The following is a 72,089-nucleotide window of genomic DNA, read 5'->3' on the forward strand; positions in this document are numbered from 1 at the left end:
AAAAAAACATCCCATGAGACCCCTGTAAGTACCACTCGAGGAAGAGGAGCACCAGAATGCAGTAAAGTTCCTTTTCCTATTTCCTTGTGAACATTACACCAGAACGGAAAACTAGATCCACCTCGCTCACACATGTGCCTATGCGGATAATGTTCTAAACTTACGTGAGATCACAATCTGAGAACCATGCAATCAATCAGAGACTCCAACTAGGCTTTATATATCCAAACTCCCTAGTACACAGCTCAGGGGAAATGCATCAAGCAGTGCAGGGAGCCCTTAGGCTGCGAGAGGAATGCCAGTTCCGCTGAGTGGCCACGTGACCTTGGACCTCAGTTCTTCTGGGGAGGAAAAAAAGGGGAGGGGGGGAATAATGCAGTCTACCCTAGAGGTAGGAGATTGAGTTCTGATCAAGGACTCTTCAGAGTTCCTATGAATTATCTTAAAAGTTGCTATTGATTGCTTTCTCTTTTCCTCCACCATGCCCCCATCATTTCTACTGCCTTCAGTCTACCTGTTTCTTAGTGAAAACAGGACAATAACTGTCCAAGAGCGCTGTTCACGTGAAAGTCCTCTATACTAAAAGATATCCAATATTACCTTTCTCTATAGTAATTACACAAACTGTGGGAAATCTGGGCTTCAAAGACTTTTCTTAACCCAGATAAACAAAATACCTTGTACCAAAATTGACACGAGCGGATCTCGATCATCACATTACTTTGAGACATCTCTAAAGCAATCAGGACTTTCTGTACAAACTCCTGTTTCTGAGGTAATTAAACGTCTCTAATAAAGGCAAGGAAAAAACAGAATCAGGCATTCAAAGTTTAAAAAACACCTTTAAGTCATCGGTCCAGCCTCTCTTAAATGTAAAAAAGGTAAACAATGAGAAAATAAAATGTAAACTATATTTTAAATTACAAAAAATTTCATTAATATAATTAATCATGTGAAGTCATGATAGAACAAAGCAGCCAGATATAAAGCTTTTAAGAATTTCTAAGTAAATACTTTACAAAATAGTCTTCAGTACATGTTTTTGTACTAAGGAGAACTGAGGCTGTACAATAAAAAGCAAATATACTAAAGTAATACCATACGCTCACTACTGCAATTCAGAAATGAAATTCTAATCATTTTTTCTACAATTTACTGCACAAATTTATCTATCATTCCTTAAACATTAAAATGTTTCCCTTGTAAAGAAGAATGTTAGCACTGGTAAATTCTCCCTGTGAGTCAAATACTAGGTTCTTTGACAAGGTACTATAATATATAATAGAACTAGTGCCAAAGAGCTGAAGTATTCCCTAGCATCTGACCTTAACAATTCTACTTCTTTATGTGATCTAAAATAAACAACACTCACCTCTGTAAGCATTAAAATAAATTTCCACTAGCATGCCTCTGATTGTGCATCAGATTTGGCTAAGTCAAAATTTCTTTCAACTGCCAACAATTCTACATATGAATAACAAATTAAGCTGAAATTAAGACACCTCTCAGCAAAAACATGACATCTATTACCGAGTGCAGAATGTGTTCACCAATGCCATTAACCAAAAATCGCAAGAAAACAAGGCATGAGGAAAATTCACTGCTACTTGATGAGTTTATGGGTATAGTTGCCATCCAAATCTAAATACATGGAATGCATTAAACTTTAAGTATAAAGAACATCTGCTTTGCCTAAATTTTTTTTTTTTAATGGCAAGATCTTAAAAGACTTTACCACTTTTCTCCAGCCCCACTATAACCATCCTCAACCTGGGGCAGCCTTCTCCCTGTTTTCAGTTCTCAGGCTACAACCACAGAAGAGGAACCTGAGCAGAGTGAATTTACTATCAGATTCCTAAGAGCTAAACCCGCCCATGAGGAAGGCATCCCTTTGATGATCCTTTGCTTACTCACAATCAAACCACTTACCAACTGTCACACATTACTCCCTTCCCTCAAGCCTAAACTTGATTTCCAGTGCACACTAAGATCAATACATTCCCCCACCCCCATCAAAACAGAGGCATTTAGGGCTTCCCTGGTGGCGCAGTGGTTGAGAGTCTGCCTGCCGATGTAGGGGACCCGGGTTCGTGCCCCGGTCTGGGAAGATCCCACGTGCCGCGGAGCGGCTGGGCCCGTGAGCCATGACCGCTGAGCCTGCATGTCCAGAGCACAGCGCAACGGGAGAGGCCACAACAGTCAGAGGCCCACGTACCGCCAAAACAAACAAACAAAACAGAAGCACTTGAGTTAGGGTCCCTTAACCCTCCCTTCTATCTTCACCTTAGTCTTTCTAAGGAAGTTTTCTCATTTCCTAGGCTACCACCACCAAGCTTGGCCTCAACCCGTCTCTCTTAAGACACAGGTCCAAGTTTTCCCTAAAAAGGTTAAGGTGGGTCCCCTTCTTTAAAAAAATATCCCTCCCATCTTGATCTCAATCCTAACCATGCAACTTCTTGTAAAAAGCAGCCTTGGCAAGCTTTTCCTAGTTCAAAACCCTCTCTCTCTCTCATTCAACAATGCCTAACAGAGGGCAGGTTGGCCATGCAAGGGACTCAGGCAAACTGAAGAAAATGTGCCTCCCTCCCTACAGGGGCCAGCCACAAACCCCACTGCGGATTACTGAGTGCCATGCTAAACATCAGGTAGGCCTGTCCTTGCCTGACCTATGAATATTTTAAAAAAACCTTATGTGATCATCTTTCCCTTTCTAAACAATGGCTCTACTTGGTTTGAAACACCCCACGGTCACATGAAGCAGATGAGCTGGCTGAAATCTGGCCCTTTTGGCTACCCATTTGCAGCCTCTGCCTTAAACATAAACTAGCTAATCCAATGATTTTGTAGATTCACAATTCTCATCTACCCATAAAAGTGCACTACCTAAACTGTTTTATTTCTTGGTTTTTCACCTTTCCAATTCCCTTATTGTAGGTTCTATACTTGTAACCTCTGCCATTTCTCTCTCTACGTGGCAACTAGGATCACAATAAAATGATCTGAAGCCTAGATTCGCAGTTGGCACACCAAACCATTTCATTCACTTGGACCCCAAACCAGCTATCCTTAATGACTCCTTTGCTTTATGTCACTACTTTCTCTTGCCCTTTCTCTCTTATTCTTCTGTTTGGGTTCAATCTTCTTACCTGGATTATAATGTTCTAAGTAGCTTCAGTGTCCCCTACTACTTCCAATCTATCCTCTATAGTGAACTCGGATCCATTTTTTTTTTTTTTCCGGTACGCGGGCCTCTCACTGTTGTGGCCTCTCCTGTTGTGGAGCACAGGCTCCGGACGCGCAGGCTCAGCGGCCATGGCTCACGGGCCCAGCCGCTCTGTGGCATGTGGGATCTTCCCGGACCGGGTCACGAACCCGTGTCCCCTGCATCAGCAGGCGGACTCTCAACCACTGCGCCACCAGGGAAGCCCCTCAGATCCACTTTTAATCTAGCCTTTAAAGCCCTCCACAACTCGATCCCTACCTAAATTCACAGCCTCATCTGACCTCACTCTATAGCGTATACTCCAGCCAAAATGGAATACTTGCTGCCCCCTTAACACACCATCAAAACTGGCCCCGAATGCCAAGAGCACAAACCATTAAAGGGAAAAAAAAAAAAAAAAAGGATAAATGGGACTTCATCGGTATTTAAAAGTTCTGCTTTTTGAAAGACACCCTTAAGAAAATAAGTCAACAGGCTGGAAAAACATTTGCAAGACATGTATCTCATCAAGAACTTGGATCCAGAATACGTGAAGAACTCAACAATAAAACTAATAATAAAAAGGGCTAAAGATGTGACCAGTCACTTCACCAAGAGATGTGAATGGCAAATAGGCATGTGAAAAGATGTTCAACACCGCTAAAGATTGGTCGTGCAAATTTCATCACAGTGAAATGCAAGTGGAAACCAAAATGAGGGACTACACACCTACTTAAATGGCTAAAATTTTAAATAAAAATGGGGGACTCCCCTGGTGTTCCAGTGGTTAAGACTCCAAGCTTCCAGTGCAAGGGGCGAGGGTTTGATCCCTGGTTGGGGAACTAAGACCCCACGTGCCGCTCAGTGTGGCAAAATAATAATAAAGGGGGAGGGTGGTAATTACAAAACATTGGCAAGAATGAAGAGCAATGAAACATGCACTGATGGTGGGACAGCAAAATAGTACAGCACTTTGAAAACTGTTGGGCAGCTTCTCATAAAACTAAACATGCGTTCCCAGGTATTTACACAAGAGAAATAAAAACCGATGTCCACGCAAACACCTGTATGCAAATAGCTTTACTCATAATAGCAAAGGCTGGAAATAACTCAACCTTCCAGCAACAGGTGAATGCATAAACAAATGTGGTACATACATAATGGACTACTGAATATACCTACATATGCAACATGGATGAGCCTTAAGAGCATTATGCCCAATGAAAGAAACCAGACACAAAAAACTACAACCAGTCTGATTCCATTTATGACCTTCTGGAAAGGGCTAAACTAAAAGGACAGAAAGTCTGTGCACCTGCAAAGCTCTTGGGAGTCGAGCAAGGGGATTAGTGAACAACGGGACAGGGGGAAACATTTTTGGGGTGATCAAAATGTTGTGTACCGTTTGTGGTGATGATTACACAACTGTATCGATTTGTCAAACTTCACCAAACTGTAGACCTAAATCAACACGGTAGTTTGCGGTATGTAAATTATACCTCAATTAAAGCAGAACAACTGTCTCTGGACCATGACTCTTGGCCTGATAATGCTGTTAATTGTCTAAGAAATACTTAGTGCCTATTGCAATCCTAATAATTGTTTGATGTGCAACTAAACCACAAAATTTCCTGATTACTTAACCCCAAATTTGCAAATGGCTGCCTAGAATCCAGCTTTAAGAGTTAAGAAAAAAAAAAATCTAAAATTTGTAATAGGGAGATTTAACATATAAATTCGAATTTCCAGCTTGGTTTAAAATACCATCAGGCATTGTCACATGAGAGCCAGGGATGTGAGCTTACCCCAGCCCTTAACCACTTCCAATGGACTCACACTTAACCATTTAACTTACTTGGCTGCTTATTTATCTCACTTTACTCAATACTTGACTAATCAATCCTTAACCCATCCTTCCTTTCTGATACCTAGAGTTCTTTACCACATTCATCATACCTTGCTTTATATTATGGATCTTTGAACACATTTTAAAAATCCCAACCAGACCATAATTCCAGACGGTCTCTGAATTATCAATCTATTTTTATAGTCTCACACAATGCCTTCAAGAGTTGGTACTTAATAAAATGAACAGTGATCGGTATTACTAAGCGATGTATACAAAAATTCTATGAAGGAATACCAATAACAATAAAACTTCTATCAGGGAGAAATGTTAAAAACAAGTTATAAATGTAGTTTTCCCATGAGTTCTCAATCAGGTTCCATTTACTACAGTCTATTATTAACTATAAATGAAGACTCTACAAAAAATAGCATCTTTTCAAACAGAATAAAACAGGCCCACATATTAAAAGAATGCAAGAAACTTGCCAAATACAAGTAACTCCCAGGTTTGGGTTAAACTTAGCGTATGACTGATAACAGAGGCTGCTTTTGCTAGGCTAAGTTCAAACACTTTAGAAATGAGCAATTAACAGTCCAAGCTAGAGAATTTACAGTAAGCCAAACAGGAAAGTTCCCAAAATCTAGCAGGTGTGTTATCAACAGGAAGTACTTAAAAGTCACTACAGCAGTAAGTTCTCAATAAACATATTTGCCTTGATGATGGCAAGATAACTATCTGACCACTTGTATGATGGTTATCTTTTACCTACGGATAAAACATCCACCTATTTTGTCCATAAGTATGGTACGAGGGCACCTCTAAAAATGCCTGGAACCAGACCACAATCCCCTCCTCTACTTTCACTAATATAGGGTAATGTAATCTTAAGTTGCATTAACAGAAGCAATGGCATGTCTGGTCCCCTGGGAAATACAAGTTCCACAGCACTTTGCCCAGCTTAGACCACAGTATTGACTACAATCCAGAGAACACCCAGCAGAGGTTAAGCAGGAACATTCATGGTATCTATAGAAACCGTATCAAAGAGGAAGGCTGAGGAGGAAAACAGGCTATACAGCCTAAATAAGAATAAAGGAAGACGACAGTTAACTCAAATAACTAAATGGCATCATGCAGAAGAACAGCCAGGCTTATTTAACTTTACTCTAGAAGAATTAAAAACAATTAGTTACAGTGAAAGAGTATGCTCAGCATTACTAAGAGAACTATTAGGATGTGTTCTAAAGTAATGGTTTTGCTCTGAAGTATCTGAGCAAAGGAGATGGCCATTAAAATTATTCAGAAAAGAATCCCAACTATTTGCAGGTACCTTACAAACCTAAAATTCTAGAACTAAGTCATATACTATATTAAAAATTCAGCATAGAATCCTTTTACTTTTGCAATTCTAGCTAAATGGACTGATTACAGGGTATGTATTTTATCCTGCCCTATACCCCCAAGTTGTGTTCATTTCCTCGGCCTTTACAGGCAAGCGTTCTACTTGCTGATTGTCTTCCTTCCTTATGCTACCTATTCTGCACTCTGTATCTAGGGGTTCCGTATCCATGGTTGGTTGAATCCAGGGACCTGTGTTTACAGAGGGCCAGCTGTACTATGCCATTTTATATAAGGGACCTGAGCATGCATGGATTTTGGTAACCACAAGGGGTCCTAGAACCAGTTCCCCACAGATACTGAGAACGACTATAGTCACAACAAAAAGCAGTTCTACTTATTTTAAACAGAGATAAGGAGACCTCTCCAGAAAACCTTCAAAAATGATTTTCTGAATTACTATGGAGGGAATTTTAATATTTTGGTAGGCATGATAATAGGGAATAAAAACTCGGTTTGCTCTGTTTCCAGGCAGCCACTCCCAATGCACACTCATCACTTATAAGATACAAACAATACCAGCCATTCCCAGAAACCCGGCCAAATAACTACCTAACATTGTTCTACATATTGCTCTATATCTTGTTTCTCTATAAGAAAACCGAATGGTCGAACTCTAGATTTTAAAAAGCACAAGGTTAAAAAACACATACAACACATTGAGACCTATTTAAAATTGGATAGATGGTCAGATTATAAGGATATGCAACTGTATTACCAACTGTATACTGTGGTATAATTTTAACAGATAATATATTACTTTGGCAAGACCTACCATTTCAGTAAACAGTCTTATCAAGTGCCTAGACTTTCTTAACCTAAAAAAAAATGCTAGCATATAATATTGCCAATAGTTAACGTAGGACAAATTTTTAAACCATTTAAATGAAACCTAAAATATTACTTCAGCATGTAAAGTACTCCATGGGAACAAAATTAAGCACTTAATAGAAGCATATTAACTCTTTCAAACCACTAGGCATCATTTAACAATTAACAGCTACCTACACTGAGAAGTATCCCAGTAACCTGAAATACTCTTAACTTGCCCAATTAACTCCCTTACACCACATACTAGATATATGCCTCAAAGTATATTTAAATCCCAACTATGTACACCTATAAATTTAACATTTAAATATTTTTAAAGAGGGGAAAGGGAGAAGAGGCAAGTCCAGACATTAATGAGTACAGTATTTACTCTTCAAGTAAAAGGAACTGATTTACTAAGAACCCTTTGATGGGTCACACCCTAAAGATGGGTTGCATCTAAAGACCCTTTGATGGGTCATTTGTGGTTAAAAAAAGGGTTTTTAACTTGTCTGTGGCCTGTTACAGGGAATGGAAAGTTCACATTTTAACACACTAATTACTTTGTACATTGCATAAAACACCCAACACTGAGAATTCAGTAAAACTGACCAAGATCTACAATGTATCATTTCCTATTGTCTATTTAATACAAACATTTGTTTCAGTGACTAGAGTGCTTAGAATGGTCTAAGTAAAACAAAAACATCTGCTAAAAATGTGGTAACAAAATAATAAATAATCAGTCTTATGGAACGAACTTTAAGATGAAGAGAAAACTATCCTTTAATTATTCTGTCTTCGGGGATCCAATTCTGAGTAAAAACTACATACTTTATCTCATTAGATCACATCCTGACCTAACAAAGTGCTAAGCTACGTTCTTTAAAACACTGCTGTAACGACTACTTTAAAGAGCAACCCTGTGGAAAGATGCTGAATATGTAATCATAGTACACTTACAATTTAAGGAGAGAAAAAAAAAAGTCCCACACTGGGGAAGAGAAGAAGCCATACTTAAAGAGACTAGAACAAAAATATCAAAGTGCTGTGGCCAAAATTAGTATAAATAGACTTTATTGAAGTCAGTGCCTCTGTACTGAGACAGAAGATTGTGTCTACATAAGCACAAGTTGTAACATTTCACAACTTCTAAAAGGAATGTCAACAATTACAACGATCATGCATACCATGGTCGATAATCACATTTTAGAAGCATTTTCAACCATTTCTAAAGAAATGCTTATAACATTGTTATATATAGAACTACTTTCAATAAACTGCAAAACATTGATCGACTTTTCCAGTATGAGCTACAGTGTCAACACAAAAGGGAGGCATAAATGTTTAATTTATGAAATCAGAATGGAATATTTACTGTAAAGAAAAATTAAAAAGCTCTCAAATAAAGGCCATTATTGAACCAACGTGAAGAGCACAACTTGAACTTTTGGGTTCATTCATCTTTTAAAGCTGTCCTCTGAATAACTTCAGTTCTAAGCATTGAATTCAGTACTGTGAATATTCCTTGGATTGCAGTTTGGCAATGATGCGGTCCAACTGTCTCTTTGCTTCACACTGTGGGAAATTGCTCATGTCATAATATTGAGGGGCAATTTTCACCAACCTGTCCAGAAGGGGGGGAAAAATTACCAAATTAACAATTAAAGTACTGGAATTGCTAACGGGATAGGCATTACTCATTAATATACTGATAAAGAAAGGCAAACCTACAAATCCAAATCAATGTTAAAATTACAAATGCCTAATCCTTATAAACACTTTTGATATGCATGCTTCTAATAAGCTGTAAATCTTCTGATGGTGGACTTTGCATAAACTTAAAAAAAAGATAAATTCTTATAAAAAATCCTTTCTTTACATTAATACAAAGATATTAACATAAGGTCATTCATTTCTTCACTCTAGAACACTATTTTGACCAACCTCTCTAAGGTTAGAATACTGAAGGGTCTATACAAGAAAACATCCTGGTATTCAAATGACTGGATCTTCTCATTTTCAAAGTTCTAATAACCATAAATATAACTCTATACCCCAAACAATACACTTGACTGAATCTTTTTTAACGTTTAGCCATACAATTTTTTCTCAACAAAGCATTTAAGATAAAATGATAATGTCCTACACAATTTCAGTGTCAAAAGTCATAAATCAGTGTAGGAAATATAGCAAGTGACATCAACTAAAATAAGCGCTTCGGTCCCACCATTCTTGGCTGACGTTTCCTATCTTAAGTTATAGAATAGATTCTGGCAAAAAAGGAAAAAAAAAAGGACACAAGAGGCAGTGAGGTAGTGAGCTAGTGAAGTGGGTGGGTAATTTTGCTTAAAATAAGTCAGTTCTGATTACATTTTGTGCATCAAATATGCAATGATACAAAAAGAGGTATAGTTTTTAATGCTTGCTTAGCTCCTAGAGCACCAACATATAAATAACAGTTGAGAGCTAATTATAGTGGGACAGATAAAATATAAAGACTCACTGACTTCTGGAACCAGAAGACTTGAGTTAATCACAACAGCAAGAGAAGGGCTCTAAAGACACTCTTGATATCAGCTAACTGTAACTTTGTATTTGGCTCCAAATCCTGCCCATGTCTGTACCAATGATCTCACCGTCCTCTTATCAAACCAAAGATTTTAAGAGGTAACCATACCATCAGGTCAAAGCCCCATAACTATACACTTTAGTGATGAAAACACCAAATTCCCCAGAGTGAAACGAAAAACAAGACTCCTTTCAGATTCCATTCTGAGCAAACAGTAACGAAAACTTTTAGAACGAAAGGCGCTGAGCTTACCATTCGGGCTTGATATCTGTACACGTCCGGATGTAATTCTTTGTTGTAAGAACAAACTCATTATAAAGCACCCATTCAGGCTTGTGGTCAAGAACAGTAGAGGGATGCAACTGAACCACCTGGTTATCTTTCACAGTTAAGTAATGCCCTGTTCGTTCTAAATGTGCCACCTGAAACCAAAACCCAGTAAATTAATACAATACTTCTGATGTGCTAGTTACAAAACAAAAGTGGTGTAAAGCTACCTATATAATTAGGGACAAGCAAGCCTCACCTTTTGCTTTTTATCTGATGGCTATATTTATCTACCATTGCCTAATAAAAGCAGGCAGCAGCCAACTACAGCAGGCCAAATCTAACTCACTGCCTATGTTTGTAAGGCCTGTCAGCTAAGAATACTTTATACATCTTTAAGTGATTAGGGGAAAAAAAATCGAAAGAGAAACATTTGGTGACACTGGAGTGGAAATCACATGAAATTTACATTTCAGTGAAGTTTTACTGGAACACAGGCATTCCCATTTGTCCAAGGCTGCTTTTGTGCTACAAGGGCAGGCAGAGTTGAATAGTTTTAATAGGGACCTAATGGGCCCACAAAGCCTACTATATACTATTTGGCCTTCCTGTCTTAGACTATCTAGAGTAGGTTCTTAATGCCAGGTGACAATTTTGTGGTAGCTGAACAATTACTAAAAGATTAATTATCTACAATCAAACACATCAATTAGTGGCACTCATCTAATATTTAACAAATACCAAAGCAGATGAAGATAGCCCTTTCCAATTCTAGAACTCTAGTAACATAAAGAATATGTGTGAATAACAGAAATGAATAATACATAATAGAAAATAAACTCAATTTTATTCAATAAATATTTACTAAGCACCTACTAGGTACCAGGTACTACACTGCATGCCCTATTTCTAATAAATTTTAATCTTAAGAGAATTAGAAATCCATAATGCTTGAATAACAGAGCAAGGCATGAAAATCCTAACTCTAATAAGATCTTGTAAGATGCCACAATAAACATTCTGTTGCTCTGATTTCAAATACCGACAATGCGCCAATATACTTTCATTCTGACTCAGTGCATTTAAGTCCATTCTATTTATTGAGCTCATTTGGCCTTAAGGCAGGCCACATCTTGCTTAAAAGACAGAGCCAAAGGAGACAACGAAAAAAAACAAGTGGGATATATAAGAGATCCCATCCCAAGTAAGGGATTGACTTGTTTTCATCAGAAAAACTTTGCATTTTTAAAAACATAATCTGTTGTAAGTCCCTTAAAATAAATACTCACTAGATTTACCCGACAAGTTTTACTTCAGCCTCCAATATAAAACACAAAGCTAAATGAAATGTTTTAAATTATTTTTCTTTACTACTTAAATCAAAAGACACGCCTGGCTTTCCCAGCACCAAGTGTCTTAAAGACTCCACTAATAAAAAAGTAATTCTAAAACTGATGTCTATATAACTGGATCACTAACTATGCCATTTAGTGAATTAATTTAGACACGTAAAAACTTCTCAGTGTATCAGTTCATTCAAGAATTTGGACATAAAATTTAAGATCAATATTTACAGGCATTCTTTAACTGAATTTTTGTGTTTATGCGGATTCCAAGGGCTGCTATAGAAAACAAACATTATGTAAACATTTAATTATGCACTTCTGTATTATCCACATACCTGCATAAAATACCCAGTAACCAAAGCTTTTCTTATATTAATATAATAGTCCCTGCTTGTAAAGTCAGTACTTCGACGAGGCAAGTTAAATCTGTCCATAATTCTCGATAGCTGCTGGCGTACATTGTCTGCTGACATCAGGGACCTGTAGTTAATGAAGTTGTCATAACACCACTGAACCGATTCATGATCTACAAAGTTGGAGGGAGGGAAAATAAGAGGGATGTGAATCATCCAAACAGGTATATTATCTAATTAAAAAAGGAAATCACTATAAACAGTAAGCTAAGTAATCCAAAAGGGAATAACCCACATCATTTTTATAAATTAATCACAATGTTATCAACTTTCCTACAAATCTGGAGTGAAGTTCAAAATTAGAAATAGCACTAAGGTTTCTGGCTATTGAATGACAAAACAATGGTTTTTGGATAAACTATTCTAATTGTTCTGAGTTATTTACCCATAAACATCCACCGGGTTGTTTTCGATAGTCTGACAGGGGTGGGTTGAGAGAATTTGGAAAAATGCCATGTCTTTCTCATTTTCAAAGGAAAAACAAGCTTAGATTAAGACTATCAAATACAATTTAAAAGTTATAAAAATGAACTTCAAGTGACTATTGTGTGCTTTGCTTTACTCCTGAGCTAGAGCACCCCAAACTTAGTGTTTAGAAGTTTTACTGTGACCCATGTACCTCTTAGTGGTTTAAAATACAAGTGACATAGTTTACAAGGATGTCTGGAACACTCACTCTTATGTTTAATAAACAAAGCTTATATCAAAGCACTTCAAGTAATTTCACTACATATATTTTATTATCAAAGGGATCTTTCTCCATTGATGAATCCTTCCAACTAACCTAGAGATGCTCATATAAGAGCTCAAACTGTAGCATCATGTAAAACATTACACAGTGCCATCTTTATGTCTCAAAGACAGTCACAATGGAAAACTGCATTATTTACTTCAGAGGCCCTTCAATAAATAAATCTAAGACGGTTATTTGTGAAATGGGGGGGGTTCCTTAAAATATTACAACTATGATGATACTTTTCCAGCTATGTGATATACAGTAATCTTTGGCATAGTCCTTTCTCCTTGGTTCTAGGATTCTACGAATTATAATATACATATTTTTAATAGTTTGTCAGAGGAACAACAGGTATATTAATAAATGTTTATCCATTACAAAATGCAGCCACATTTCAGAAACAGGGTAGGTGGATAGATGGTGTAGTAAATGACCTTTAAATTGAAGACCTGACATGTTAAAATGTCCATTAATTAACCCATCTGGAATGAGAAATAAAAGGTATCCAACTGAACATACTGACATTTAAAGCAAAGCACTGAGTATCTTCAGAGATGAAACAAAGAAAGTATGTGCTTAATGAAAGGTAACGTCGAAACAGACAATAAAAAGGGGGACTTCTTAAAAGGGTTGTTCATTTGCAGACTCTGATCTGGAGTGTAGTGTTTCTGACATGCTAAACTTTTCACAGAATTCATACACTGAAGAGTAACAGAACAGGAATTTTAAGTTGTCAAGATAAACAAATAGTATCTGATGGTTTTACTATGTCTCTAAATTTTTGAGAAATAGTTTGATAAATGGGAGGAATAAAATCTAAACACGGGAACATTTTATTAAAATAATTCTAGCTATATATTTCTCAGTGAAACTACTCTTAAGATCTAAAGCCAAACCATTAGCACAGACACACACAAACACACAGAGAAATTAAGGCACTGCAAAATAACTTAAATCTAGTTCTGTTTCCCAAGTGTTAAAACAAATAGTATAAAGACTAATTTATCTTTACTATGTAATCAATCATTGTCTTTAATGAAATAGATCGTCTTGACTAATATCTGAAATATTTGCTAATATCTGCTCGTTTGCAAATACACAATATTTCAAATACAACACAGCATCACTTAAAAACTAGTTAAAACACCCCAAATTCAATAAATGGATCTGAAATGTCCAAATATTATGTGGAGATCAAAGTTTGATGTTATTTTTAGAATAGCTCTCATTTGAAAAGGTGGCAGTGATTAAAGGCTAAATGTCCAGTCATTCTGTTTCCTTTGACCTTATTAAGAAAAGTGTATCGAGGAAAAGGTCTAAAACTAACCAACAGCTTACCATCCCTATGGCAGTGAAAAGCATTTAGTAGAAAAGGATCATCTATCTAGTGAGTAGGTGCTCCCATTCTACTTCATGACACTCCCTCTGCTCAGAATGGGTAGGAGAAAGCTTTTATAGGTACCTACTGTTCAATATTCTCCTAGAAAGTTCCGAACTACCAAATATGCGTATAAAGCACAAGCATTCTTTAGCAATTTTATCATTTAAACCTTAAAACTCCTCTAAGATATATTTATATGAAAACACACAGTTCCACTATAAATCTTAAATTTCATTTTCAAACCAAATTATGAAATACAATGCTGTGCTAGTTATCATCAAAAGCTTAAATGACAAAATAATACAACCTAATTTTAAAAGAATTAAAATGTCCTGTGAGAGAAATAGGGTTAAAAAACCATGCTGCTCCTATAGAAATCTTTTCATTTCCACTTAAAACAGTACCTTAATAACATCAAGGGATTCTGAGAACCAAGATGGATGTGAATCTGCTCCTTCTCAAGGCAGTTATCACAATCTGTTAACAAGTTACGTGTCTGCTGGTCACACAGTTATCAACTAGCATGCAATACAGTTCGCACCACAACAGGAATATAGTGTATTTCTTGAATTGACCTATCCTATCGGGAATAAAGGCTTTAACATTATGCATTACCAATACTTTGGACACAAGAAGGATAAAATAAATTTTCTGAAGTAAACTATGTATTGGCCTTCATCTGTTTCTCAATTACTTTTCATTTACCTCCCTTATCTGCCCCAAATTTATCAGATCCAGGAAGAGAAGGACTCTACCTTTTCCTTATCTGATATTCATCAATTCTGTCAACTCATATCAGAGTTCGTGTGTAAGACACAGATGTGCAATTTGGCTGCTAAGGTCCTTGTTCCTCATACTGGCCCTCTAGCACTTCTGGACCCTGAATGAATAAATTCACCCCTATCCCCAAAGAGATGTGCCAAAGTCAACATACTATTTTAAGAGTGTAAATAGGATTTTTTGAGAAATAAAAATGAGATTCAAATAAAACAAGGAGTGCAAAATTTGAATGTCTATATAATAAATTAGGAAACTAAATTCTTATCAGCAGAAACCACAAACTTTCAGAGTGATTGAAGACACCACATTCCTGGAAAAGGATGATGTAGGGCTATCAGTCTCTGATAACGTATCACCCAACAGGTTAACCTACCTATATGTAGAAATCAAATACTTTCAGAATCTATTGCAATTATTTCCACATTTTTTCCCCTTTACATTTTCCTCTCATTTAATTTTTATAAATAGTGCATTCCAACAAAAGCATCTAGCAATAACTGTATTATTACCACTATGTTTCCTTGTTTTCAAATAACTGGAAAATGTTTTTCATGCTGCTAAATATTCTCTGAAAACAATATAAAGCTAGAACAATATTTCATCACGTTGCTATAGCATAAATCACTGAACCATCTTTCTACTGGTGGGCATTTAGGTAGTTTCCATTTTCCTTTACTATGATAGATAACTGTGGGATAAAAAACTTGAAACATATCTCTGTCCACAGAATACTAAAAGAAAATCTCACAGATTATCTCTGGGTCAAAGGGTTTGAGTTTGTTAAGGTTCTTGGTAACATAAAATCTACTGCTTTACATAAACATAACATAAATTTACATTCCCAGCTCTGGTGTAAGACTGCTCCATTAAACCCACTCCCACACAACTAAAGACTATTTTTCTTTAACCTGTGCCAATTTTATAGGTGAGAAAATGGCACCTCTCAATAACAATGCATTTATTGAACTACAAGTAGAGGTGAATTTCCTCCTCGTGTTTATGGACCACTTATAGCCTGAGAATGGTCATTCACATTTATAGCCTGTATTTCTATTTTGTTAGTTTACTCTTTTGTAAGAGCTATTTATTAGTAAAAATATTAGACAGTAATAATTCTATAATACAAAACGATTCACAAAAAATGCAAAATTAAAAGTATATCAAAATCTGTATGTTCATGGTAAATTTTATACAAGTATTTTACCTTTATTTCTCTGTATTTTCCAGCTTTCCAGTGCTTTTTCCCTGATTATAAAAGTAAACAACTCTGGAAAAGATGGGCAATTTCTATTTTAAATGCTAGTCATGAGTTTCTTTCTAAAGGATCTCTGGGTTTCTAATGTAAAGTTGTCACGGATAATAAATGAAAGTGCGATGAAGAAACATCTTATATGCTGCAAGTGACATTTAGACAAAAGAGTGCCTTCAATCTAATTTACACTTACTTTGTTTAAAAGCGTGGTAGACATTCAGCAGTGTCAGATGATCTCCATCTATGTGGGCAAATCTCATCTTGGCCTCATCTGCGGCTTTCTTGGCCTCCGTGGGGCGAACAAAACACTGTGGGACTAAACAAGGTTGGTATGGGCCCAACACAAACGCCCATATCGATGAGTCACGCATTCACAGATAGAGGAACAAGGCCTAGCTAGGTCAGTTCACAGAGCATAGGGCAGGGCAGGATGGCCTCCAACTGCATCTTGGACTGTTTACTACCTTGATTTGGTACATCAACACCTAACCACATCTGTAAGACAAGAGGGTTTCAAAGCTACAGAGTACCTGATTATTTTTAACTAGATCTAAAAGTAGGCATCAAAACAGCTATTCTGAAGGCCATCAAGATACTAGAAAGCTCAACTTATTTCAAAAACCAGTGCCGATAGCTCTACCAATAGCCAGAATTACGGTGTTAATAGCCTTTTAGCTAAATATAATTTTTAAAAAGGCCATCCATTGAATCCACTGAATGGTTATGAAAGTGATGAAGCTATACTTGCCCACTGCAGGGCTAAAAACAACTTTCCAACCAGTGTACTGCCACATTTCTATTGTAATTCTTCCCTAGTGCTGTGGCTATTACCAACTGGTGGGTATCACTATTAGCACTGGTGAGCAGAAACATATGTAAACATAAAAAATATCATGAAATCTTGGGTTTTGATGATAGCAGTAGTGGTGGAAGGTTAAACCGCCTCTGAATTAAGAAAATTCAAAAAGGCTGGGAATATTCGGCCTAGTTTTCCAGCATTTTAAGAAAAAGATTAGAAAATAAAGTCCCAAGTTCTTTTTTTAAACTGTATTTGAAGACTTCAATATAAAAGCAGAATCCAATATTTTAAAAGTTGACAATTAGTCTGAAACGGTCATTATTTCAAGGGTCATCAAAATATATAACTACAGTATTTGTTTAGAGCCTCAATATTAATTCACATAAAACTTTAAGTTGTTACATACAAAGCGTGCACTATATTTTTTGAAATACAACTTTCCTTAATTCACTTTAGCAATTCCATAGTCGTAATAGCAGTATGAAAATAAAAGGACTTAACAACTTGGGACTTTGTGAACACATTTTTAAAGCTCTTAAAACTTTGTCAATAAAAAAAATTATAAATTATCAGTTCAGATAGAAGATAATGGGAATAATCGACAGTGAGATCAAATACAGTTATCAATTACTCTTTGCCATACAGTTTCCCCTTTAAAGTGATTCCAAAGAAGCCAAATAGAGACAATGACACATAATCACAGTAAATACTAAGTCTTGCTTAATGTAACTGAAGCAAGGTAATAAATAAAAGTACAGAAACCTCTCATAGCTGTGAAAGTTAATGTGAACTAGCTACCAGAGTTAAATATTGGGTATAAGAAGCACTCCATAAGGCCCCTGATTTGTACTATTTATATCAGGACCTGAAAACTTCAGAAACTATTTAAATGGAATACAAAGCATTACAAGCTCAGCAAACTGTTTCAGTTCCGTGACTTCTTCCTCACACTTTAATAACGTTTTCCCCCACAAATGCCATGCTTAATAACCGCTGCACATAAGTGTTCACTCTCTTGATGGGCTAAAGATGACCAGTAAACCCTACGTTTTGTAGAACTAGTACAAATAAGAGATGTAGTTGGAAGATCTCAACTGCATCATAATGACCAATTTTTTTTAAGGGCTAATTTTCTGAACTCAGACAATGGTAATTGTATAGTATGCCTGATAAGAGAACCTAGAAAAATAAAAACTAGGCAGATAACAAATACACAATCTGTTAAAACTCTTGCCCCACACTTTCTCTAACAACTAAAATGTTGGGTTAACTACAACTGGGAGAATCTAGCAAAAACAACATATAAGAAAAGGCAGACAACAACCTACCACCACCTCCGCAAGAGACTACAATTTCATTAAAATGATTCGATACTGCCCTGCCCATCTGCTCTGAGTCTGATCAATCATAACTCTGCAAAAAAAACATTTTAGCTAGTTCTTAAATTAAAAATTCATACCATTAAAATATACATCTAAACTAAGCCAAAATTTTTATATTTAGAAATTTAAAAAATTTCCTCCTTTAACTACATGTAAGATTTTGAATTATTTGAGGCATTTAATTATAAATAATACCAATAAACCACTCTGACTGGAAGTCAACTTTCCCCAGTACTGAAACTAGTATTATAGAGTACTTTGATAGTAAAAACTTAATACGTTTTCTATTTTTCACTGCAAGAACCAGTGTATATTTTTATATTAACAGTATTTCTTTTTTTGGAAAATCTAATTTCCAAGTTACTATTTATTTATGAATTAAGTGTTACTATTAAAAACAATAGTATTTGTTCAGCTTAATGTTCTAATTTTTAAAATATGCAATTTTATCTATTAGACATATTTATTTTATCAAGTGTTTTCCTGTCATTGTAAAAGAATTACCATCAGGTCAGATTTTAAAGCCAGAATTATATATTACTACTTCTATTTATCTGATACTAAGTTTGAAGTAAATGTTTGATTGCCACTGCAGTACAATTTATACATGTAGAAAAAGCTCACTCTTTAAATGACAGTTTGCTTTGTCTCAGGCTCACTTAATAGTGCCAGCTACTAGAACAAAGTTCTTCTGGTACTTTTAGCAATAAACTGCAAAACTGATGGACCTACCAAAGAACTCAGTTATAATGTCTTCAGACTTATTCTCTTATTGAGATTTTTATTTGCACTCAAGAGAGCCCATGTTTTTACTATACTGTGTGCACAATGACTTAATTTACTTTTGTAAATACTATGTCATTATGAAGCTACTTTACAAGATATTTAGGAAACAAAATGAGTCCCTTAAAACCACCTATAAAATCCACTATCATACTAAATATTAGAAAACAAAACCAAAAGTGAAGTCCACCCAAACTTTGAAGAGCTGGGCTTTTTTTAGTTCCTTTCCCTCTATTACCTGACAACATAGCAGTAATAGATAGGACCTCATTAGAACAGTTGTAGTCACAACTTGCAATAACCATTTTAGCGAGCTGTGGATCTAGAGGAAACTCAGCCATCATGGATCCCAATTCAGTCAGATCTCCATCATCATTTAAAGCAGCCAGATAATTCAAAAGTTCTAGGGCTCTCATCAGAGTTTCAGGAGCTAGGAGGAAAAGGCAATAAAACAGACAAGCAAAAACGTGACAAAGTACAAATTATTATAAGCATTCTCATTTTTCATTCTACAGTGGACAAAACTCGAAACTCAAACTGTTATCAAATTCAATTACAGAGATCTAGCAAACTATGAATCACATAAAATTGCAAAACTTTCCTGTATAACAGTAAAACTGTCATCTTCCTAAGTACATTAAATAACTGTTAACTCAACAATGTGTTTATCAAACTATTTTTCTTCCAAAAAAAATTGGGAAATTTTTCATTTTCATGCCCTGTCAATAACTCCCAGAATAATTTAGCTATTCTGAAGGGGAAAAAAAAAAAGAATTTGCTCTTTTGTCGCTCTTTTAGTTTTAATGCTAACACACAAAATTTATCTTGACACATTGTAAGAAACAGGTAAAATGTATTTAATATATATACTGAATAGGATGCAGAGAAAGAGTCAATTTTGGTTAAAAGGTTTGATAAAATATGCTTTGAGAATTCATACCTGGTGGATCCATAAAATCAAAATGCACCAAATCATCAATACCAAGTTTCTTCAATTGTAACACAACTGATCCTAAATTAGAACGCAAAATCTCAGGATAGGTGTTATCCTAGAAAAATACAAAAACATTTGTTCTGTTAAACACTCCTTAATCCTCTTGCTCCAAAAAGCAAAACGTATCTGTTCTCTGCCCCCCTCAGCTATTAACTTTTGGCATTTCTTCTAAACCGCTGACTAAAGAGAGGAGAAAAACACTTATGGACTAAAAAGACTTAAAAGGGAATCAGACACTTTCTATGAAGTATCTTTATAGGGTTCGAAGCGTTACTGCTGCTGCCCACCTCGACTTAGAACTGTAACAAAGATTTGTATTGGTAGACTATACCATAAATCTCAGAAAAACTAAAAGAGATTATAGTGCCCAAAGGCAAGATAAAGTAAATGAAGTAATTTTCTCCTGGTGACAAATTCAACTTAACCTTCCAAACACACTAGGAAGGACACAGTAAAACCCTTACCTGCATTTCTGTTTTGTAAGCTTTCTCTGTATAAAGTCTGAAGCACTTCCCAGGTCTGGTTCGTCCAGCTCGACCAGCCCTTTGCTGAGCTGAAGCTTTACTAATGGCTGTCACTAAAAGGGACTCGACTCTGATTCGAGGATTATATACCTATTGGAATGGAAATAACATTAAGAATGATTCTTCCTTCAGTTAAACACAAAACTGTGATCTAACAGAAGTATCCAAAGCCCACAGCTAACCCCAAAATAAACAAAGGAGTACTGATGACCACGATAAACCATGCCGGGACAGAAACAAAATTCATCGTCTTTACTCCTTAACTTTCTTTCAGGTATTCTCTCTCCAACATTTTGAGAGACCCAAGCTAACGTGAAAAGTCTCTTATCTAACACACAGATAGCTTATATCATCTTTACTCTTCCTAATTTAAAATAATTTCAGCTTTACCTTACTCTTATATAGTGGATTGTGCTGAAGGTTTTTGCCTGAAAAGAACCTGTCAATTTCAACACCTTGGACATTAAGAAAACTATTTTCAACTTAGTCCAGAAGAAGTCAGTTATATGCTGCCAGTTTAAAGGACAGTTTTCTATCAAAAACATGAATACTATGTACAATGAATTCTCCCAATTATACTTATAAAATGTAATCAAATGCAATCAAAGATCTTTAAATTATAAAACATAGTTTTATTTATTTACTGAGTAGTCACTTCATTTGGTAAAAGTGCTTGGTATTCAGTACTGTTAAACTAGAGGTTAACATAGTACTTTTTTTTCAAGTACTGTGCCTGGCACATAGAAACTCTAATTTAGTTGGGGAGTGACTGATATGCAGGTTATGATAATCAATCCTGTATTTATTACTACCACCATACTCCTTACATGAACATACACTCACATACAAAACACTCACCATCACTACAAAGAAACAACGAAAACAATGCAACCGAAAAGAAGCCTAGGGTTAAACATTAAACATGGGCTTAGTATGTGACAGCCAGCTAGAACACAAAGGGTTCATATCTCAGAAGTCTGAAAATGAAACACAAACTGGAAAATAATTCTAAAAAGTAAATTTCAGCCATTAAATTAGTAAGCAGTAAGTACTGTTAAACTAATACTAATTTATAAAGTACTAAAGTAGTACAAAATACGTACCTTTTGTTTTGCAAATCCAGGATCAATCACAAATACCACACCATCTATTGTCAAAGATGTCTCTGCAATGTTAGTTGACACAACAACCTGTTAAGAAATAAAGAGTATTTAACTTATACTACCGGCCAAGTACAATTCAAATAGTAAGATTAGCATTAACTTTCACTAAACAATCAGTTACAACCCACTAAATAAACCAGAAATAAGGTTTGATCTTTAATGACCAATGCTATATAAAGACAAATATTTAAGAATTCAGGGCTTCCCTGGTGGTGCAGTGGTTGAGCCCCCCCCTGCCGATGCAGGGGACACGGGTTCGTACCCCGGTCAATAAAAAGTTATGTTAGTACTAACATGATAGCTTGCTTTTTCATGTGGGTGTTTTACTGTATTTTAAACAGGTTTTAGAAGATTAGGGGCTTGAGAATGACATGTTACATAATTTTTCTTTTTAAACAATGGGAAAATGGGATCCTCATTATTATTTTCCCCAAAACATCTGATTTTGGGAACAAACTGCTGCCATTAAGTAGGAGATACATGTATATGCAAGCAGTTGACACAGAAGATAGATCAGAGTCTGCTCTTAAAGCTTTTACAGTTTGTAAAGAAACATTAGAGGTGGAGAGGAAGTGTAATGACATCAAAAATGGGCTGTAAGGTTTCCCTGGTGGCGCAGTGGTTGAGAGTCTGCCTGCCAATGCAGGGGACACGGGTTCGTGCCCTGGTCCGGGAAGATCCCACATGCCGCGGAGCGGCTAGGTCCGTGAGCCACGTCCACTGAGCCTGCACGTCTGGAGCCTGTGCTCCGCAACAGGAGAGGCCACAACAGTGAGAGGCCCGCGTACAGCAAAAAAAAAAAAAAAAAATGTGCTCTAAGATTTTTAAAGTGTTTATTTCCAAAGTGAAGACAAGGAAAACTTACTGAGAAAATGGCATTTAGGAGAGTTGTTGAAGGTAAGGTGGGATCTACCCACAAGAGGGAAGGGAAGAGCACTAGAAATAGAAGGTTTGGCTTAAACGAGAGAGCATGTGGACAAGAATGCCCATAGGCACATGTAAGAAAGGACTCACACTGCCAGGAAATCTTGGAGGTTTAAAAGATTACTAGAATGCCACGGAGCAACTAAGCCTGTGTGCCACAGCTACTGAGCCTGCACTCTAGAGCCTGCGAGCCAAAACTACTGAAGCCCATGCACCTAGAGCCCGTGCTCTTCAACAAGAGAAGCCACTGCAATGAGAAGCCCGAGCACCATAACTAAGAGTAGCCCCCGCTCGCCACAACCAGAGAAAGCCCGCGCACAGCAACGAAGACCCAACGCAGCCAAAAATAAATAAATAAATAAATAAATTTTTATATATTAAAAAAAGATGACTAGAACATCACTAACAGGATATTTTAGAATCACTTGCATGTCTAAGACGAAAACGCTCCCTTTGTGCATTGGTCAGTTGAAAAGACTACTAACTAGCAAATGGACAATAAACTATAAGTGGTTTGATGCTAATGAAATATATTTTCCAGAACATTTCGAAGACGCACACATTCAATAATTAGAGCTGAAGCAAGCATAAACAAGGTTAACAGGTGAACTTAAATAAATACAACCAGAGTTTATTTAATATTCTTCTACAAAGTCAGTGTGTTGTAGTGGAAGGAGGAGGGGTAGGTGGCAAAGCCAGGAATCAAACCTAAATAGCTAAGTAAGAGTGGAGAGGTTTTAACACCCCCAAGCTTTAACTTCCTTTTATAACTCTTATATACTAGTCTAGCTGAGACAGAGCTTTAAGATATAAACTTAGATAATGTGGAAAGCCCTTTTATAAACTATATAGAATCACAAACTACATGCCTGTGATTACATAAGAGGTCTTGTGATTTTCTGTTATTCTGGGGTGAAAATGGTTGCCATTATGGATAGATGTTGTACTTCTAGATAGATGTTTAAAACATATTTTTGGGGGAAAAAAATTTCACATATTTCTAATAGAACAAAATATACTCAATATAATAAAAATGTATTGATGTGATTAACCCTTTGAGTTATTTAAAAACAATTTTTGTCCACCAAATAATTTCACTTGGTGTTCATGTGTTTTCTCTGGGTGTGTGTGTGACAAATCATACAACACCTTATAAGGTGGTGTGGATGTGTGATTTCACAAGTGTTTAAGAATCAGGTGATCACACCAACTTTGACAAGCTCCGTGTCATTACTGATGATAAAGTCAACTGCCATCCCAAAGTCACACTCTGAAATACAAGCATAAAAACACCTAGAGAAGCATAGTCTTTAGACTTTTTCCAAAGATTAAAAAAGTAAATTGGTTAAAAAGCTTTAAGGTGATAAAAACTTTTTTTTCAGTAGGACCTACCTACCCTACGAGAGGTGGGTTTTGGGACAAAAAAGGGGAACAATCATATAACAAACTGTACAACTCTGAGGGAGGTATTTCTACTGACTCTACCACTAGAGCTGGATAAACAATACTAACTAAGGCTAAATAAAACATACACACCCACAGATTACAAAAGAACAGAGAAATAAATGAGATGATAAAAGTTATCTAGCTGTCTTGGAACCTTAGCAGTGGGGTGAGTGAGGCAAGCCCTAAGTATGTTCTAAATGTGTTAAGTGGCACATGATCTAATTAGGAAGTGGTCATAACACAGTGATACTGAATTTGTCAAGGGACTTAGATATTACTGACAGGAATATATACGCTATAAGCTTTCTAGACTGTAGCTTGGAAATAAGTGTTCAAAGAGTCTTAAAGAGTGTTCAAACCTCACTTGCAAAGGAATTATTTCAGGTAAATAACCCCACATATAGAATGAACATTACGACAAAAAGTATGGCGATGCCAATTCTAATCTTTTTATATTATATGTGTTAAGAATAAACTCTCAGCTAGATTTATCCCTTTCCTCCTCAATAATCTGCCTTCTAATGGAATCCACGTTGATTTATTTCAATAATTCCATTTCAAAGTACTTGAGTTGCTCTACTTGAATTCTATTTGGACACGGTAATGCAGTTAGGTTAAACAAATTTGGATTTTTAGTCCCTAGGGAACTCGGTGGGGTCTCCAATTCAGTGAGGACATTAGCTTGTTTGTAAATGTCCCAGCAGCACCACGCTAAGTTATCTTCAGATAGTGTATTATTAAGCCTCTCTTTAAAACTATACAGCCATCTCCATAAGGGCCATTTCTCTTTTTTATTGAGCAATGTATGCTCTGAGCATACACTGTTAATTAGTAAACTCTAAGATAAGCTACAGAAAAATCAGCTATTTGTATGGACAAAATTAATGAAAACTAAATAAAAACAAAAATAGTTGCTGGATTTTAATAACACCCAATCTATATAAAACAGCAGCTATAAGTCTTAGTCAAAAAATGCATACAAGTGACTTACTGATCAGTAAACTTTCATGCATGTACAAAACTACTGTAGCTTTAGCTTAAAGTCAAATATTTGAACAAATGTCAAGCATGATCAAAACAGGTAACAGTCTCCACCCTCACATAAATTTATGAATTGCGCTCTCAACCTTTCTTTTAAAACAATATATTTATTTATTTATTTATTTATTTATTTTTGGCTGTGTTGGGTCTTCATTGCTGCACGTGGGCTTTCTCTAGTTGCAGCAAATGGGGGCTACTCTCGTTGCGTTGAGCAGGCTTCTTGTTGTGGTGGCTTCTCTTGTTGCGGAGCATGGGCTCTAGGCACGCGGGCTTCAGTAGTTGTGGCTCTGGGGCTCTAGAGCACAGGCTCAGTAGTTGTGGCTCGTGGGCTCTAGAGCGCAGACTCAGTAATTGTGGCGCACGGGCTTAGCTGCTCTGCAGCATGTGGGATCTTCCCGGAACAGGGCTCGAACCTGTGTCCCCTGCATTGGCAGGCGGATTCTTAACCACTGCGCCACCAGGGAAGCCATCAACCTTTCTTGATTAAAAACTTGAAAGTTTACCATTGGTGCTATGTTGCAAGTCCACATAAAAAGAACTCAGTAACTATTTGTAAAAGGAATACTGGTTAAGTACCCAGTGCCCATAAAAGATTACGTTTAATATAGCCTACATTTAAAAACTTGAGTACTAAAAAGCTGTTTTGTTATTACTTTTACCACAATCCTATTAGGAACCCTATTTTGCATAAATTAATACAATGAGTAAGATAATAAGGTACTACCTTACAAAACGTGCTCGAATATAAAGTAATTTAACAAAAACATGAATCAAATAGTATTTTGTTTCACACTGGAAGCAGACTGTAAACCCCTAAATGTTCCTATGTAATTTTATTTATTTATCTACTTACTTATTTTTGTGCTTTGTCACGCTCTTTATTTTTTTTAAATTGGAGTATGGTTGATTTACAAAACTGAGTTACTTTCTGCTGTACAGTTTACATATATATATATCCACTCTTTTTTAGATTCTTCTGCCATATAGGTCATTACAGAGTATTGAGCTCCCTGTGCTATACAGTAGGTCCTTATTAGTTATCTATTTTATATATAATAGTGTGTATATGTCAATCCCAATGCCCAATTTATCCCTCCCTGTAATTTTAAATGAATTGTGAGTATCAGTCAGTGACAGCACTCTTGAATGAAAGTCCCATTCTAGTAACTGGCAGTTATGTTTAATTAATGAATTCATGACAAAAGAATCAAGCCTTGGCCTCTAGTTCTTTGTTTTATAATATAAATAGGATATTACCAAAGTTGTAGCATTTAAAAAAGAGAACAGGAAAATAGCAACTGAATACCAGTTCTTACTGTTCTGGTATCCACCCACATTCCCTCATGTAACCTGTGTGCATCTTAATTCTTACCCTTCTTCTTTTCCCACAATCCCACCGATCCTTTCTTCTATTCTAACTGAACCTGCCAAGCCCCGGGTCTGATGGTCACTTGCTCATCTCGCCTGCCAGTCACTGCTTGGCCTTAGTGCATTTCAACAGTCTCAGGTTTTCAGCTGGCACTCCTACCTTCCCTGACCAGCTTAAAAATACATGATTTGTTGGGTGAATCCTCCTCTATAAACTTCTATAAAAATTGTTCACTTTCCCTTAAACATGCTGGGGGTCCAATGTGTCTTTCCTCATAAAGAATAATGCACCAATTGCCAAGGGAAGTCCTCCCTCCCCTGGGATCATCCAGGGAGCCCATGACAGCACTCTTCTCAACCTCTAAGATGAAGCTGACTCACGCCAGGAGATAACATGATTTCCCAACAAGAGATCCTATAGCTTTAGCTGAATGAAACATCATTAGTGGATGATGAAATAGCACTGTGGCCCTTAGTTTTGATTCTGAATTAAAAGCCTGAGATGGGATCCCAAGGTGAGTCCAAGCCCTGGGAACTCCAATGGCCTCCCCTCAACATCTGTGGCCATCACACATATATCCAAGTGCTGCTGAATCACTCTTTTCAGAAAGACAAAATTCTCCTAAATATCCTAGGATTTACAAGAATATGAAAAGCAATAGTTTTAAAAACCAAACAACTCATTCTATTCCATGGGCTTTGGCTGTAGAGTCTACAAAATGTACCATGTACTGGACTGACACCAGACTGAACCTAAATTTCCAATATACTAGTATTAACAGAGCAAAGAGCTCAGATACGAAATAAGCTTTAATGTGTGGGCCCAATAGTTCTCAAAGTAACTGAAAATGGAATGAAGAGAACTACACAAAAAGACAAACATGGCAAATCTTGCTGTAAGCCAATTTTACTCAAAGATAAATAAAAACACCATTTTAAAATTAAAACGAATGCAGATACACAAAGTGTACATGATTTCAAGAGAAAATTAAATCACCTGCCTGGAGGATGTACTAACTCTAACTCCTCTTTACTTTAGAAAATGTTTACGAAACAGCTATTTTTATATACATCCATTGACAAAGAGTGAAGTTAAAAACTCCACAGAGAATGAGTACTTTTCAGTCAACAAATCAACTTCAAAATTACATACTGAAGTTATCACTTAAAACTGTCCCCCAAAGTTCTGAATGCACATAAACAGAAAATATTTTAAAACATATTCTAGAGACAGCACTATGACAAAAATAATTGCAATAATTGAACGTAATGAAGCTATGATCAGACTATTTTTTTAAATAATTGCAATGTTGAACATAATGAAGCTATGATCAGATTATTTTTTTAAAAGTCATATTCATTACTCTTGTTGACCTATGAAAAACTCAAAACCTAATATTTTTCCCTATCAACCTCCTGTTAATTTATATACCACTACGCTGGTGTTGCCTAACTTTTCAGTAAGTTCTTTCCATTTGAAAAATGTATCTGGTTCATTTAACTTTTACACAGCCATGTAAAGAGATAATTAATCATGATACATTTAAATATCTTTATAATTTGTAATTTTCCAACAATCATCAAAAATGTTGGGGAAAAAGATCGAAAAAATACAGCAAAAAAAAATTGTGAATCTGTTAGGCTAGAATACAGACGTAAGAAAGCAATAAATTCCAAATCTGACTGACAAGCAAGTCGTAAGTGAGTAATATTTCCTAAGACTTTTCTACATGAATAAACTCAAGAAATGTGTAACAGTTGCCACAAGGGCCTAGACTGTTCTAGATATGTTAGTACCCTGTATACAATAAGCTTAATCCCTGACAATCATCTCCCCAAGGTGATGAAGGTAATCAACTATACCCAGTTTAAAATATGCAAACTTTAAAACCAGATCAAGAATCCTACCAAAATTCACATGCAGCTTATTATATAGCCTAATAAGTGGCTGGGCTTTTTAGAAGCCAAATTGACTCTAGTGGTTTTCCAACCTTTTCAAACAATGCAATCTTATTTTCAAAGGATCTAAGAGAATCTCCATCTCTTAAAAAATAAAGGCATATCTGCCTGTATCAAACTCAGATCTCCTTCCTATACACGCCCCCCCACACACACAAAGCACCCAGAAACAAGGCTGGAATTCCCCTGGCTCCCTTCCTGTGCCAGGCAGATATCCACACCAAAAGGATCCACAGTTCCTGCCCACAAGAAATCCAAATATTTACGCAGTGTGATTAGTGTTGCTGTTATTAGAGCTCTGTGCAGTCACCATTTCATACCTACAGACATGACATTTGGTTAGGTCTTGACAAAAATTCTAGGCAGAAGGCAAGGCACTGAAGAAAAAAGTACTTAGTTTTTGCCAAGTGATTTAATGGGGAGGAAGACATCTGGCTGTCTTCCTCACCCCAATCAACCTTCCATTTGCTAAGGAGGAACTTCTGGGGAGAGAGGGAAGCAGTATCTGCTCTTACTCTAAGGTCAAAAGATATGCAAAACTCTACTCAAATACATTTCTTTCTATTTACTTTGGAAATACAGGTAATGTTGTAGCATACAATTCAGATGACAATCACCCATAACTTACTCCTTTATAATTCAATATAGTTTGATATCTCACAGACAAATCTTTTGGCATTAATGCAATGTTTATGGAGAACGTTTCAATGCTACCTTTCTTCCAATTGCTCCGTTCTGCTTTTTTGGAGGCGGAGGCTCAAAAATGCGTTGCTGCTGCTGAGGTGGGAGTGTAGAGTACAGTGGAATGATTTTAATGTCACCAACTTCAGGGCCCAAATCATCAACCTCACGCTTTATTCTCTTACAGGCTTCATCAATTTCCTACAAAAGTTTGAGTTTGAAAATAAAATGAATACACACTGAAACATTTTAAGTATTTACCATAATCCTAGTACTATGCAGCTTATTTTCATTTTAGTAATCAAAATTAATTTAGCAAATTTCACTGGGATTTCCAAAAATAATCCAAGAAACTGACTTCTGTAGTCAAATAAACACAAAATTGCCTTATTGGCATTCCACACCCTTTTTCTTAGACTCGATATCCTAATTAATTCTCAACAAACTGTACTAAAATTGAAATTTCTCACCCAGGAATATTTAACTGCACTCATAACCTTTTCAATTTTCACAATCTAAAAGAAATGGATGTGCTAGATATTTTAAACAAGCCAATTAGGCTTTAATGTCACGTATCACTAATGCAATTATATGGAAGATTTGCTTCATTGTGCTTAATGAGAACACACACCTCTACAGTATCAACATAGATATTTAAGAACTAGGTTAACCCAAATATCTTAGAGCCTCTTCAAAAATTTCCCTACTACAGAAAACGATTCCAATACATTTGCATTCAAACCCAGTTTTAAAGAGAGGACACACAATGAATACTAAGAGTGCGTGAGCGACAGGTAGATGGGAGGCTCTAGGGGATGGCAAAGGGACTTGAAAATGGGAAGGGAGCCAATTTTAAATTTTACAGAAGCTTTGATTTAGTTAAACTCAGAAGTATGCTAAATGATGTGGCAGTCTGTCCAATAATCTCTACCAGAAGTTAGCCTTATTGACAAATTATCTTTTATTCAAAAGACAGAATGATTTTTAAACATTTATCAGGTTAATTTATTGTATATTATAATCAAGCTAGAATAATTTTCCTTGAAATGATTGTAAATCAAAGTGCAACTCTGTTTCCATGTTAAAGAATACAAAGATTTTGGATACTTAAGAACAAAAAAAAAAAAAAAAGGTTTTTTCCATCAATTTCAAACATACCAGTTTTCTTGAATAACAGATAAAGTCTTGAAAATTGTGACACAGAAAATTACTACTAAGTATTTGATGTAATAGTTTCCTTTGAGATCTAAAGTTTCCAAACGAAAATGAAAGTTTGCTATTCACTGAAAAAAATATAACAAATGAAACAAATATTTTTACCAAAAAAACTGCTTTCAAATGCTGTACCTAGATTAGAATGCCCCCTGCTGGTATACAAATACAAAATTAGACCTCTTCCCCACCCCCGCAAAAAAAACTGAATATAAATCCAAAACTAGATTTTATATATTACATATCCTATAGGAAAACTGACACCAGTATTTTCAATTTTGTTAATTCTATAATATATTCGACTGGAAAATAAATGGTCAGAAGCCACCAAATCCCAGATTTTATATAGAAAATTCAAAGTGCCCCAAATCATGCATTTGCAGACTCCAGAAATTTTAACAAGATTATTGTACTTGGAAGTACTGGAAGTATTTGCTAATCATGTATGGAGCTAAAACAAAATCACTATTGCACGGGATATAAAGACTACTCTAAAGAGCAGAGGGGGAAAAAAATGCCACACCATTTATGTTTTTATACAAAGTTCTAAACACTATGCTTTTAAACTCAGCAACAAAATTTTCCCTAAATTTAACCAAACTTCCAGAGTCAACACTGTCAGTTCTGAAGACCACAAAGCTTATTAACATTCATCAGCACAATGCAACCTTCTGCTTACTCATGAATTGAGAACTGAGACAAAAGTTTAAGAGTTTCTGAATTCAGGAAAGACTTTCAGCTCCAAAAGCATCAATATGTATGTTAGTAAATTAATTCAGACCCTACTAATTTAAAGAATCTCAACTCCTGCATGTGGAAAAGATTCAGTAAAATTAAAGATAAAAGAATATACTGCTTAAAGAATGAAGGTTTCAACATCTTTAAGCATCTACAATTGATATTTCAATTATAATCATTCTTATCTAATTCAGTAGCACAGCTCCTCTAAGGAGCTCTTCTAGGAACGCTTGATTTAATGGATTAACAAAAAAATAATACACATTCTAGAATTCACATTTTTCCAACCTTTCACCTTAAAAACTGGTCTCTCCCCTCCCAAATTAACTCAAGGGACTATAGAAAACACAACTGTTTACGTGGTCAAAATGGTAACATGGTCATCATTTTTAAATGTCAAGATAGCTAAATTTTATGGATGCTATTCAAATTTATGGAGACAGGAGGGAGTACTGAATTCCCAGAATCTACCATTTAACTGACCAAGTAAAAATAACAGGTTCACAGACATGAGGAATAGCAGTATTGCTACCTTATCCTTAAAGGTCTTTACATTCTTGAAGACTTTATTAGTCTTCTAAAGGAAACTTAAAAATGCAACAGGACACATGTAAACCTAGTTCAATTACAGTAATACTTTACTGAAAGATACACACATTTGAAAACCTTGGGGCTTATTCCCTTCCTTTCCCCAGCTGTGGGGTAGCTGCCAAAATATCAACCACAGAAATTTAACTCATAGAAAAGCATCTCAGGTCGTCTCCATAAGGCCATCTGATATTTTTGATAGAATTCTAATATGCCTGTCTATCTGAACATAATGACTATTTTGAATAGCCGTTAAAAAAACATGCTATGCACTTTGGAGGAAGTGATAAACTACAGAGACCATACACAAAAGAACAAAATGAATACAACAGCCTCAACATTGCATTATAGGATAAACACTGTTTACATGCATCTAAAAAGCATTTGGTACTCTTGCTTACAAAATATATATAAAAATTCTTCCATTCAAAATGCATACAAAGGGAGACTAATACATACAGAGATCTATCTGTAAAACTGAATTTGCAACCCACCTTTTTTCCCAAAAGAACAAATATGATTCTCTACTGTGAATGATTTTGCACCCCCAGGGGACATTTGGGAATGTCTACAGACTGGGGGAGTGTAACTGCATCTAATGCGTAAAGGCCAGAGACACTAAGAAACATCCTACAATGCATGGGGTACCCACAGCAAAGAATTAATCAGCCTACAACATAAATAGTGCTATGGTCGAAAAACCCTGCTCTACAGAAAAGAAACTATGATCAATGGGACAGAAATAATAAATCATATGGACAATACTGAAAAAATGCAAGGGTAAAAAAATCACTCAACATTTATAGCTCTTAATGCAACAGCATTTGATCAAATATTATATATCAAGCATCCCTGCAGACTGAACGCAAATAAGAGAGTTCACATTCTAGTGGAGGTGAATGAACAGCACAGATACAGAACATTTCCAGCTATGAATAAAGTTGTAATGGAATACCACTGCTCTAGAACCTTGCTAGGAATAGAATCTCAGGCCCTACCTGACCTACTGAATCAGAATCTACAAGCTTTCTAAGTGATCAGCACATATATTAGTTTGAGAAGCAAGTTCTAGAAAATTCACAAAGCCTACTACAGCAAATGACAAGCTTTAAGAAAACCTCTAGAAAAGGCTTTCTAAAACTATTTTATCCAGATAGCTTTCATTGAGCTTATTTAGCCATCAAGAATTTTTCAGTACACCTGTAAACATCCTGTTGGATATGAGTTTAGAAAATGCTGCATCTGAGAATAAAATTCCTATCTTAAAATTGATGTAAATTCTAACTAAGGAATTTCAGTGATTCCTTCCAATCCTCAGTAAACACATGCAAGAAGACAAAAACAAAACACACACATTTGTTTTGATGGCAGATGGGCTCCTGAATTACCTGAGTTCACTTACAAACTAAATTACTGACTATAATAACCAGATTTCACATCACCTGTGATTCAAATTCATACCTCAGCAAAACTGCAAATTAACACAACACTACTCACCACCCAGGTCTCTCCAAAGTTGAGACTACAATTGCTAAATCTTGAAATTCTAAAAGCATTTAATATTCTTAGGGTAATTAACTAGAACACAAAGACTAATAGTATAAAAGGGTATTCCTAGAGTACACAGATAAAAGGAGTTAAATATTTCATATATATATACCATCAGGTTGAAGAAAAACTTTAAATACTGGGATACGAAATATATGGTTAATATATGCCAAGTTCTTAAAGTTGTTGCCTAATAAAAACTACAAATAATGAAGCAAATAATGACAATACCTCTTGACCAGTTAAGAAAAGTAGAAGATCTCCTTCCTCTTCTTCACACATATGAATCTGGATCACGGTTCGAATTGCTGCTTCAAGATAATCTCTCTCTGGTTCGGGAGTATAAAAGATCTCAACAGGATGTGTACGCCCAGGAATAGTTAAGAGAGGACAGTTATCAAAGTAAATCTGGAATTTTCCTGCATCTAGAGTAGCGCTCATAACTATAACCTGAAAAGAAAACAGTAAATTAAGTGAAGCTATCTTCAAAGATCCTTATGTGGTTTTAAAGTAAAAAACAGAAGAGTAATGTTTACTGCTCCAAATACGTCAATATGCCTAAATAAACTGTGATTAAAAAATTCAAATACGGAAAAGCTGTGCTATAGTAAGCTATTTACATTTTTTAAAAGTAGGAATAAACCTGGCATCCAATAAATAAACTAGAATACATGTTCATGAAGCAACACCTTAAAAACCAAAGTTTATATAATTACATGACATGTAAAAGGGATTGGTAAAAGACAACATAAATATGTAGTATGACTGCAGCTATGTTATTAAAACAAAACATGACAACCTTGCACATAGGGGAAAACAGGAAGAAAGCGCAAAAACAAAACAAAACAAAATATTTCTCTATTCTTCCAAACCATCTTTATTAAGCATATGTTCTTCAGAAAATTTTCTAAAACAGAGGCTTTCTATACTGCTGTAAAAGCCACACTGAAAAAAGGTTGTTCAGGTGCAGGGTTGCATGACCGTGTAGTCACCCTCCTTTTATTTAAATTATGACGTTATATGACCCATTAAAAACATACTTAAATAGAAGGCTCCCCCCTTAAACATTCCACTACAGAGTTCTTAATTTCTACTTTGAGTTCCTACCTAAAAATTTCAGTAGCTCATAAGGTTTAATCAATAATGACAGTACTCATATAGTTATTCAAATATATTCTTTAAAAGCATAAATTTAATATTTATAAGCCAAATCATACTCAATATCAATTTTTCTTAAGACCAAGAATCTTTCTGCCTAGTATACAAACCCTCTGTAACACATACACTAACACACGATACTAAGTTCCAATGAATGGTACACACATACACACAAACACAATGCAAAAGGGAACTTCATAAACTTTGGGAGACAAAAACGTCAGCATAGTCAGTTTTAAGCCCTTATCAACACAGTAACACTGGCCAGGGTCTAAGTGGTGTAATGGACAGAAAAACAAGCAAACAAACACAAGACCCTAGGTTAAGGGAAGGCATTTCTAAGGAGTGGTTTATTCTGGGTGTAGTTATTCCACTCTCCAGCATTACGAGTTATAATGAGCATGTTTGTGTTGGGACAAGGACAAAGATTTGATCCTTAATGAAGGCGTTCCCTGTACTTAATAAAGGGTGAGCAGAAGGCTTAAAAACACCATTAGATCATTTAAAACAAAACAAAACAAAACAAAACAAAAAACTGGGTGGGTTAGAAACTGAAAAGATTTGGCTTAAAAATACATTACTAAAATATATTACTAAAAATACATTACTAAAAAATACATTACTAAAATTACATTACCAAAAAGATTTGGCTTAAAAAGGCATTACCAAAAATACATACTTAGAGTCTAAAAGACACAGCAAGGTAAATTAGAAAGAAAGGATAAACCACTATAGGTACTCTTATTGGTTGCTTCTTTTACAGATGATTATTTTTTGTAGTCGATTAGAGTGATCATCATGTGCTCCCTGTTTTTTATATATACATACATATATAGGTATTTTTTAAGAACAAATAAATTAATTCACCTTTAAATCTGATCTCTGTCTAACAACCTCCTTCAGAACACCCATGAGAATATCTGTAGCCAATGTCCTTTCATGAGCCTCATCAAGAATTATTACACCATAACGCTCCAAGAGAGGATCATTCATAGCTTCACGAAGTAACATCCCATCAGTCATATACCTATATTGACAAAGAACATGTTAGTTAAGGTTCATTTAGGGCATTTTAAAACTAACCTTCATGACATAAATATGAAATGCAAAGACATCAGAGAAGTCAAAATTAAACTCTTATTCAAACCAAATGTGCTATTGTTTCATAATCAATTGCAAAATTAAGCTTCCAGAAAAACTTTTCAGTGAATATATCAAAGTTATACATTATCAAATCCTGTCAAGTGAGCCTGTAATACTGCAATGCATTGAGAAAACAAGGTAAATCTGATGATGGAATATAACAAACACATGGTTTCACACAAATGCCAAAGCAAAATTAGTCACTTACATAAATTTCTTAAAAACAAAATAAAATTTTAAACAAACATTCAACCTGCGAATAAAACTAAGAAACCATTTTAAGTTGTTTTATCACATTACAGCACTAAAATGTTGTATTTCTTTAAAATCCTAATAATTCCTCACTTAAGCTAACAGACTCCTGGTTCAAAAGGACTAAGAGAGTACAAGTCTACCATCTTTCTTTCCCCAGCCCCATCCAATTCAATAAAATGATGGTAAAGAATCATAAAAAGGAATATATTCATGGAATGAGTAGCAGCATTAGCACTATGGAAATGCTGGTAAATACATATGGAAGAGAAAAGGCAAATGGCATTAGCTGTATCAATGAAGCAAAGAGGAAAACTAGGCTTAGGGATGGCTCAAGAGAAGACAGCTAATGTGTAATACAGGCACTCAGAAGAAGGGTGGTTTGCAAAATGGCTGTATGGGTCAGCCATCTCCTGTCCATTCCATTCTGGCTGCTACTGTCACTAACACGAAACGCTATCCTACATTTGGCACCTGGACAAATTGCAAATGCTGAAGTCACAGGTCATTCAGTTAAAATACAAATCCATGGTTTTATTTACAGAATTAAAAGCAGTATAAAAATCTGATGTCATTATTTATGACTTCACTATTCTGGCTCTATTCTTTGTTTTGTTTTGTTTTGTTTTGCGGTACGCGGGCCTCTCACTGTGTGGTCTCTCCCGTTGCGGAGCACAGGCCCAGCGGCCATGGCCCATGGGCCCAGGCACTCCGCGGCGGCACGTGGGATCCTCCCAGACCGGGGCGCGAAACCACGTCCCCTGCATCGGCAGGACTCCCAACCACTGCGCCACCAGGGAAGCCCCCGGCTCTATTTTTGACAGATTAGTCTAATCTAATCTTTCACGGACCAACTTGGTATTTTTAGCTAAGGCCATCTGCTGGAGCACCAAGTTCAGCAAAATGACAGTATACAACCCACAGGAAGCCCTCTCTTTATTTTACCTGAACTTAATTGTAAATTAAGACTTTTGGCAAAGAAATCCATCTTTACTCTTTATATGTTATGTTTCCTTCTTCTTTGGTCCTATTTTAAAAAGGAAGCTACCACATTCCTGGCATCGACACAGCATTACCTGCAAGATTATTTTATATTAAGACCATGAAGCAAAAACAGAGCCAATTAAACTATGACTCAATGCCTTAACCACAGTGCACCACGGTGCATGAATCAGCTACACTATCCTCTAGATGCTCTGAAATATCTTTTATCTCTTTGAGGACATGTGGTGCTTTCTCCTGCCTTCAGATGTTATTACTGACATGAGCTGGGCAGTCCTTTTGCACATTATCTCAGTAGCAAAACATTAATACAGTTTCATCTACTTGTGGATAATTTCCTTAGATTCAACAAAGCTCTTGTATGTTGCTTTGCAAGGCAAAAAACCCGAACTGGTCACTCTCTGAACAGCAAATATCTGCTTAAATACTATCAAATTTACACTCTACTGCTCAGTTTGCAAGCCAACTCATTTCAACATGGAATCTTAGTGCATTATTTTGAAGATACTTTAATTAACAAATGAACTCAACATATGTAGTTACAGCAATACATATTACTTATTTGAAGTGACAACTTGTACAGCTAGATCAAGTTCAAGCACTGACAACCACCTAACTTCTACCTGCTTAGAAGACCCACAGACTGTAAAATGCATTCTAATTTCACATATTAAAATTGTGATTAAAAAGCCACTAAAGTATCAAACTTTCACTTGAAAACTCCTTAAAAAAAAACAAAACACCCTTTTATTTTGATCTTTTCTCATATTCCTCAAACTTCAGACCACCAAAACACTATGGAGGCATCCAAAAGGAGAGCTAACCCAAATGCTCATTCTTTCATATTTTTCTGAGAAGAGGGGAAAGGTTACGAATGGCAGTTTATAAATTAAATTAATGGAACTATTATTTGCCTTCTTTTATTAACAAATTGTATTACCTATTACCAAGTTAAATGGTCAACTAAACCTGAACCCTCTGACTTCCAGATTCTACAGACTCCTAATAGTTCAATATTGATTAGATCATCACCCAGTGATCCAATTCTATGACATGTTACAGTTAATTATCTCCTGCATCACCAGCTAATATGGGAAGCTTGCTGTTTATACAACAGAGAGCTTCAGGAAAAAAGACATTTTTGAAGTTGGAAAATCTCTCAAAGATACAATCAAATTTGCTGCTTTCCCAGTGAAGAAAACTGAGTACTAGCAGTTAACTTTTCCAGGGTCTCAAAACCAGTTAAACAGCTTACTAAGACTAGGTATCAGTGTACTGATTCCCAATCCCAGGCCCCTCCTACACTAACACACTCTCCTAAAAGTCCCAGATAAATAAATTAAAAAGATACCTGGTGATTTGCTGTACTGCTAGATGTATGAAACCCTAGTGATAAAATACTTAACCCAGACTAAGGGGTGAGCCATAAAAATAGGGGGTCACAATAATAAATTGTAATTACATTATTCTGAAGTTTCAGTAATGGACTAGTAAACAAAAATTGCACAGGACGGCCAAACTCTACATTTTACTGGATACCCTATTCTCCAGTGTTTTTTTAACTGTCTTAGGACAGAGACTAGCTTAAAAAGTCATCAGCATCACCTGGGAACTGGTTAGAACTACAGAACTGGCCTCACCTCAGACCTACTTAATCAAAAATTCTGAAGGTGAGGCACAGCAATCTGTGTTCTAACAAGCTTTCCTATGATTCTGATGCTTGCTAACTTGTGGAAAGCACTAGTCTAAATTAATCAAGTTAAACAAGAGGCAGGGTATTCCCTGGTGGTCCAGTGGTTAGGACTCCAAGCTTCCAATGCAGGGGGGCCAGGTTCAATCCCCGGTTGGGAACTAAGATACCGCAAGCTGCGTGGCATGGCCAAAAAAAAAGTCTTTGGCGCTATTAAAAAAAAACTTAAAAAAAAGAAGAGGCAGATTAAGCAAAGTAGATGGTTAAGGTGGCAAAAACATCCTTGGAGCAAGTCAGAAACAGTCCCTATTTCCAACCTGGACTGTCTATATAATAAAACAAACCAAAAAACCCAGTGTGCTAAGTACTATCAATTTAATTTAGCTTAAGTATTTTTTGCAGTCAATGCGCACAGGCAGACGGCGTGGTACAAGCCAACCGCAAACTCTGATCCCACCAATGTCACAAATTCTGGTATAAACAAAGCACTTTAAAACATTATGTACTGCAAACGTGTTATTTGTTTATAGTTTTCTTTACATATATTTATAATTTTTGAAACATCTCAAGTAGTCAGATTCAAAGAAAAGTCATAAAGGGAAAAAAGATCCACAGAAAGGTGACAAATGCTTTGTAAAATGAACACCAGAAATTTAAAAAAAAATTTTTTTTTTTTTTTTTTGTGGTACGCGGGCCTCTCACCGTTGTGGCCTCTCCTGCTGCAGAGCAGAGGCTCCAGACGCACAGGCTCAGCAGCCATGGCTCACGGGCCCAGCCGCTCCACGGCATGTGGGATCCTCCCGGACCAGGGCATGAACCCATGTCCCCTGCATCTGCAGGCGGACTCTCAACCACTGTGCCACCAAGGAAGCCCTAAAAAGTTTTTAATAATAAACTATGTATTATTTATAACTTTAATGAATGTCAACAAGTAATGCTCAAGTTATGAGTGATGAAAAACGGACTAGGGCTTCCCTGGTGGCGCAGTGGTTGAGAGTCTGCCTGCCAATGAGGGGACACGGGTTCAAGCCCCGGTCCGGGAGGATCCCACATGCCATGGAGCAACTAAGCCCGTGCAACACAACTACTGAAGCCCACATGCCCTAGAGCCCGGCTCCACAACAAGCCACCACAATGAGAAGCCCACGCGCCACAACAAAGAGTAGCCCCAACTCGCCACAACCAGAGAAAGCCCGCGTGCAGGAATGAAGAAAAAAACCTGACTGTATGGGTAAGCAATCCTCAGTAACAGTGTTCTCGGGGGGGGGGGGGCAATAATAAAAGACTCCCTGCCTCAGCGCCACCCCCACAATTCCAGACTGATCAAAGAGGTTTAAGACAAAAACATACTAGAGTACAGCATACATGGAGGCTTATTTAAAACAACCTTGGCCAGGGTGTGATGTAAAATCCAACATTAAAAAGTGGTTAAACACTTGTATAAAATTCGTGTTTCTGCAAGGCATGAAATGTCATAAACAAGGCAAGGAAACAAATGGCAAACTAGGCAAAAACTGCAGCTCATATCCAGAATACCAACTGCTAAAAGTTCATACAAATCAGTAAGAAAAAGGCCGACCAACCATAGAACAACCATAGGACAAAGAATAGAAAGTTACCAAATTTCATCAATCCTATAATACTGTATATTTTTAAAATTTACCTTCTCTGATTGGCATGCATTTTATTTTTTCCACTCATGATTTTTTAAATTGAAGTATAGTTAATTTACAATGTTGTGTTAGTTTCTGCTGTACAGCAAGGTGATTCACTTATACATATACATACTTTTTAAATATATATTCTTTTCCATTATGGTTTATCATAGAATACTGAGTATAGTTCTCTGTGTTATACAGTAGGACCTTGTTGTTTAAAGCATACATTTTAAAATAGCACCTGTCAACCAGGTAGCAATACTCCTGGAAAGATGAAAAAAGCATCTCAGATTCCAAAAAAAAATACAAATGGCCCATAAATACATGTAAAGATGCTCAATTTCATACAAAAGAAATGCAAATTAAAACCATAATGAGATTCTATTTTTCACTTACAATACTGACAAAGATAAAAAAAAAAGTTCCACGACAAAGTGTTGGCAAGAGCATGGAAACTGACGCTCATTTGCTCATCCCTTACTGGTCTGAGTAGATAAAATCTCTGTGAAGGGAAATCTGGCCACAGCTAATAAATTCAAACACACCCTTTGATCCAACCAGTTTCATTTTTAAGAAATTCATTTCACAGATATACTCACCTGTACACGTGTGAAAAAATGTGTGTACAAGATTGTAAGGGAGTACCTAGGGCAGCAACTGATTTTAATAACAAAAACTGTAAATTTGAGTGTCCATCAGAAGAATTAAACTATGCAGCCACTAAAAAGAAAGAGGCGGGCTTCCCTGGTGGCGCAGTGGTTCAGAGTCTGCCTGCCGATGCAGGGGACACGCGTTTGTGCCCCGGTCCAGGAAGATCCCACATGCCGCGGAGCGGCTGGGACCGTGAGCCATGGCCACTGAGCCTGCGGGTCCGGAGCCTGTGCTCCGTGACGGGAGAGGCCACAACAGTGAGAGGCCCATGTACCGCAAAAAAAAAAAAAGAGGCAACTTTGTTTATTGATCTACAACAACCTCCAAGATAAATATAAATGAAATCAGCAGCCATACGTCTTGAACCAGCCCTACTATAAACTCTGAATTAATCTGTTCTGAAAATCCTAGTTACACGGTGCTTTTCCAATACTGTTAGGGTTTTGGTTACCTTTCAAAGTATAGGCTTTATCCTGGCATGATTAAATATGCATGTAAATCAAAACTATGTTCTTAGAGGATCCAAAATTTGTCTCAGTATGACCCAAAGAAATTCTTGGTATCTGCTTCAAAGAGTATTTAGTATAAATGACAGGCACTGTTCATTCTGAGTGATTAGACTTACTGCTTCACAAATACTTACACATAACTATATGGAGAGACGAAGAATGAGGATGGAGAGGAATAACAACACAAAGTAGTTAAGAACACATCCTTGTTGCAAGACAAACCTTGATCAAGTCCCTGCTTTCTTATTGGTGTTCAACCTTGAACAAGTTCAACTTCTCTAATACTCCATTTGAAAAATTAGAATATGGTAGCTATTGTTTAAATTAAATAAAACAATGTATATAAAGCACCTAACTGCACCAACTGCCTGGCACTTGGTAAGTATTCAATACAGTAGAACTCTACACTACACTCTTAACTAACCTCCACCTAATGCATGAATCCTTGGGAAAACCACCCTTACTCTACAAACATACTGTAGTATAACTACACTTTTGTCCCTGCCAGTTGGGTCAACATAATCATATGTGACATGATGATCAACTTTTAGAACAGAAAAGAGAGTTGTACGTATGTATCCTAAGTTGTATGCTCCAGAAAAGCTTGAAAAAGATAAATCACACACACAAAAACTATCAAATGTGTGAGATAACTACAGAAGAGTGAAAGGTGTCTGGAATTCCAGAATTCCAAAAGACTGAACTCTCTTAAATTCCAGAAAACAACACCTGTGTACTTTGCAAGTGTTTGAGGTTTAGATCCCACCTTTAGAACTAGACATTTTACTAAGTAATGGAACTCCAAAGGGCCCATATTCAAGGAAACGGGTTGGTCCTACATTAACAGATTGACGAGTGAATGTATAGGTTTTAAGCTAAAATAAAATGTTTAAGATTTTCATAAATTTTCTATTTACCACTGTTTTTATTTTATTTTAAATTTTGACTGCGTTGGGTCTTTGTTGGTGCACACGGGCTTTCTCTAGTTGCAGCGAGCAGGGGCTACTCTTCGTTGCGGTGCACAGGCTTCTCATTGCGGTGGCTTCTCTTGTTGCAGAGCACGGGCTCTAGGCACGCGGGCTTCAGCAGTTGTGGCTCACGGGCTCTAGAGCACAGGTTCAGTAGTTGTGGCGCACAGGCTTAGTTGCTCCACGGCATGTGGGAATCTTCCTGGACCAGGGCTTGAACCCGTGTTTCCTGCATTGGCAGGCGGATTCCTAAGCACTGCGCCACCAGGGAAGCCCTACCACTGTTTTTAGATTAACCCACTACAATCCAGTCAAGTGACATATGTGTCTCTATTAAAGAAAAGCTACCCATATTAAAATGCCTACACAAACAGGTTTGTGTCTGGTAATTTCTTCAAAGTTATAATGGATCAAGACTTCTGAAAGAGACAATGACTAAAAGAAGTACTTACACAATTTCCTACCACAAAACCTATTTTTGTTTAAAGCCCCTATCCGTAGAATAATTTTTTAATGACAATAGTAAGGAACAGAAAAATAACAAAGCTAAAATAGTTTGCATTTATCAGGAATAATATTCAGAAGATAGAACTACATAGAGTACAGTGATTTTATAAAATATTGTTCTTTTCACCAGCAAATATGGTTGAGCCTAAACACCCTACCCTTCCTTCACAATGCCAACACAATGGTTGATTACCAAAAAAAAGCAAACAATTTTTAAACATGCTTACAGTGAATGCTATTATACTTATTAAAGAGCTACTGATAAAGTTATCAAATACCTTCACCCATCAAAACAATTTTTTTCCAATATCAGTTAGTACTTCTGTATGCCATGTGCATAAAAAAAGTTGATCATACATTTTAAGTATATAGAAGTCAGTTTAAAAAATGAAGTTTTTTACCTCTTTGAAGTGACCTGGCTATTTCTGGACTCATCACTAACTTAAGAAAGTCTTCTGTGCATGTCCAACATAGCTAGCACTGTATGCCTCAGTTCTATGATTTTAGACAACTTCACAAACCTGATCCACAAGAACACAGCCATTTAAAAAAGCAAGACATTTTGTTGTTCAATATTAAGATCTCCTAAAGGACAGCTCACATACAATCCACTAAAGCACAATCTAAGTTTACTGTGTAGAAAAATAAAGGTGGGAGCATCCAATCTGATTCCGCAGACATCACATTAGCAAATAATGGTGGTTAAGAATGAAATAATGACTGAGTTTTTTCTTTCAATGTCCAATATTTGTTTAATAGTCTATTAAGTTGTTAGAACATAAATACTTATTAGGTTCTTAGAACCAAACTACTAAATAAACAAGAATTCTGAGTTATTTCTTTAGGCCTAGGGTGTCATGAAAAAACTCCTGACATTAAGCATGCTGCAAATCAAAGCAGCATGGGAACTTCTACTCTACTTAAAATCTAGCTTATCTATCTAGTTAATTTGCCCATTTCAGTCTCTCCATCCTTCTCAGCTCAGATGAAATACCACCTCTTCTGTGAAATCATCTACACAATACATGTGACATTCAAACTACCTTCTTAATTGCTTCATAGCTTACCTCCCCAACCAAGTCAGAAAAGAGCCAGCAACACTAGCTCGGTTCCTTTATATACATCATGATCCTTTCCCTGGTAAAGGGATAAAGATTTATATAGGCTCACGTTCAGTTTGACATATTCTTAGCAAAAGCATTACCCAGTATGAGCAACACTAATCTTACTATAACCACAACACTATATTTAGCATGATATCAGTTACAATGAGAACAAATCACTATTAAATGTAAACAGTCACATGGAAAGGTACTATACAGTACTTGGAATAATTTGCAATCTACAATGTTTTAATGCAATTCTAATATCAAAAAAATGGACAGGGACTCCCCTGGTGGTCCAGTGGTTAAGAATCCACCTTCCAATGCAGGAGACATGGGTTCGATCCCTGGTCTGGGAACTAAGATCCCACATGCTGCCGCAGGGCAACTAAGCCCGCCCGCCACAACTTCTGAGCCCTCTCGCACTAGAGCCCACACACAACAGAGCCCACGTGCCAAAACTGAGCCCTCGCACGGCAATCAGAGAGAAGCTTGTGTGATGCAACAAAAGATCCCACGTGCCCCAACTAAGACCCGACGCAGCCAAATTAATTACTTACTTATTTTTAAAATGGACCAAAAAAGCCAAACAGAAAACATCAAATCACACTTATCAAGTATATAGCCTCATAGTTATCAACTGAAATGCTGAAGATCAGCAGCCAAAGAATACAGCTTTATTTTGGCAAACAGCCAAAATACATTTGGTATGTGTTTCAGAGTTAAGGATCTCATCAAGCAAAAGAAATTAACAATAGAAAAATAAGGAAACTAAATCATTTTTTTCAAAATATACTGCATGCAAATTTTCATAACTTTTGAAGGAAACGTTCTCCCATCTTCACAACAGAATTTACAAAGCTAGGATCAATGTGTAGGTTCTACTGGGTGTTTTTTTTTAATTTATTTGGCTGCGCCAGGTCTTAGTTGCAGTATGCAGGATCTTTAGTTGCAACATGCGGATCTAGTTCCCTGACCAGGGATTGAACCCGTGCCCCCTACACTGGGAGTACGGAGTCTTAACCACTGGGCCACCAGGGAAGCCCCCTACTTGGTGTTTTTAAAGATGTTGGCACTGTAAACAAAAGAGACTTCTATAATCCCTTGCGAGTGCCTAAGTATAAACACAAGCATCAAATGTAATACTATATGCAGACCTTTAGGAAATCAAGTTAGCTTTCTATGAATTAACAAAAGCCAACAGAATTTTAATTCTAAGGTGACAACAGTGATTTTTTTAGTCTCTACGACAGGAACTGCTTAAGTGGTAAATAGCCACATTTACTCTTTATTCCCACCCCTTTCTAAAGATCCACTAAAACCGCCTTTCCCTAACTTCAGTGCTACACTTGAATTAGAACAAAGCCTACCATATAACAGATGTTCAATAAAGTAGTTTATAATTGATGTTTGTATAATTAATGACCTCTAATGACCAGATATCTGTTTCCACATCTTACCTCCAGTCCTAAAAGAATATTTGGATTCATTGATTAATTTCATATTGACAAGTAATGTTTAATTCAAGCTAAAACCCCCAAATTGTAATTCAATTGTTGTATTAAAAGGAACTTTATTAAATTGGTTTTATAAGTCCATTTTAAATTAACCAGGTTAACTGGTTAATAAATCCAATAATTTCTCAAACTGGAAATCTACCACCACTATCAGCAGCAGCAAGAGTAGAAATGTTGACTTAGCACTTGCTGGGTAGCAGGAATTACCCCATGGGCTACACACAAATTACACATGTGATCTGAGAACAACCCTAAGATGTAGTTGTTATTATCAGCTCCATCTTCTGAAAAAAGCAATAAGCTCAGGGGAGATTAATTACGTGGCCAAAATCACAGCTAATAAGTGGCAGAGCTAGGACACAACTCAGGCACTGCAAGCCTAGAGTCTGTGCTCTACAATCTCTTTCCTTTTGACTCTCTTCTCAAGTCAACTTTTTAGAACAAGACTGTCTAGTTGGAAACCCACTCTGGAATCTCTAAGTAGTCCTTATGCAGCTGGTGCTTCGAACTGTTGTTTCCAGGGGTCCCAAAGAATTTGCTATGGCAATGTCTGATAAATCCTCCCCGAGGGTCAACCTTAGATATTCTATTTTACTGGGTTCTTATATTTGTTAAATATTTTTGGATTCTCTTTCATCTTCTTGCCTAGACTGTCTTTTGGAGATTAAAAAATTCTGCAAGTTTCCGATCCATGTTCCGTGGAAAAGCACTTCCTTGGCTGGTTTGCTCAAAACTTCTCTCCCTCAAGTTTTACAAAGGGCTTACCACACCTTAAAACCCAAGGCTTTATTTCTCCCTGTCACTTAATTAAATTTCAGCTATGTCTTGTCTTTTAACTTTCCTTGATTTTCTAGCATCTTGTCCTGAAGTTATATAAAAGATAAACATCTCAGGATAGTGCACAGTCATACAGAGCTAAAAGCATGTGTCCTCCAATAAAGAGCTGCAACACTTTCTGCTTCATCAACATTATCCTGGGTTGAGTTCTTAGCCTTGTGACATCCCAAAATTGAAATGAATCTGATACCCAAATGCAAAAGATTCAGAATAAAAGGCAAATTATGTACATAAAATCACTATACCTTCTCCACTAAGACAAGTTTAAACAAATCAGGGAAAATGTCTCTCCATGAAAATTCTACCCTTTCCATGATTATATTTAAGATCCACCCTTAGTCTACATTGTAGTGACAAATTTTCACACTCCTCTGCTGCCCCTTCCGTGCCCTCAGAATTTTTTTTTTAAAGGATTCATGCACAAGACATGTCTACAGATACATACACAGACTCTCTTCCCAAAAGGTTTATGTTCCAATTAGGTAAGGAAAAAAACAAAAACAAACCCAATCTTTGATCATCCATACTGTCTACAAACCAGTCCTGAAATATCTCAAAAGCCATCTGCCATGGAAATGCTGATTCACACAAACGAGTTAGATACTTTAAATAATATGCAGACTACAGTGCCTTCAAGTAAAAAGTATGATTTTTTCCCCCTTCAGAAAATAAGTTTTTAAAAATGATGTTCCATGTGCCTAGAAAGATCTGCTTCTCTGTACCCCAATCCCTACTCCTGGCAAACCATTACTTTTAGTTCAGTCCTTGACTTAAAATTCTGCCTTCTCTTTTCTAGTCTCAACTGAATTCTCAAATGATGCTTTCCTATACACTCCAAAATTCTTTCAGAGCCTAATCATAATTTTAGATTTTATATTTACTTTTTTATTTGCTTTACGTAGACAGGAACCAGATTTACTACTATACCTAGCACTGCCCAACACACAGAAGGTACTCACTTATTAACTGACTGAATTAATAAGCATTACTTGTGTAAATTACTGGATTCCCTCAACATTACAATCTCTCAGTAATTTGGCAGTTTGAGGAAAAAAAACAGAAAGGAAGCATGCCACCTAAAATAACAGTGAAATTAGCTACTAAATTAATAACTTAAATATGATGTTTTCCCGAAAGTTCAAGACTACTAAACTGCTCTATTCCCTTAAAAGTTATCAGCTCCTTCACAAAGAATGAAGAATGGATTTCTTAAAATTTGTTACAAGTCCAACTACAAAGTGCTTAAAATCCTGTGCAAAACTGTTATCAACCTCTTCCTAATATTAAAATGAATTAAGATATTTTTCACTGACTCATCACAAATTTGGCAACTTAATCTTTCTGACTATTCTGCTCTTCTTATAGCTACCTCATGAGGTACCTCTCCCAATAATGTGCATTCCAAGATGGCCAAAGGGACATAAATATACTGCAAAAGAAATACTTCAGGGAGGGGAAAAAAAAAAAAGATGGGAGCAGGCAAACACACAACAAACAAAATATAAAAACCATTTAGCAGTGGTGGTTTTGAAAAGTAACTTGTCTACTGGGACTGGATAGCTATTTAAGGCTAGTCTAACATACTGTGCACTAATTTACACTAGATCCAATCCTTTAAAATAGCATAATATTAGACCTAGAACCTAGACATATATGTGTCCCAAACACTGAAGAAACTATCTTTGGACCATTAATCTTTATAAAGATGATTTAAAGATATAATTAGGCTAAAGTACTCTCAAACTTATTTAATTAGTAAACACGTATTTGTTCAGTATACACAATGAATGAGGAAGGGCATGGTTAAATTCTCAGCTCCTGAGACAGAATCTTTATAAGTTAGTCCTCTTTACCATCCTTCTATGGTGAAAATTAAAGGCTTCTTCTGGCTACACAGTAGATACATAAGCATTTTATATCTATATATGAAAATAGTTTATGGAGGGTACTGATAGTTGTCTGATGTATTCACTCTTCCTACCCAATTAACTATGTAACCGATCCTCTTAAGGTAAAGCTTTAAATGTTTTGAACACTGGGTTCTCAAGAAATGAGTTGATAGATGACTATACAAAATACATAGAGGGATTCGTAAGACACTGCACTTAATGAAGCACTCCCATTAGTTAAAACTACCACTAATCCTGTACTACTAGGATTTGATATCACTTAAAGATAATACTAAGTCAGCTTCTAGCTCTTCAGAAGATTCTAGAAGAAATTCCAATAAGCTTACCCTGTCAAGAATTAAAGTTTTTTTAAATTTTATTATAGCCTCCAGAAACCATTCCATTAAAAAAAATCACAATGCCAAAGATGCTTTCATTTTGAGCTATCAAATCTGTTACTTGTAACTCCCTATTAACTGAACCAAAATCTTTCACAAGCATACATCTTTTAAAAGCCTACCACTTCCTACTACAAACATACACAACACACCTGTCCCAACACTGCATGTAATTTTCTCATCTCCGAATTTCCAAATTCTGTTCCCCTGCTCAACTGTGGCTTTTTTAAAAAAAAATTCAATGCATACTGAATCAAATTTTAGAATATTATTCTTCCTAAAGGTGAGTAAAATCTGCCTTTTATTATCCTCAATTGCTTGACATTATCTAATCTTAAATAAAAAAATCATAAGTTAAGATTTTGCTTATGTAGTGTTTTTGTCAATTATATTGTAATTACAACCAACCAATAATGTGATTACACTAAACTAAAAAGATTTATTCAATGAAGATTAAGGTTTAAGCCAAAAACATGTCTCATAAAGTCATAAAGACAAGCTGAAGTAAACACCTAAGTTCAATTGCTATTAAAAATGAAACAATCTGAAGTTCTAATAAAACAGTATATCAAAGAAACTAAGAAATTGAAATGAAACTTGAGGGTAACAATGTTCTGATTATGGAAAAATTTTAAGTTGTGATATCACAGTTACATTTCAAGAAATCTTATCTTCGAGAGATGCACTGAAATATTTAGATGAAAGTGTATGATGCCTAGGATTTACTTCAAATTATATGGGACATATAAAAGGTTGAGATATGGATGAAATAAGATTGGCCAAGTTTGAAGATGCAAGACAAATAAACATGAGTTCATTACAGTATTATTCTACTTTTACATACATTTGAAGTTTTCTGTAAAATATATAGTTTGCCCCATAACACAGTATGTACCTCTGCCATCAAAGACTCATGTCACTGTCCATGTAACATTTTATTCCCAATTGTCTTTTAAAAACAACCTGAGGGAGAAGATTGTATCATGACAAGGAAATTGTTTTTAACAAATGATTGAAATGTCATACATACACAGAATAAACAGAAATTTTAAAAAGGGGAAGATTTTCAAAAGCATTAACATCAGGCAACAAACATCACTACTTACGCAGAATGGAAGTGTTAGGATGAAGATAAAAAACTAGGGAAATTAAAGAAAAATGTTAGAAAAAAGATCAGTATGGTTGTCAATCATGTGCACCATGGTATAATGAAGAGGAATGAGGTCTTTGAGGAGACTCCAAGAGTATATCACAAAAGATTCCTCCTTTTAGCTCATAACATATGCATGGTAATAGCTGTACAGTTAACATTAAAAGCTCTCTCACCCAAATAAATCATACCCCTTCCCACACATCATTTGTTCTAAAAGTAACTGTCCTTTACTAAATATATCATTTTACTTTTCTATCATATTTAAATGATACAACATTTCACCTAAGATATTGCACCAAGTAACTAAAAAATCTGACCTTTGAACTTCAATGACCACTGAATAGCTATACATATACTACTACCAAGAAAAAGAATCCATATTAAAAAGTCATCTAGTAAGCATAAGAAGGTCTAATCTGGATTATTCTAAAGTCAGATGGCTTGCGACTCCACTAGCAAAGTCCCCTATCTGGTGGCAGAAAATAAAAACGGGAAAAAAGTGTTCATTTTTAAAGATAATACTTACTTAAGAATGGTTTTTGCACTACTGCAGTCTTCAAATCGAATGGAGTAACCAACTTCCTGGCCCAACATCACATCCATTTCATCAGCAACTCTCTGGGCCACACTCATTGCAGCCACTCTCCTGGGTTGGGTACAGGCAACTCCTCTTTTGGGTCCTGGTAATGATCGCATGTACTCCACACACCACTGTGGAATCTATCAAATAATTTCACATTTAAATTAATTCTACTCTGCCTGTGCATCAGGTATATTTAACATGAAGTGTTTTATCTCATTCTAATAATTTAAAACAAAATTCAATTTAGGCACACCACAAATTATTACTTATGACTTAAAAATATAATAGCATGAGCTCTCCAAGCCAAGGAAGGCTCATGTATAACACTGATATGTCATAACTGTACTGCTCAGTGAGCCAGGTCCACTGAGGCTTTGCTGAACATGCTCTATGGTGTCAATGTTCCACCACCAAGCATTTCTCTATGCACTGGAAAAATTCCAACTTATGAAAATTCTACTTCACAACAAATGTTAGTTCCCAAAAATATTCTAAGAAACTGTAACTTAAATTCCTATACAATTTAAGTTACAAATTCAGCTCATACTTGGTAAGCCAGCAGAATCTAACTCCTATCCTTCTCCCCTCAGAAGTATGCACAATGGAAACACCTTAGGTACATCTTAAAAGTTAATTTTAGTTAACTATCAAATTCAAATTCAATAGGACCTATAGAAGCAGCAACAGCACTTCCCTGAAGGAGGGCAATGAAGGGTAAACAAGGAAAAAAAAAAAAAAAGACCAACAAGCATAAGTAGTTGGTTGTTGCCATGATGACACTACATTTCCTAGCTGTTCCATTATCAATAGAAACTAAGATATTTGATAATTTAATGGTTCTTCTCTACTCACTTACCTGTGAAAGAACCATGGGAAAAATCTAAGTGCTTACTACATTAAATTGGAATCCACTCCTACAAGAAGGACGTGATGGATCTCCATCAAAGCCTCCAAAAGCCTAACAGATTTTAATGCTACAGGAAACGTGGCATTTTTTTGGTATAGGATTTGTACAGTGATATTTGAAGAATACTAGTTGTACTATCACTACTTTTTTTTTTTTTCTTTTTTTTTGTGGTACGCGGGCCTCTCACTGTTGTGGCCTCTCCCGTTGCGAAGCACAGGCTCCGGACGCGCAGGCTCAGCAGCCATGGCTCACGGGCCCAGCCGCTCCGCGGCATGTGGGATCTTCCCGGACCGGGGCACGAACCCGTGTCCCCCACGTTGGCAGGCAGACTCTCAACCACTGCGCCACCAGGAAAGCCCTATTACTACATTTTAGTTAGGTTCCTTCTGCAGTTTTGTTTGGAGAATTTCACTTTCTGATAGGCACAAAAAGATAACCAAAAATGGCTAACTATTCTTAATGGCTTTGAGTCAAAGTTTAATAGGAGTATGCGGAAAAAGCATTTGCATGAAATTCACTATTTACACTGTTGTTTCCCTTTGAATACCCCAAATCCCTGCAAGCCTAGGTATCCATGTACCTTAAGTATTTAAAAAAAAAAAAAAATACTAATCCAAAAAATCACAAATCTTGTTTTGAGTTCACCTGCCCTTCTTCTCCACTAACTGCTACTAAATAAACTCATCTCTGAAATAAGGTTAATCATATAAGACCACAGAAGAGCAGTATGAAATAAATATAACTTTGGCTATGAGACAAAGGGACAGAGTTTTAAATACTGAACCCACCGATATCTACAGTGTAACCTAGGGCAACCCACTAAACCTCTCATAAATCAAAGCCTCATTTTGCTCATCTGTAAAATGGTGATTAACAACTTCCTTGCATGGCTGTTGAAAAACTTAAATGAGAAAATACAAACTACATAGTGCCTGGCTTTACCCAATTGCTGACTAAATGGGTGCTATTAATACTACACAAACTAGATAAACCAGTTGAAATAATTAAAAATATAATATTAATAAGCTTAGAGTTATATCTTTTCATGTATTCTTTAAATTTCCATAAGGTGATAAAAATAAACCAACAGTTTTAGCTTCTAACATCAGCATTACATTTCCTCCGTTTAAAAAGAAAAACCATACTTAGGCTCAGTCTTATATTATATAACAAAAGCCTCCAATCTGGGTTGCTACTGTAGCCTTCAAAATGTCTCCATGAAATACTCAAACTGATAGACTTGTGGCATTGTGTAACTTAAATTATACACATACAGGATAACCTGTATATGCAGTATGCTCAAATCTAAACATGTTCACAGGTACATAAACATGGAAAATCAGGCCCGTAGGAAACACAGCAATTATTTCTGCGTGATAATTATTAAATTCATTTCAACACTTTCCTGAATTTTCCAAATTTTCTACAATAGCCAGGGGCTGCTATTTTTGTAAAATCTAAGAAATTTTCTGATGGGTCAGGCTCAAGCACCTGAAAATGAAAATATGGTTACCTCGCTCATAGCAAGAAAATGCAAATTAAAAATTACACTGAATTACCATTTTTCTCCTGTCAGATTTGCAAAAGTTCAAGTTCAGTAGTACACTCTAGTGGTTTCCCACATATGCTCTCATACATGCTCACGGAACGGTAAACTGATACGTTCCCTACAGAAGGCTATTTGGCTGTACGTTCCACAACTATAATCCATCTTCTGACCCGATAATTTCTACTTCTGAGAATTTATCCTAAAGATATACTTGCCCATGAAAAACAACCATTAGAAGCAGCCTAAATGTCTATAACATGGGCCTAGTAAATAATGGCTCATCCATGTTTGAAAAATATCCTAAATATATTTCTAATACAACACTAACATGTGTGTTTAGTTCAGGGGTGGGGAGGACGGGGACACTATTGGATGGAGGTCACAAGTAAAAAGACTTTACTTAGCTCTTCTATTTTTTTTTTTAAAGAATAGGTAATATTCATAGTTCAAAACAATTATAAAAACAAAGAAATGAAAATGACAAAAACAAAACCACTCCAATGGTTCAGCTCTCTCCACCCAAGCACTGGAAAACAAACCTTGTGCCCCCAAATATGTACCACCCCAGATTCAGAGTGGGTGGGAGAGTATCACTGCCATAATTTACATAATAAAACTGGGAAAAAAAACAGCACCGCTGTTTTTCCAAAGAGACTCAGGAAAATAGGTACTCCCTACAGGATTCCAACCCCATAAGTCACTAAAAGTTGCTAAACATAAAAGCAGCTATGCTTCAAAAAGTTCTGACAGACAGCCAATGAGAATAACCACCAGAACCAAATACGCAACATTTAGTAAACGTAAACATTAATAAAGTACATACTGTGGTATTCAATAACTCACCTGTGTTGTTTTACCAGACCCAGTCTCACCAACAAGTACAAAGGATTGATGTCTAACCAGAATATCTGTAAACCTATCCTTGTATTCCCAAACAGGGAGCTGAAGCCGTTTCTTCAGAATATCATAGTATCGAGGCGTATGGGGTAAGTTGGTAAATGGATTAATGCACTGTGGAAGTGATGTGTGTCCTGCATGTCCGGTGTGTGTAGAATGAGCAGAATGTGTTGAATGTGCTGAATGTGCCGAGTGGGTTGAGTGAGCTGAATGGGAAGCTTTTAAAGGTGGTAATCCAGCACTGATAAGCATAGCATTCGTGGAAGCTCGCAACTCTTTCTCCTTTTCTTTCTCCCTCTCCCGCTCTCTATCTCCTCTATCTCGTTCTCGTTCTCGATCTTTAGACCGATCTTCACGATCACGGTCACGATCTCGATCCTTCCTAAAAAAAAAAAAAAATTTATAACTCAGATTCCAAATTTTATGCAAAATGTTCATAGCGGCGTTATAGTCACAAGAAAGTAAAATGTCCAACAACCAAACAAACTGATATAAAACTCAAAGTATCAGAAAGAATGAAAAAGAATTTGTAATCAAGGATTCTCCATGCCTCATCCATAAACATCTTTCCCTTCCTTAATGATGCTTCAAATTCTATTAAGAAACAGTCTCTTTCCACCTTTAGCCATCAGCTGAGATAACACAAGAACTCATTCTGCATGTAAAATCCTTTCCTTCTTAGAAATTAAAAACTGAGGGCAGTGTGGGAAAAAGGTAGGGACAAATTAGGCAAGAGAGAATGGCATCAGAGTCTTTCCCAGATTCTCCTTCAGGTTACATGTAAAGGTATTTTCACACTGAAAGTATGTTCAAAATTTAGCAAGAACTAAGTCTTTTATTGCTTCTGGCCTCAAAGACAATTCCACCTCACATTACAGTAATACAAACAAAATTCAGCACAAAATTCCGAGTTAAAGAATTAGCAAGTTTATTTTCCTAAGTTAACGCTTCCCAAATTTTGTTCAAAATGCATATATTGCTCTATAAGGAAAACTAAAACTTTTTATTCTTGTTTTCATTGTTTACTCTTGCATGTATCCTTAACAGCAATAGTAAAAAACACTGGAAGTACTTTGTAAAACCTATGTATACTTTGATCATCCATAAAGTGAAAAGTAGCTCATTTAAAAACAAGCTTCACTGAACACTATTAAGTTGTTTAAATTATGCAGATGACCACCATATTAACCTTAGGTCATTTAGCCAATTCCAGCATCTACTTCTAGATACTAGAGATGATCCCTAACCAGTAAGAATTTTTAAATTATCTATACTTATTCATTTTATTAATCTAGTTTACTTCCGACTAAATCCTATAGCAGACAAATGTGCCACAAGGTGTTTGGACTCATTTGAAATAGTGAGGCCAACATGGAACCATGACACAAGCTGCTAAACATGTCATTGTTCCTTATCCATAACACACAAAAGACATACAAATTTCCCATGCCCCAATTATCAGTAGCAGACTAGGGAAGATCATTCATTTTGATGTAATGGCAAATCAGCTGGGCAATAGTTACTCCCCTTCGTAGAATACAGCTAAAATGCTGAGCCCAGCATGAGTTAGGATGGTTCCCCAATTACAAAAATGGTAAGCTGACCAATTATATTTGATATTGTCCCTTCTAAAATATTCTATTCCACAGGAACTTGCCTAAATAGAGAAAAGCCTTATTATATGTACACAAATATTCATACACACTATTTTTTACATATATATAATCTTTTCATATATGTATATATAAACGATTCTCCCTTCCCCCAACCCAATGTTCACCTTCTACAGAATTACAGGACATGCAAGCTAGGATCGGAGCTTCTCATCCCATGTGGCATAAAGAGAAAGAAATCAAAGGAACCTAAAGGATAACCTACTCAGCATACAAACTGAAGTCCCACAACTCAGAACTTAAGCTTCCTGGCCTATCTTCGCAATATACCATCAACCATCCTTTCTTTGCTTCTCTCATTCTGCTCCAGTTTAACGTGCTTGTAATTAAATAAGTATTTGCACAGCTCCAAAATGTGAATGAGAAAAAGTTTACAACAGGATAGATAGATACGTGTCCAGCAAAGTGAGAAGCACTGTAGTCAGGAATGGATTCAAAGACTAGACATTTTACAGTTCATAGAACATAAAGGATCCTTAAAGAACATCTGGTCTAAATAATACATGTTTTTCAAGGGCCTACTTCACCAGAAACTTTATTACCAAAAATAACTGCAACAGAGGAAGCATAAAATGCATTCTGAAGACACAAAGATTAACTGCTGACCATGAATTGGGGTTTAACTCTAATATAAGAGTAAAAGGAGCACGAGCACCTAGATCACAGGTGCATAACCACTGGAAAGGTATAAGCCTCAATTTACTAATCTGCAAAGCGAGAAGTATTAATAAAATAGTCTCTTAGATTAAAATTAGAAAGCAAATTCAATCACCTAGAAATGTTGCCTGTGATTCCAACTATCTACCTTCAACAGGAAAGGGAAGATAAAAATTAAGGGTCAGTGGAGGGGGGGGGGCCTCAAACCCACTGCTTCATAAATATATGCAGAATATCGTGTATATGCATGTTTTCTTTTTTAAACAGGCACCTTTATTATAAAGGAGTTTGTTACTTAGAAGATTTACTAATCGAGGTATAATGCTTAAAAAATTAATTATCAAAGCAGTGATCACTTAGCCACAATACTGGCAGGGAGAGACACAACAGGACACAGTTGTTTAGCATGTGGTTCAGTATTTTATCTCAGCTTAATCCTGGCTCAACACTTAAGCTAACTATATGACCACATTTATTTCTTTCCTCATCTTTAAAAAGCTCTTGTGGGGTACTGCGAGGGTTAAATGAGTTAATATATGTAATGTGCTTAAAGTAGTGCCTGGAACATAATAAATGCCCAATAAACATTGCTTATCATTTATTTTTTAAATTTAAAACACCACGTTAAAATTCTACATGGAGTAACAGAAACTAAAGAAATGCTAATGAAGATGTAAACTGGTTATCAAAATCAGAGTATTTTAAACAAGCATTGATTTTAATCTGGCAATCTCACTTTCAGAGACTTCGAGGGATATAAGTACACATAAGGATGTTCATCACACTTTTCACTTGTAAGACTAGGAAACTACCAAAACGTCAGTGAACAGGAAATTGGTTAAATAAGTTATGATACCCCTTTACAAGTGGAATACTATGCAGCCAATGAAAAGAATAATGTATATCCATTCCACAGTTTATAACGTATTTCTGGGTGAATTTAAAGAAATCAAAGCACAAATAATACATATTAAAAGATCCTATTGGTATCAAATAGGATACCTGTGAATAAATATGCAGAGATCTAAAAAAATTTTCATCAAGGGATTAAATAAAGATGGGGATGAAGATTTCTGATAATTTTTTCCCCTTTTCTTTATATCTTTATGAATGGATGTTTCTTGTGTTCCCTGGGGCAAGTTACTTATCCTCATCACAGAACTGCAGTGAAAACCTGTTTATAAAGCACTGAAAGTTTTGGGAACACTGTACGTACGTTATCTGTTTCACATTTTTAACCAAAAAAATTCTTATCAGGCAGTAATATCAGAAACTAACATCAAAGTGAAAAATGTCCCTGTTTTCAAAATTTTTTTCCATACTTCAACATTAAGTTGTCTTTTGGTTAATAATTTTACACAGAAAATGTTGTGGGAAAAATGGGAAAAGGAATACGGTCAGTATGTAACAGAAACCTTCAACTTCTCTACCTGTTTCCAAACTTAAAATATAGCAAGAGTAAATAAAGCCATATATAGTTTGGGAGCATGAATTTGAGTAAAATCTCTCACTGAATTACCTTCCCTTCTGAGTAGCAGGGAAAATGGGACATCCATGTTTGGCAGTGGAGTTCACAAGACTGACAGGCCTACCCTCCCATGTAAAACCACCTGCTACTTAGCAGGGCTTTAAAAAAAAGAAAGAAAAATCTGCAAGATTGCATGACAGTCAACAAATTATTTTGTTGACTTTTTAAATTATTACATATGGAAAAAAAAACCCTAAGCACTAATAAACACTCCAAGCCCACTGCCAAAGAAAGTTCTATCAGAAATGACATTCGGGTGACACAGAAATGAGTATACAAATGTCCCTCCAAAGTATCTCAGAACTTGAGCTTTATTCCAAAGATGAACTCTCATTCATTTACAGGTAGATGTCACATATAATATCCAAGAGAATCAAAAGGTCACCACCAAAGACTTAAAAAGTCCATATTTTTACTAAGGATGTCGGATTTGCAAGGAAAGGGGAACAAACCCATGTACATATCATGGGCCCACTAATCCCCCAAAAAGCATTTAAATGGTGCACATACACACAAATACTAGTAAGTGAATTCATTCCTTCCCCGTTTATTTTTTTCCAATCTGAATTCTGTGAGAGGCATTAGTTGCATCTTAGCCAGATGACAAGCAATTTATTTTTGCTTCACAGGAACAAAGAACCAAGTGTTCCCTACTTTACCAACCCATTGTAAATGTCATTAAAATAGGCTGTAATGACTCTTAACTACAGTCACAGTCTGTGTGCTGTACAGGAAAAAGCAAGAGGCTAAGATTGAAAATTAAAAGATCAAGGTTCTAGATCCACCTGTAAACTGTAAGGTTGCACAAGCCACCTTAACAACTCTGGGTCTCCATTTCTCATCCCTCGAGTGGAGCCGAGTATACGCTCTTTAAAGTCACTTCCAGCTCTAAGGAGCCTGTGACTTGTAGCTCAAATGTGCTCAAGTTCTGCTGTGTGTGTTGGGGTCAGGGAGAGAAAGCTGACACAGAACACTGTAAACTAAAAAATGTACACGATTAAACTGTTATATATTTATGCTTTCCATATTCAATATACGGAAAGCCACCAAAAAGTATACCCTATCCTGGCTTATACTCCCCAGACACAGACACCTCAATCAACCGAAAGGAAGGACTTTGAGTGAACAAAAGTTATACAGACTTGACACAGTGATTCTGCACACGTACACACATACTAAAATGCAAAATTATGCAAAGTATTGAAGATATTCAGACTTTCATGTCTCTGCCTGAATTATCCAAATAAACCTCTGTACTTCAGGAACGAAAAGTACACACTGGACAAGAAATGATTTTGATGCAATTGCTAAGGTTAACTGTTAAATTCCTCTGCACCTTTAAGAAAAGGTAAGTAGAAAGGAATCTGAAACACCACGGGCGTGGTCTACTTCAACTCCCAAGCAACCTCCCGACGGGCGATATTTTGCCGTAAACACTAAAAACTTTTGAAAAGGGTCTTCTCGTTTCAAAAGCTACCTAGGAACGAGGGCGGGGGAGGGACACAGAAAACAAGAATTTATTGGAAAAAAAGAATGCCTTCTAATTGCTATCCCGGGGATGCCCAGTAACTACTGTTTTGGCCAAAGCAGGAAATAAAGGAGATGGCGGGAGCGTGGGCAGAGAGCGGAAGTTTGCCTAGTATCTACTTTGAAGTGTTTGAATGGACCGAGGCACGCACTCTCCCGCCAAAGTATAAACTCCGCGGCTCCAAACCACCAGCCTTCCAGCCCATCAGGTATACTCCACGTTTTCCTTTCTCCCGGCCGGCCCTCTACTCTCCCCTCCCCCGAGAACTCCTCGTCCGCACGCCTCACTCTACTCCCAGCACCTCCACCCCAGCCTACACAAGAATCCACGCGCTTCGCTCACTTTCCGGCCTCCGCTTCTCCCCTTGCTGGGCGCCCAGCCGCCCCCCAAGGTCCTCTCCCCGACCCCGCTGGCTGAGAAGTACCTGGTGCCCTTGGAAACGATTACTCCCGCCGCGCCCTCCCCCACCCTCTCCCCAGGCTCCAGGCCTTACCAGGAGCCCAGGCCACGAGGTCCGCGGTTCCCTCCCGGCTCCCCTCGAAGTGACTCTTGCTCGACTCCGCCCGGGGAGGAGGCACCCTACTGGCCACGACAGGCCTCTCCGCTCTCCCGACTGGGCCGGGCGGCCACCGCGCCACTCAGCTCCCCGCGCCCTTGCTGGGCCGAACGCCTGGGGGTCCGCTCTCCCGCGCCCCGCCGCCAGTGACCCGAGCCCAAAAGAAAACAAAAGAGTCAGGGCCCGTGGCCCGCTCGGCCTAGCCCTCCCTGGCCCGCTCCCGGCCGGGACCCCAACAAAGCCTGAGCCCCTGCCTCGCGCCCCCGGCCTGGCTTACCCATCGGTCCCCGCACGCTTCTTGCCGGAGGGGTAATCCTCCCCCAGGTCCAACCGGTGTCGCTTAGACATCTTCGGACTCTTCGAGCGGGCGGTTACGAAGGTAGAAAAAAGAACCTAGCGGCTCTATCGGTGCAGTCGAAGGCAGCTACAAAACTCTGGAGGACCCCCACCCCTCCCGCTACAACAGCCTACACCGTGCGGCCGGAACCAGGAGCTAAAATGGCGGCGGCGATGAGGGCTGGGCCTGCGCGCGCGCTTCCGCGGTATGCTGTGCGTGCGTGCGTCCGTGCGTGCGTGCGTGCGTCCGTGGTGCGCGCGCACGCATAGGAGGCGGGAACTCAAGCCCCGCCCACCGCCTCGTTGACCCGCCCTTCTTCCGCCCTCCGCCTGGCAGGCACTTCCCGCCCTCTGGGCGGGTGCTGGGCGGGTGCTGGGCGGGTGCTGGGCGGGTTGGGCCCTTGGCTCCTTCACGGCCCTTCGATTTAGGCAATTGAGAGAAGAGGAAGTCTAATCCTAGTTAGGAAATCCTGTCCATCTGTATTACCCTGGCATTAGGGGAATCTGAGACCCACAGAGGTTGAAAAACTAATCGAGATTATACAGCTGATAAGGGACAGAGCCAGGATTGGTACCCAACTGTAACTCCTGATCTAGCACTTGAAGCCACTGACCAGACATTCTCAACTGCAGTGGGAAAACTGAGGTGAGAAAATGTCAAGACTTACCATAATGCATCTTGCCTTTTTTTTTTAATGTTTATTTTATACTATAGTTGATTTAACATTTTGCCTCTTTTTACCAAGCACGGACAGATTGCACTCAACCTATTGATGTTTTTACTGGAATAGGGAAAATTGGCAGTAAGGGCATAACTTTTTCCTGTGTGCATATTATGTGCTTCCATGCTGTTAACCCTACTTCTATTCTCATTCTTAACAGTAACCCTGCAAAGTAGGTGTTATTCAATAGATATGGACACCAAGACTGAGAGAGGTTATGTCACACAGCCATTAGGGCTGTCCCTAAAGCCATAGCAAATTGTTGGGGTAGAATGACTTTATGACTTTTGTGACTCTCTCCCCCCAGAACCTATCTGCTTGCTCAGTTGCATTCATTCCCAGAAAAGCACACAAGAAAAAGATCTGTGAACCAGCCCAAGCCGGGTGATCTATGTAGTTTGCGCAGTGGTCATTTGGATGCCCCGGAAGACCATATTAGGGTTCCTATCCAGTCCTCAGAATTGCAATCTCTAAGGTTAAATACAACTCTACAATTGCAGCTTATAAAGAGAATTCTTTTATTTTTTTTTGTACAAAATCCACATTCCAAAGTCAGCCCAAAGAAAAGTGAGTATCTTCACTTACAAAATACTCAGTATAACTTTCTACCCAAAAAGTACATTAACAGCATATTGACTTTTGTTGGAGATCATGATGCATAATCACTGAATTGTAAACCTGGAAGGGTTTCCAGCTGATCTTCTCTTTCTGCTTCATTTTCCAAATGAGGAAATCTAAGCCCTGTGATGACCAGGTTCACCAGTTAGTGTCAATGTCAGAATTAAAATCCAGATTTCACTCTCACATTTCCAGGCTCAGGTCTCCAGGTTCCCAGTTTGAGGGATACTATAAAGTGCTCTAAAATTTTGGAGAAACAATGAAGGAAAAGCTTAGAATTCTACCTGCAGAAATGCTCCACCCTAAGAGGCATCAGCCTGTCATAAATGTGCAAGGAAACTTGGTAAAGGAGGAACTGAAATCAAAGTGATAAGGCTTCTTCCTTGGGTCTAGTGTATATTTAAAGAAAACTGTAACCTAATCAATTGTGTTGTGACCTGAATGACTGAAGAGAGGCTGTATTTCTCTAAGGATAGTGGCCTTTCTGGAATCTACAACAGGGGAGCAAAGGGCCAGAATCTGCCAGGATGTTTACACTCTCTGTGAGGAGGGATAGAGTTCTGGATCTGAATGACTCACCCTGGATTTTCAGGCAGAATGGTCCCTAGAATAGAGAAGAGCTATCCACCAGCTCCCCTACAGCTTCCCAGAAATGTTGCCAGAGGAGATTTCCTTTACTCTTACTCTACCAGACAACTCTCCAGTCTATTATTTGGTCTATGGCATGACTTTACTCACCTAGAGGGAATGTCTTAGGCAGATAACCAGCTCCAGGTGTCAAGCCAGAGGTGTCTCCCAACCTAACTTAATAAATAATATTAGCTAACACATATAACACACACATATACTGGGTCCCACAAACTGTTTCTTATATATATTAACCTATCAGATCCTTACAGAACTTTAAGCTGGGTGCTATGAGTTAGACTTGTTTACAGGTGAGGAAACTGATGCGCCAAGAAGCTGAGTATTGTGGCCAAGATGACAGTTTTGGATTCATCCCAGAGCAGTCTGTGTGCTTAAGGGGTACACGGTAGCACTGCTGATAAATAGGTATTCTTATTCCACATTATTCTCCTAGAGTTTGGTTATTGAGGATAAGTTTCCCCAGTCAGACAGACTCAATGTGAAATGATAAGTTTCTACATTGTCAAAGGGGAGGACGCGTTTACAGAGCTCTCAATGAACGGGTCAGGATTTAAAAGACTTGAACCCATTCTGTCTCCAGAGCCACATGATTAACCACTGCACTTTGTCACTATTATCTATGCCTTAATTACTTCATTTACTTATTCACTCAACAAATATTTATTAAACTCCCATGTCAGGCATTAAGTGCTGGGAAAAAGAGAAGAACAAAATAGCCTTAGTTCCTGCCTTTATGACACTTATCAGAGGGAGAGAGGCAGGCATTAAACAGATAAATACACAGGTAACTATATCTGGTAAGTGTTTTTAGGCCATGCAAAGGGAACAGACACTGTGAGAGCATATAACAAGTGGCCCTTATCTAGAGTGAAGGTTAGGGAAGACCTCTCTGAGAAAGGGACATTTAAACAAAGACAAGAATAAGCAGTACAAATTGGTCAGTCAAAGAGGTAAGAAAGCATTTCCAAGCAGAGGAAGCAGCCTGTGCAAAGGCCCTGAAACTTTCAAAAGTCAGGTGCAATCCACAGACAGAGAGAATATAAGCACAATGAGATGAGGAAGACGTGATCCTGCAGATGCAAGAAGGGGCCGTTTCACGCAGAGCATGAGTTGTCTGCTAAGGATATTAAGACTATCCTTCCCAAGAGTAATAGGAAGACATCAAAAAGACTTAATTGGGAAAATATGATCACTTGTGAGGATTTGCCAGGATCAACCGGCCAATCTGTCTTTTTGAATTCTCTTTAGTTGCAAAATGCTTACAAATTCAAAACAATCTTCAGTAGTGCTTTTAATCACCCTGTCCTCTCTCTACCATTTAATAGAAACTGTAACAAAGTGTAGTGGGCACTATGACTTGCCATGGAAATTCTGCTTCAAGAATGAAAGACATCCCTCAGTTTTTAGGAGTGCTACTTGCAGACGGTACTCAACTGTCTGCTCCCTTCAGGAATTTCCTTGGTTAAGGAGAGCTGCCTGGGACTTCCCTGGTGGTCCAGTGGTTAAGAATCTACCTTCCAGTGCGGGGGACGCAGGTTCAATCCCTGATCGCGGAACTAAGATCCCACATGCCACGGGGCAACTAAGCCCATGCGCTGCAGCTACTGAGCCCGCACACTCTGGAGCCCACACACCACAGCTAGAGAAGCCCACACACCACAACTACTGAGCCTGCACCCTCTGGAGCCCATGCACCGCAACTAGAGAGAAGCCCGTGCGCCAAACAAAGAGCCCAAACACTGCAACAAAGGTCCTGCATGCTGCAACTAAGAAGCAACACAGCTAAATAAATAAATAAATAAATAAAGAGAGCTGCCCAGGGGCAGCCTGAAGACGTTGTGGAGGTATAAACACCTGATTCCTTTACGTAACTAGGAATAACGGTGAGCTTTGGTGCATCAGAGCTCCCTATGGGATCAGCTGAGGCTGTTATTATTTATGATGGTGTCTCTTGTACCACCATGCATTTTGGCCACTAACCACCTGGAGTTAACTCAGATGCCATGATTTAAGGGCACAGTCTCCAGTAAGACTGCCCTTACTCCAGATGCCATCCACAAGCTCAGGGACCGACAGGCCACCTGTACTTCTGACCAACTGGCTACAAATTTGGGGTTTCCCACAGCCTACTCAGGTTCAGTAATTTGCTGGAATAATGATTCACAGAACTCAAGAAAGTGCTATACTTATGATTACAATTTTATTATAAAGTATACAAATCAGAATCAGCTAAATGAAGAGATACATAGGGTAAAGCCTGGCAGGGTCCTAAACACAGAGCTTCTGTGCCCTCTCTCTGTGGAATTAGGACACATCACCCTCCTGACACATCAAGGTGTTGTTCACAAACCAGAAAGTTCCACTGAGCTTCAGTGTCCTGAGTTTTTATTGGGGTTTCATTACACAGCCATAATTGATTGAATCACTGGCCCCATGATGGAACTCAATCTCCAGTCCCCTTCCCCTCCCTAGAGGTCCAGAACCTAGGCTGATGTCACATGGCTGAAAGCCTCAACTCTTTTATCACATGGTTGGTCTTTCTGGCATGACCAACCCTCATCCTAAATCATCTCATTAGCGTAAACTCAGGTGTGGTCCGAGGACCCACCATAAATAACAAACTCACTCCTATCCCATGGGAAATTCCAATGGTTTAGAAGTTGCCTCCCAGGAACCAGGGACAAAACCAGTCAAATTCTTTATTATACGACAGCATCACAGCCTAATTTTTCCCTCTGTCTGATCCTACTTTTATGCCTTTCCTTCCACTGTGTACTCCTTAATAAACTCCCAGAACACTAATCTTTGCTTCAGAGTCTACTTTTCATGGAACCTGACCTAAAAGCTTTGGTGCCAGGAATGGTCCAAGAAAGAAGACACTATGATTGAATTTTGGAGTTGGCCACCAATTTCATTGGCTGGCAATGAATCAGTGGCAGGTAGAACATAGCTACCACAAGAAAACAGGGCAATTGTTAAAGCTTTCAACTGTGGTGTACGGGGAAAGATCAGGCACTGTTGCCAAAGTATAGGGGAAATAGTATCTATTCTGTAAGACCATTGAGATTTGATTGGCTATTGCTAAGTAGACTTGATACTTTGAAGAGAGATAATGAAAGGCTGAGTATGATTAATCTGCAAGTCAAAGCTCAGTATGGAAGCCAGAAGATCTTCTGGAAGCATGTACAGAGGTTCTCATCTCCTGCAGTGGGAAGACAGAGAAAACTGAGGACAGATCCCAGGACTTAACTGTAACAGTAACAGAAAGCCAAGTGGAAACTTCCAAAGAAGATTAAACTCTCCATTTAGGCAGGCATGATATTTCAAGGGTAGATCCCTGGTTGGGAAAGAGTGGGACCCTGACACATGGGATGAGGACATTTAGGTCGATATACATGAAAAATCTCGAACCCTAAATTCTCTACAACCTGCTGAGCCTGCCAAAATGCCCCACTACTTCCTATTAAAAGCTAGTGCTCCTTCCTTGTGAGATAATGAGAGGCCTTCTGTGCAGGATAACATGCACCTCCCTCAGGATGCACCCCCCACATTACCTGCCGATCACTAGGCAACGATTAGAATTAAGTCACGATATATGATATTCCACAGACATTCTAAGGCTGATAATATTGGAAAGCAACCCCAAAGAAGCTGTAGAACCTACGCAACAAGTACCAACAGAAGCCAGGGAAGTACACATGTGATTGAATTCTAAAGGTTCTGGATAAAAAGAGAAGAGGGAGGCGGAACATAAAGTCCAATGAGGGAGAATTTATCAATTTGGGTGTACTCTCCCAGGATACGGGTTCGCGCAAGAACCCCAGGTGATGGCGTGAACACACTCAAGATGTCATCTAGAAGCATGGCAAAAACAATGGCCCAAACTACATCAAGTAAGGTAGAAATGCCGGAACTGCTGTGGTTGACAGTGTAAGGGGGGATTAAACAGCTCAGGTAAGTGAACATGCTAGAGCGAAAATACTTACATAAAGCTAGAAAACTCAGCAGATGAATATATTCCGCAGAAAAGTTCAGAGGATACACCACTTAGCAAATCGAAAAGGAATTTCTGGTGAGAGGCATCATCATCACTCATAACTTCAGTGGTGGCTGTCATCATAGTCCAGGGCTGAAGATAGAAGACGACATTTCAGAGCTGGGCTTCCTGAGAGAGGTAGAGATGATAGCACCCTGTAACACAGAGGTCTTATGGTGGCATTTAAACATCCGAAACCAAGTGGATGCTATAAGGTAGGAGTGCAGCGCAGTCAGTGGGGCCTGACCCACAGAATTATGGAGATGGTAAATAGAACAAGGCATCTAGGGTAAAATAGATGGACAACCATCAAAGGAAGCCCTCAATCTGAACAACCAAAATAAATCAAGGATGCAAGATCAAGAGGTTAAAGAAAGTTGCCCCAGTGAAAATTTGCCCAGTTTCTGGACCTGAACTATGTCAAAAACCAAATTCTTCACACTGAGTAAAACAAAGCAGAAAGATGAGATTATTGAAAGGCTTTTGACCTGTAAGGTGGGACACTCAGGGCTACCAGAGCAATGAATTCTGAGTTGCTCACAGACTAAAGGGTTTTTGGGAGGGTAAATGCAGAACTTATTTGGACTTTTCAGCTGATTGGTTGCCTGGTGGTCTTCTTCCTTATTTTGGTCAGGGTAGTGAGTCAGAGGAACAAGGAAATCCAAAGATGGCATGAATAGACTTGGCATTTGGGGACTGACCCACAGCCTCTGCTGATTTCTGAGAAGAGCTGTAAATTCCTGCAACTTATGTTAGGTAAAGTTAAGTTTCATTTTTCTTTAATGAACCCAAATTAGCCAACTCCATTTTGTCCCTAACATAAGTGACTCCATTTTAGTTTTGGGTTTACAACCGGTTTTTGGACCTGGAACACATTAATTAAGGGAGAAATATGTTCCTAGGAGAAAGAACTCTACAACACCGTAACAGTGTATTCAGTAGTCATTCCCCGAGTTCTCTCCTTAAGGGGTCTCTAGCCATTTGCTTATGTAGCCATACACTGGGGAAAAGAGAGTACCCAAATGTTTCAAGGACAATTGGATATAGAACCTGAACTGACATTGACACTGAGAGACTCCAAGTGCCTGTATGGACTCTGTTAGAGTGGGGGCAGATGGGAGCCTGGAATGGAGGTCTGGCCCAGGTCCAGCTTGTAGCAGTTTTCCTGGATCCTCAAACACACCCACTTGTCATGTCCCCAGTCCATAAATGTATCAGTACACTTAAGAATAGACATCCTTGGTAGTTTGCACAACCCCCCATATTGAATTTTTGGCCTGTAAGGAATAAGAGCTATCATAGTGGCGAATGCCGAGTAGAGGCTTATGAAACCAACCCCCCCATCTCAGCCAAGATACTAAATAAAGAACAACCTGGGGAGGAATTTCCACTTACACCACCAGCATGTAAAGAGCTTAGAAGTTTATCACTCCCGTTCTTAGAAGAAAAAGCTGAACAAACTGAAAGCCAATGGCTTTTCTTGAAACCATTAGAAAACTGAGGTTGCAGGGTAAACTGCCACCCTGAACTCTGGAGAGACAGGCAAGTTCAAAGAGTCATAGCAAAGATGTGATTACCTGGAGCAGAAGCCACTGGAGCCATACCTGGTTGGAACGCTCACCTCAATGGTCATTTTGACAAATTGCTAATGGCTGAGTGGGGACTATCTAGAGAGTGAAAAACTCTTGTGGGCCTCAGTCTTAGGTGGGCTTTCACACTCCAGTGGGTTTTACCTCCAGGAATCCCATCAAGTTTTCACAATAAAGAGCCAAGAAAGATACTGTTGTGGCTCCGGAAGAGATGGGGAAGAGCAACCATTGTGAAATATGCCCAGAACATTCTCCATAGCAAGAGCTTACTTTCCAGGAGAGAAAAAGGCTCTTACCAGAGGCTTCCCACCTGGGTGGAGGGCATTTCTCCCACTCCAACCCCTTCTAGCCTTCCTGTTTTATCTAAGGGTTGTGAAGGTCAGGCTTCACAAGCTAAGGCTTGTGAAGGTCACAGCTCAGGAACACAGGCGCATTAGAAGATAGATTCAGTGATAAGATTAGAGAACACATCACCTGCCCACTCCTTACCACCACCCCAGCAGGGTTCCAGTGTAACAGTATAACACGATTAGCACTGAAAGAGTTGCAGGATGAGGACTCAAACTGAGGATGATTCCATAGGGAAACCACAGTCAACCTGGAAGACTAAATAAGGACAACAGAGGACTTTGAAACCTCTAGCACCTACAGGTACAGTAAACATTAAACACAGCCCAACTTCTGCCAGACTAACATAAAACCTCACACTAAAGACCTACTGTTTACTTCAGTCCCTGTTACCCAATACATCATGCTGGCTTTCAAGAAAAAAATTACAAGGCTTGCTTAAAAAACAAGAGAAAACATAGTCTGAAGAGACAAAGCAAGTACTGGAACCAGAATCAGATATGACACAGATTTCGGAATTATCAGACAGGGAATTTAAAATAACTCTGATTAGTATGCTAAGGGCTCTAATGGAAAAAATGGATAACATGCACGAGCGGATTAACATAAGCAGGGTAATACAAGTAGAGAAGTGGAAACTCTAACAAAAGAATGAGAAGGAAATGCTAAAAGTAAAAAACATTGTAACAGAAATGAAGAATGCCTTGCAAAAATTATTAACAGAAGTTCTTCAGGGAAAAGGAAATGATATAGGTCAGAAACTCAGATCTACATAAAGAATGGAAGAGTATTAGAGAAGGAATAAAAGTAAAATAAAATCTTTTATTTTATTTTATTTATATTTTGTTATAGCAAATGGATAAGTTAAATGAATGACAGCAGTGTTATAAGGGATGCGAGGGAGGAATTGGGGATATTCTGAGTTACCTGCAATAACTTAGTATGCATGAAGCAGTATAATGTGATTTGAAGATGGACTTAGGTAAGTTTAAATGTATATTGAAAAGCCTAAGGCTACCACTACGTTTTTTTGGAAGTATAATTGATATGCTAAGAGAGGAGATAAGATGAAGTCATATAAAATGTTCAATTAAAACCTGAGAAGGCAGAAAAAGAGGAGGTGAAAAAAGAAACAAAGAACAATTGCAATGAATAGAAAACAGTTACAAAATCAACTCAGGGAAACAACAAGAAACAAACAACCCACTTAAAAAAATGGGTAAAGAACTTGAATAGACATTTCTCAAAAGAAAGATATACAAATGCCCAATAAACACATAAAAAGATGCTCAACATCACTAATCATTAGGGAAATGCAAATCAAAATCACAATAAGAAATCACTTCTACACCTGTTAGGATGCCAATTATAAAAACAAAAAGACAGAATATAACAAGTGTGGGACTTCCCTGGTGGCCCAGTGGATAAGACTCGGTGCTCCTAATGCAGGGGGCCTGGGTTCTATCCCTGGTCAGGGACGATCCCACATGCATGCCACGACTAGGAGTTCACATGCCACAACTAAAGGGCCCACTTGCCACAACTAAGGAGCCCACATACTGCATCTAAGGAGCCCCCCCGCTGCAACTAAGACCTGGTGCAACCAAATAAATAAATAAATATTTTCTAAAAAAAAGAAAGAAGCACATGGTGTCCAGGTGGCTCTTTTAAAAAAAAAAAGAATATAACAAGTGTTGGCAAGAAATTGGAACACTTGTGCATTGCTGTTGGGAATGTAAAATGGTGCAGCCACCATGGGAAACAGTATGACAAGTACTCCAAAAATTAAACATAGAATTACCATATGATTCAGCAGTTCCTCTTCTGGGTTTATACCCAAAACAACTGAAAGCAGGGACTTGAACAGACATTTGTACATCCATGTTCATAGCAGCATTATTTCACAATAGCCACAAGGTGGAAATAACCCAAATGTTCATTGATAGATGAATGGACAGAGAAAATTTGGTTTATACATACAATGGAATTTTATTTAACCTTAATAAGGCATGAAAATCAGACCGTCTACAATATAGATGAATCTTGAAGACATTATGCTGAGTGAAATGAGATGTGGCGATTAATGGCGGTGGAGGTTGCACAGCAATTTGAATGTACTAAATGCCTCCGAACTGGACACTCATGAATGGCTGAAACAGTGAATTCCGTGTTATACAGTCATCCCTTGGTATTCGAGGGGGAGTAGTTCCAGGATCTCTGTGGCTACCAAAATCCACAGATGCTCAAATACCTTATATAAAGTGGTGTAATATTTGCATATAACCTACGCACATCCTCCGGAATATTTTATTTAATTAATTAGTTTAAACCAATGCTAATTTTTAAAAATTTATTTATTTATTTTGTTTTTGGCTGTGTTGGGTCTCTGGTCGCTGCGCGTGGGCTTTCTCTAGTTGCGGCGAGCGGGGGCTACTCTTCGTTGTGGTGCACGGGCTTCTCATTGCGGTGGCTTCTCCTGTTGTGGAGCACAGGATCTAGGCGCACGGGTTGTCACTAGTTGGGGCATGCGGGCTCAGTAGTTGTGTCTCGCGGGCTCTAGAGCGCAGGCTCAGTAGTTGTGGCTCACGGGCTTAGTTGCTCCTTGGCATGTGGGATCTTCCCGGACCAGGGCTTGAACCCGTGTCCCCTGCATTGGCAGGCGGATTCCTAACCACTGTACCCCCAGGGAAGCCCCCTCCTGTATATTTTAAATCATCTCTAGATTACTTATAATACCTAATACAGTGTAAATGCTATGTAAATTGTTGTAAATACAATGTAATTGCTATGCAAATAGTTGCCAGAATGTGTCAAATTCAAGTTTTGCTTTTTGAAATTTTTTTCAAATATTTTCCATCCACCATTGGTTGAATTTGTGGATGCAGAACCTATGGATATGGGGGGCCAACTGTATGTATTTTACAACCCACATTTTAAAAAAACGGAGAGAAAAAAGGTAAATATGGTTGCCTCCCTTAAAGACCTAAGAAATGGATGGGTGGTGGTTCCCATCATACCTCTGTTTAATTTACCAGTCTGGCCTCTACAAAATCCAGACAAATCCTGGAGAATGGCGATGGACTATCACAAATCTAACCAAATACTATCCCCAATTGCAGCTGCTGTGCCAAGTATGTTATCTTTGCTAGAGCAGATTAGTAGGGACTCAGGTACATGATATGTGGCCAGTGATCTGGCAAATCGACTCTTTTTCTATCCCCTATCAAAAAAAGAATCAGAAATAACTGACATTCCTTTGGAATGTGCCACAATATCCATTTATGGCCTTGCCCTTAAGCTATGTTAACTCTTTGTCCTCTATCATAACATAGTCTGAAGAGACATGGACCAGCTGGACATCCTGCAGAGTATCACACTGATCCAGTAAATCGATGACATCATGCTAGTTGGATCAAAAAACAAGCGATTGCTAGGATATTGGAGGCCTTGGTAATTTACATGCATCCTCAAGGGAGATGAACTCGAAAAGACTCAGGAGCCTGCCACATTAGTATTTTTTCAGAGTCCAGTGATCTTGAGTATGCTGGGGCGTCCCTTCTAAAGTAAAAGAGAAATCACTGCATTTTGTAGCTCCCGTCATGAGCAAGGCAGCACAATGCCTGCCAGGTAGACCTCTTCAGGTTCTAGAAGCAATATATTTCCAGAAGTACTGCTCCAACTCACATACCTGGTGACACAGTAGGATGCCGTTTTTCAGTCGGGTCCATAGCAGGAAAGGACTCTGCAACAGGTCTAGGCTGCAGGGCAAGCAGCTATTGGCCATTTGGACCACACAGCCCAGCAGAGCCTATTAGGGGTATCAGTGGTGGGAAAATATGACATGTAGATTTTATAACAAGCCCCAATAGGAGAATCACAATGTAAATCCATAGAATTCTGGATCAAAGCCATGCCAACTGCAACAGAGAATTATACACCTTTGAAAACACAGCTCCTGGAATACTCCTAGGCCCTGATAGAGATGAGTGCCTCACCATGGAACACCAAGTGACCATGACACCAGAACTACCCCTCATGAGATATTTCTATCACACTTTGCAAGGCATTAGCTGGGGCAGACCCAGGTGGAAGAGGTACTTCTAGCATTGAATGTGAACAAGACCTGAGGGCACAAGCAAGATGCAAGAGAAGATAGCATGCAGGTAGCTCATAGCATCATGCAGGTGCTGTTATGCAGCACTTAGTGGTGTGCTGGAGCCAGTCTGCACCAGCTCATGAGAGCTCATTGTTGTTTTCAGGAAGGGTTGCCACTTGTCGACATCATATTGGTGGTTTGAAATTGACCACAGTGGAAGTATTTAC

The 72,089-nt window shown here is 37.7% G+C and overlaps 1 protein-coding gene across 1 annotated transcript; it reads right to left on the reverse strand.

Moving 5' to 3' along the window:
- Window positions 1-8,319: 8,319 nt before the first annotated feature.
- DHX15 (DEAH-box helicase 15) lies at window positions 8,320-59,984 on the reverse strand. The gene is made up of 14 exons (XM_024745540.1): window positions 59,747-59,984; window positions 53,474-53,909; window positions 50,118-50,311; window positions 35,182-35,341; window positions 33,388-33,606; window positions 29,104-29,271; window positions 21,592-21,678; window positions 20,429-20,578; window positions 19,911-20,019; window positions 19,209-19,400; window positions 16,200-16,322; window positions 11,780-11,970; window positions 10,084-10,253; window positions 8,320-8,886 (listed from the first exon to the last, which is right to left on the reverse strand). The coding sequence occupies exons 1-14, from the start codon at window positions 59,815-59,817 to the stop codon at window positions 8,769-8,771; spliced, it is 2,388 nt and encodes a 795-aa protein (XP_024601308.1). The 5' UTR covers window positions 59,818-59,984; the 3' UTR covers window positions 8,320-8,768.
- Between the last annotated feature and the right edge of the window lie 12,105 nt (window positions 59,985-72,089).

This window comes from Neophocaena asiaeorientalis, unplaced genomic scaffold, assembly GCF_003031525.2.
Source record: "Neophocaena asiaeorientalis asiaeorientalis breed wild unplaced genomic scaffold, Neophocaena_asiaeorientalis_V1.1 scaffold397, whole genome shotgun sequence".
Taxonomy (NCBI): domain Eukaryota; kingdom Metazoa; phylum Chordata; class Mammalia; order Artiodactyla; family Phocoenidae; genus Neophocaena; species Neophocaena asiaeorientalis.

Excerpts from the sequence above, each read along its gene's own strand:
- DHX15 (XM_024745540.1), bottom strand. The coding sequence starts at position 59,817 with ATGTCTAAGCGACACCGGTTGGACCTGGGGGAGGATTACCCCTCCGGC. Across the intron at positions 53,910-59,746 it reads AAGCGTGCGGGGACCGATGG|GAAGGATCGAGATCGTGACC; the intron begins GTAAGCCAGGCC and ends TTTTTTTTTTAG. Across the intron at positions 8,887-10,083 it reads ACAGATATCAAGCCCGAATG|GTTGGTGAAAATTGCCCCTC; the intron begins GTAAGCTCAGCG and ends CCTTCTGGACAG.